The 60,948-nt window shown below is 36.7% G+C and overlaps 1 protein-coding gene across 1 annotated transcript; it reads right to left on the bottom strand.

The window, feature by feature from the left end:
- Positions 1-205: 205 nt before the first annotated feature.
- On the bottom strand, positions 206-38,096 carry LOC117343136. The gene is made up of 7 exons (XM_033905452.1): positions 37,947-38,096; positions 14,211-14,450; positions 12,202-12,303; positions 7,271-7,588; positions 6,097-6,278; positions 4,924-5,065; positions 206-4,437 (listed from the first exon to the last, which is right to left on the bottom strand). The coding sequence occupies exons 1-7, from the start codon at positions 37,999-38,001 to the stop codon at positions 4,346-4,348; spliced, it is 1,131 nt and encodes a 376-aa protein (XP_033761343.1). The 5' UTR covers positions 38,002-38,096; the 3' UTR covers positions 206-4,345.
- Positions 38,097-60,948: the final 22,852 nt, after the last annotated feature.

Here is a 60,948-nt window from a genome sequence, read left to right as displayed (position 1 = left end):
AATTAAGGTAAAGTGTCTCGCCCAAGGACAGTACCACAACAGCACAGACCGGCCTGTTACTCAGATTCCCCAGAAACACAAACCAACCCTGGTCCCTACCTCGAACCACATACCTGGGATCTTCACCTGAGGTTACTGACCAGCGCTGTAACCGGGCGACCTATTGTGGCCCCTAGTCATTAATTATAGATAACACGACACATTATGAGTTTGTGATTTGTTTAATTAATCTGATTTTCTTACAAATCAAAGAAGCATGGAATCAACAATAAAATTCAACATTCAGAACTAAACAAAGACAGTCGTTAGCTAAATATGAATCTTCCTGAATCGAGTAACAGATCAAACTCCACTAAAACAATCTCAGGTTAAAACAACAGGAAACCACCTTACACCAAGTCCATACCTGACTGTACCGGACATCTCAATACCGGATGTTGTCGATAAAAAATAAGATAATTTTTCATTAAAATTTTGTCTTCACTTTCATAGTGAGATTCATTAAGTTTTCATTTGTGGACCAATTAGGACAACATTAAAACAGTAAAATAATACTTGGTATAAGGTCAGTTGCAGTTTAAAAGATGCAGATGCTGCATTGGAATTGGTTTTGATCACTTTCGTAATTCCATTGGCAGTTGTTGGATATTGCACAACAGAACGGGTTAATTATCATATATACCCTAGACTATTGCAGCCAGATACAGCCCCTTGTATGAGAGTTTTTACATGGAAATTAAAACTCATTAGGACTTGCCATAAAAGAGAGAATCGCCCAAAATATCTGTTGAAATGGCTGATATATATATTGGTTCAATTAAACTGAATATATTGGTAATATAGATACTTTCCACATTAGAACATATTTACATTATAATCGGGGTATATTCTGAATATGTCTGGTTGCTAAGGTTTTCTGGGTTATGTTGATGACTAGAGGGACGAAACTTAATCCACTAGAGATGTACTCGACACCTATACCTGTATACTACAAGGTCACACTATATATACATATTATTGGGCGATTCTAACTCCTTATGTATGATCAGCTTACATGGTCTACACATAAACATGGTCGTCTTTAATGCCTCCATAAACATATTGCCTTTACATTTAAAATCTAAATAAAAAATGCAATCTTGCATAATTAAAAAACTCATATTCACAAACTCTTATAATAATATCAGTGTGTTATTAAAGCTGTTTCAAGAAAAAGTTAAAATTTGAATTAATTTCTTTTCTTTTTTCAATTCTGGTTAATTTTATCAAAAGTCAATAGTACAATGCGCTTGATTTTTTTTTCATGATGTTTCATGATGTGTTTTCTGAAGTCAAAATATATCATTAATTGTCATTCATTTATTTTGTTAGGAAATGTTTTAAAGATGTCTTTAAAATAATATCAATTTCCGCGGATACCACCAAAATACCACCAAAGTAACTGCAGGTACACATCTGAGATATATAGTTACCATGGTTACATACTACACACTTGCCGACAACACTAATATGTAACGAGAAACATCTATAGGGACGATGACGATGAGTATGATAAGATGACAATGGTTAGATTTCTGTTACACTAACATCATGACGATTAGAAATGCCTGTTGAGAGTCTGAATGATGAATATTAAATGTACAGTATACATGTATTTAAAACCACATGAGTGTTATTTACATTGGGAAAAGCTGCTAATTCAAACACAATTACTAAATATAAACAAAAAACAAATTTACATACAACATTACAGTCCCCAATGTCCTGTTCCAGTGGAAGCATCTCTTTGATTGGGACTTCCTTTTAATCACGTATAATATATATTTCACAGAAGTTTGCACATGTACAATTGTTCTTTCAGAATGTTGACATGACAAAGTAAAATAGACACATTTACCACCTTCCATGGAGATTGTACTGTAGTACACATCCACACATCTTTTATGTACAAATTCACTAAGTGTGCTACATTTATAAGCCTTAAAATAGTGGGGGCCTAATTATAAACAAAAGTGTAGTTACTTTTTATAAACAAAAGTTTAGGAATATATGAATATTGTGTTAAATCTTATATTTATGGAATGAATCTTCAGAAGCACTTGGCAAAATGATTTAAACAATTTCTTTGTTTAATGAATTACAAATAATATTATACTAAGTATATATGTCCCTTTATTTTTCAAGCCTTTATTACATAAATATTCTGAGAGTTGCCAGAAACTATACGCTTTTATTCTTTTATAATCAAATCTTCAGACGACAAAAAAAACTATTTTCAACCAATCAATTTTGAAACAAAACAGAAGGCATTTTTTTCTACGTTACGTAAAGTTATCTCCCTTATAAGGCACAGCAAACATCCGCATACATATCACTATTTCAAGCTTACCTTACAACTTGTCAATCTAAACCCTCTAATGTATCACCATCTAATCTATGAAACAATTACATCTATATTACTATCCCAGCACAAGCTGACAAATTTTGATCTTAACATGTTTTATTTTCACCACAAATTTTCATATTCACATCAACTCCAGCATTTATGGCACAAATTAAAGAGATGCCTATTTCTTATCAAAGCTGTTCTAGCCAATTAACAAATTACATTTAATACAAAACGTTTAAAAAAGAGGAATTCAAATTTAAATGCAACAATATGGACAGAGAGACCCCTCCTCCCTCCCCCACCAGCCTGGAATAGGTACGTAGGGCTGGCAAGTATTGGTTCCTAGCTCTGTGACCCTGTTAGACAAAGCCTTACAGATGTGAACGGTAGGACCACTATTGGGATGGTTGTGTACCCTTCTACGTTTCTGAAGAGATCGCAGTATTATAACACTACATTAAGTACTTGGTGTATGTCCACGACAAACTTGACCCTCCCTGAATTATTATTTAGAAAAAGGACAGTTGTGTGTGTGGGACAAAATAGGGGTTCAGCAGAATTTAATCGACACTCTGATTTGTTTGGGAGGTAAATCCTAACTGAAGAGCATTTTTTTTGTAGAATATGTAATTACATCTACTCATACACACTTACACAACACATCATTCGTTAAGTTAAACATTACAACTCTACAATCTGTGGGATAATACTGGCGGATTCCCACACAATACAAACATACCTGACAGAGCCGGTTTAAAACTTAAGATATGGGACTTGGAACATTACTTGTGATCATAAAATATTCAACATAAACATACACAGTCATACAGCTAAAGAAAAAAACGTGTCAAAGTAACTGACAACATACTTGAGCAGAAAAGACTCTTCAGGTCTTCCAATTGCTTACATTAAAATATATATGCAAGCTGTGATGATATTGCAAATACCATTCTCTCTTTATATGAGTTTAGCTATCAGGTGGTGAAATGAACAGTCAAGTGTTGATATTAACCAAAAGATTTTTATTATAGTGATAAAATTATTAATTATTCATATTTTTTCACAATTTTAAAAATAGTATTTGAAATATTCTCTGCTGAAGTTTTTTGATTAAGTGTCCATGGCCATTTTCAATACATGATAAAAATAATTTGGACAATTTTATATAAAACTGGTCACAGTATTATACTGTTCACTCAGCGTGAAGATATATATGCATAGGAATGACAATGACATTGATCTTTTTCTACTCTACTTAAAAAGAATGTTTCAATCAGGACGTTTTATAAAGAAAATTGGATTTCTGATTTTGTCTGGATCCCAAGATGTAACTTTCTAACAGGAAAAATATTTAATCTATTAATTCTACTTACTTAGACTAACTAATTGTAAAAAGTCAAATAATCCAATGAAAATTAATCAGAAAAATTTCAGGGACTAAATTTTCCTGGGGCCTGAATCACAGAGATCAGACAGGAAACAGCTACCTATTACATTTTTGTTCCGCATAACCAGTCGTAGTATGTGTTACTTCCCTTTACACACGCGTTCATCACATCTTAAATTTCCCTCTTTGTATCACTTTAAAAAACAAGTTTTGGTATTATTTTTTTTCCCATGGATGCGTACCAGATTTATCTTTTTTGATGAGAGTTTCCAGACACAGATATTCAAGATGGCACAATGTCCAGTGTGACCCCCATAAACTTGTAAAAGATGCTCAAACAATTCATCTTGACGTTTCCACAGCTATTTTACAACGTCTATCACAAGTCTTTTTGTCACCGATCTCTTGTTTCTTAATTTCAGACTTGAATCTCAGTGGCCATTGATTGCTGTTTTCTTTCCATTCACTTGGATTAAACTGATTCAATAGTTCAGTCTTCATGTGACAACCAATTCACTGTGATTGCGATCAATATCTGGGTCTTTCATCTAGCATACATTTTCCTCTCTTTACAGAAACATTTTCAGCATTGTCACAACTGCAACTAGTGTCAAGGATCCTAACGGGGCCATCTGCACTGATCCGTTCAAAGCACCAGGCTCTGAAACAAGGAAAAATCACAGCATCACATAACCACTCTTGTTACCAGTTTTACAACATCTATTACATTAACTCATTTTGAAAATACCGTATATATGACCTAATGAGGGCGCAGGGCGTGGGTAATTGACAGTGGTGAGCGCCCTTATTAAGATTTGATATTCTGAAGTTTACTGAAACAGACTATACCTTACAACAAAGTACCGAAGATATTGTGGAAACAGTAAAATATTCAGTCACAAAAATATTCCTGATGAAGATATATATTCATTATCATTTATTAAGCTTAAACATTACTTGAATATTTCTGTAAACTTGTCAACCATGCTTTATAAAGCTAGCTGTTCTTCAGAACAGAGAACATATGTTCCATCATTTATCTTCAAATGGAACTCTTTGTGTTGTATTTATTGACACAGGTGATTTCCCAGATCATATCAGCTTGAGAAAGGATTGTCACGGCCACAACCAGAGTGTTGAGACTTACTTCGTTGGATTTGGAGTGGGTGTTCCTTCTGGAAGTCACCGGTTACAGAGTCCTTGATCTTGATGAAGTATGTTTCATCAAAATGTTGCTGTTTCAGGTTCCTCACTTCTAGTGAACTCCAGACACTGTTCTTTCCGTTGCTCTGAGAACACAGACATTTAATAATATTTTATACTACCATTTGATGCAGTTTGCAAATAAACCTTTGGGTGAAATGGAATTAGTTTTATACAAAACTATAAATAATGAGTCTGGATTAACTACCCCTAGCCATATTTAGACAAAATCCTGCCATTCCTTCAGAAGATTTTTTTTTTTTTTTTAAAGAATTTGTCCTGTTTTCCCTAGTGGGCCTCTTCACTCACATGATCATCAAGAAATAATCCCCCTTCACTTAAGATGCTTACCCCCTAAATTTGAATAAAAGTCCACGATTCCTACAAAAGAAGGATTTTAAAGAATAGGCCCAATTTCCTCAATGTACCCAAGGCATGCAGTCCTTTGGGTCTCAGAGCCAGTGTTTTTACAGAACTGAACCTCCTTCACCTGGATACTTCAAACCAAACATCAAGACTTAGATCAAAATCAAAATCCACCCAGCTGACAGGACAAGTAAGGGTTTAACTCTCGTGTAATGGATACTGTACCAAGGCTGACGGGCAGTGAGCAAAAATGGAGATTCATGCAAACGACAGTAGAAATTTTATACAATATGATTTTGAAGACAGTCTGTTCCGACACAAAACGCTCATGAATATTTCAGGAGTAACCTGAGCTACTGGTGAGAAATATCTTACCTTACGATCCAGTAAATGTCACATGACTGACTATAATCATCGGAATATTTACAATAGAGGAGAGGGACAATGCATGCTAACTACCCTTCAGGGATAATTGTTTACAGGAGATTCAAGTTTTTAGTCTTTTATTCACCGAATGTAATACAGCATATAGGTTATACAAATACATAATACCATAATCGTACTGAACGTATTTCTCAAGATGGCGGAGGCTAATTTCTTACACTATAATAAGGAATTATCCTCTGCCATACTGAAAAGATTTTCATACTGGTCACGTTATCTTGAATTATTGTCTTTAAATATCTCTGCCATCTTGAGAAGATTTTCAAACTGGCCATGTTATCTTGAATGATTGTCTTTAAATATTTACCTTGCATCTGAGGTCATAACCTATGACCTTGGGTCCTCCATGCTGGAAGGAGTTATTGGTAGTTCCAGACTTCCACTCGACCTTCTTGCAAGTGACATCTGCTGCGACAACTGTGCAGTTCATAACTGCCCTTCCGTCATTAATGCGAGCACTTGTGGTCCTGCACCTGATTTCTGGCTCAACTATAATGAGAACAATGTCCATGTATATCTTTATCTCCATGACACTCGGATTAAGGAACAAACATTGTAATGTTATTATCACGATCAGTTACAATCAGAGCCATCCATTTTATCAAAGGAAGATAAGATTTATTGATTGGGCTTGCAAGTTAAAAAAAAAGCTAAAAAAACAAAACAAAAATATGTTGAAACATTTTGATTGTAACTGTTATTTAGGAAAAAATAAGCAATAAAGTGTTAAAGTGCTACAGTAAAAATTAAAAATCTTATTCATACCAGCTGTTGCCCACATTCTGTGCATAGTTGATATATATGATTGAAAGTATTCAGGACAGTAAATGTTGAATAATATCCGAGTTGAAATAAACAACTATACAAGCATGCTGGGTATTTCTAAAGCATGTCCCCTATCAGTCCCGCTTAAAATATTAACAGTGACCTTAATCCAAAAATCCTGTAACTCTAACTTGGGTCTGTAGCTAGTGATACTGATGTTACAACTTTCTAGAATGACAAAGCAGGATAAGCATTTAGCTTCATCATCATGTAGACCTATCATGGTCTCCAAGTCATGTAGAGCATACTTGGTTCAGTCTAAAAAGTCACAAAGTCATGGAAAAACTGCCATTGCTAAGCTTTGCATATGTATGATTGTATTATAGATAAAACATTGATAAATTGTGATGACTTGCATCCAATCCTTTTGTGTGTTGTTTATGCAATAAAATTAATCTTAATTCAAACAAGGAAGGAAATTGTCAACTAAGGGAGGGAACTCCAATATGTTCTTATCTAACACAAAGCTTTGAATTCTGATGCTCCAATAAATTTCCGACACAATTCTGAATTCAATTTGTCACAGTACATTTTGTACTCAATCAGCGTATTAAGTAGCAGAAATAATTATTTCAACACCAATGTATGATCAGTAATTAGTCACTGAAGCGAAGTTTCAGTTGTATTTGAAATTCTGAATATTAAGATTAACTAACCATCTTCAATTTTGAGGTTGAAGTACAAAGAGTGTTCCTTAAATTCTTTGCGGTTGACCAAAACGTTGCAGCCCAGGTTGGTATCCGCAGTTGTCAGGTTTACTGTGGCACTGGTTTCGGTGCTTATTCGGTTTCCATCCCTAAATAATGTATACTCAGGTTCTGGATAGCCCTTCTCAGCCACACAGGTCATTGTGTACTTTCCACTCAGCAATGTGACGGAGCTTTGTGTTGCCTCTTCACTTCCGTCATCGTGGATCAGTTTCACTTCTTTGCCACTACCAACCTTGGTCAATGTCAATTCCACACGGCCAACATCTGTGGAAAAATATCACAACTGTCAATATCAAACCTTTAAATAATTTACACATGCATGGTCTTAACTTAAAAACATTTTAATATATCACCTCTCTGTCAATCATATCCTCACGAGTCGTCATTCTCGGCTTTTCAAGAGACCACCATGCATGATATGGTATACACATGGTTCATACAGATTTTATATAATGAAATTCCAGCACTTTTTCTCATTAATTCTCTAGGTACATTATTTGTCCAAACTTGTCAGAAGTTTAGGCAGGTCATTTTTGCAGTAAACATGATGAAAATAAAGATTTGTGCTCAAAAGACTGTGCTTGAACTAAACAAGAGGCCCATGGGGCCTGTATCGCTCACCTGGTTGGATTTGACCAAATGTCAAAATAATGTTCATGTTCAATTCCTTTTGTTTGTTAACCTCAAACAATGCTATTTATGGTTATAGCGTGGGGATCCCAACTGCTTTAAAGAAATAATGAAGTCCAGACTCTCTGAGTTTACAACATGCATTTATAACTTTATGACTAGTAGTGATTTAAGGGGCATCTAAACAGCAAATCCAGTCAAAACATTGATATTTTACAGGCCTATAAATCCCTATTATGGTGCAATGTCACAGAAGTAACATGATGAACGTTTAGTATGTATCATGGCAAACCGTGGGACTTGTTATTGACATGTAATTTGTTAAGCTGTTTGTACATTTCAACAAAACGTAAGAAAAATGCATGTTTCAGGGGGACATAATTAACTCATTTGTATCCCATATATTACACAAACTTGCCATGCCGTTTTGCTCACAAGTGTCTAAAGCACAAAATAGGAGCATTGGTTTGACCAGCTTTGACGTTATTATATGTATAAACGCTGTTTTTATTTTGACCTTGAATTGCAAATGGCGGTCGTGAATGATATCACACAAATATGGCATATTAGGAGGTATTTAAAACATCAAAAATGCTCTTATTAGACAATATAAAGTATTCTTGATGTGGCAAGAAGACTGCTTTTATGAAAAAATGTTCAACCGTTGAGTTTGGGGTAAAATAAGCCTATTTCTGAAAAAGGCTCCAAACTCACCAGTTTAACAAATTGACTTCAAAATGTTCATGTTACTATGATAAGATGTCTTAAAAGTACGATACAGGAGTATTGTTATTAACTGAAATGCCTCCTCTAAGCCATATTTATGTAATATTATTCTCAGCCGCCATTTGCATTTCAAGGTCAAAACAAAATAAGTGTTTATACGTACATACAGTAAAATCCGGTCAAACAAATGCTCCTACCCTGTGCTATAGACACTTGTGAACATAACAGCATGGCTATTTTTCAGGTTTGATAATTTGCGTGACTTAGAATTATTCCATGCTACATCTTACCACAAAGTTACTCTATAGAAGAAGCTGGTAGCATCTATAGCATATTATTGGTGATTGTAAGAAGCTACATGTCCAAACAAACATTTTGGTATATTACATCACATTTTTTGTGCAAATCTTTAGGTATTTATTCGTATTTGAAATTCAACACTATTCTGCTATATAGATGACCCTTAAAGGAATTACCTCTATTTCCTATATGGGGCCCCGCCCCTTTTGCCCCTCGGGGGTCAGAGTCACCATTTATGCAAAATCTGTTCCCCTTCCCCCAAGAATGTTTCTTACCAAATTGGGTTCAAATCCATTCATAACTTTATGACTAGTAGCGATTTTAAGGAATTACCTCTATTTCCCCATTAGGCCCCGCCCCTTTGGCCCCTTGGGGGTCAGAGTCACCATTTATGCAAAATCTGTTCCCCTTCCCCAAAGAATGCTTCTGACCAAATTGGGTTCAAATCCATTCATAACTTTATGACAAGTAGCGATTTAAAGGAATTACCTCTATTTCCCATATGGGGCCCCGCCCCTTTGGTCCTTTGGGGGTCAGAGTAACCATTTATGCAAAATCTGTTCCCCTTCACATAAGAATGTTTCTGACCAAATTGGGTTCAAATCCATTCATACCTTTATGACTAGTAGCGATTTGAAGGAATTACCTCTATTTCCCCATTAGGCCCCGCCCCTTTGGCCCCTTAGGGGTCAGAGTCACCATTTATGCAAAATCTGTTCCCCTTCCCCAAAGGATGTTTCTTACTAAATTGGGTTCAAATCCATTCATAACTTTATGACAAGTAGCGATTTAAAGGAATTACCTCTATTTCCCATATGGGGCCCCGCCCCTTTGGCCCCTTGGGGGTCAAAGTCACCATTTATGCAAAATCTGTTCCCCTACCCCAAAGAATGCTTCTGACTAAATTGGGTTCAAATCCATTCATAACTTTATGACAAGTAGCAATTTGAAGGAATTACCTCTATTTCCCCATTAGGCCCCGCCCCTTTGGCCCCTTGGGGGTCAGAGTCACCATTTATGCAAAATCTATTCCCCATCCCCAAAGGATGTTTCTGACCAAATTGGGTTCAAATCCATTCTTAACTTTATGACTAGTAGCGATTTAAAGGAATTGCCTCAATTTCCCCTATTGGGCCCCGCCCCTCAGGCCCCTTGGGGGTCAGAGTCACCATTTATGCAAAATCTGTTCCCCTTTCCTAAAGGATGTTTCTGACCAAATTGGGTTCAAATCCATTCATAACTTGATGACTAGTAGCGATTTGAAGGAATTACCTCTATTTCCCCTAATGGGCCCCGCCCCTTTGGCCCCTTGGGGGTCAGAGTAACCATTTATGCAAAATCTGTTCCCCTTCCCCAAAGGATGTTTCTGACCAAATTGGGTTCAAATCCATTCATAACTTTATGACTAGTAGCGATTTGAAGGAATTACCTCTATTTCCCCTAATGGGCCCGCCCCTTTGGCCCCTTGGGGGTCAGAGTAACCATTTATGCAAAATCTGTTCCCCTTCCCCAAAGGATGTTTCTGACCAAATTGGGTTCAAATCCCTTCATAACTTTATGACTAGTAGCGATTTAAAGGAATTACCTCTATTTCCCCATTAGGCCCCGCCCCTTTGGCCCCTTGGGGGTCAGAGTAACCATTTATGCAAAATCTGTTCCCCTTCCCCAAAGGATGTTTCTGACTAAATTGGGTTCAAATCCATTCATAACTTTATGACAAGTAGCGATTTAAAGGAATTGCCTCAATTTCCCCTATTGGGCCCCGCCCCTCAGGCCCCTTAGGGGTCAGAGCCACCATTTATGCAAAATCTTATCCCCTTCTGCCAAGGATGTTTCTGACCAAATTTGGTCAAAATCCAATAAGAACTTTTTGACTAGTAGCGATTTGAAGCAAATGTTGACGGACGGACGACGGACAACGGACGCTGCACCATGGCATAAGCTCACCGGACCTTCGGTCCAGGTGAGCTAAAAACCAAACATTGCAATGTGGATATTATGAAAAATTAAAGTAAATAATGCTGATGATTTAATAATTTTTAAGGAATCTGAAAAAAAGTATGTTTACAGAAAGTTAATATTTTCAATTCATTTGGTGAATTTTCTAAAGCCATGAAATACATGAAATTATATCCCTAATCATATTTTATGCTTGTACAGTATAAAAGTTTCGGTGTTGAGGGACTTTTTGTTACAGTTCAGTTTTCAGTGTTGAGGGACTTTTTGTTACAGTTCAGTGACCAGTTTTCGGTATTGAGGGACTATTTGTTACTGTTCAGTTTTCAGTGTTCAGGGACTATTTGTTACTGTTCAGTGATCAGTTTTCGGTATTGAGGGACTATTTGTTACTGTTCAGTTTTCAGTGTTGAGGGACTATTTGTTACTGTTCAGTTTTCAGTGTTGAGGGACTATTTGTTATATTACTGTTCAGTGATCAGTGTTGAGGGACTATTTGTTACTGTTCAGTGATCAGTGTTGAGGGACTATTTGTTACTGTTCAGTTTTCGGTATTGAGGGACTATTTGTTACTGTTCAGTTTTCAGTGTTGAGGGACTATTTGTTACTGTTCAGTTTTCGGTGTTGAGGGACTATGTGTTACTGTTCAGTTTTCGGTGTTGAGGGACTATTTGTTACTGTTCAGTTTTCGGTGTTGAGGGACTATTTGTTACTGTTCAGTTTTCAGTGTTGAGGGACTATTTGTTACTGTTCAGTTTTCAGTGTTGAGGGACTATTTGTTACTGTTCAGTTTTCAGTGTTGAGAGACTATTTGTTACTGTTCAGTTTTCAGTGTTGAGGGACTATTTGTTACTGTTCAGTTTTCGGTATTGAGGGACTATTTGTTACTGTTCAGTTTTCGGTATTGAGGGACTATTTGTTACTGTTCAGTGATCAGTGTTGAGGGACTATTTGCTACTGTTCAGTGACCAGTTTTCAGTGTTGAGGGACTATTTGTTACTGTTCAGTGATCAGTGTTGAGGGACTATTTGTTACTGTTCAGTTTTCGGTGTTGAGGTGTACTATTTGTTACTGTTCAGTGACCAGTTTTCGGTGTTGAGGTGTACTATTTGTTACTGTTCAGTGACCAGTTTTCGGTGTTGAGGGACTATTTGTTACTGTTCACTTCAGTGATCAGTTTTCGGTGTTGAGGGACTATTTGTTACTGTTCAGTTTTCGGTGTTGAGGTGTACTATTTGTTACTGGTGTTGAGGGACTATATTTACCTTCTGCGGGTTTGACACTGAATGTTATATTCCTGTAGTACTTTTTTTGGCCTTTGGTCTCGTTGACACATTGCCACAAACCGGAATCCGATTCTTTTAGATCTGTGAATAAAAAAGTACATATATCATACAAACTTGATCTATATACATAGCATGCATACATAAACGTCATGTCATCATTCAAAGAGATTGAAGTCTTTGTGAACATTTTAAGATCTTAAGTAATCCAGACATGTCATCAACTATGGAATATAAATAGCGAATCCGTAAAAATTCCTTGGGTGTATGCATGGAACAAATGCCTTCCTCTTTGTATTACACTATATAGTATATATACACACTGAGTTCGTGACAAATTACTGGGCATTAATTCCACACAGACTATCTCACAATACAGATCTAGAGCACAGTTTCATTTCTGTGATCATATATTTCCCCTGAATGAATTCCATATATCTACCCTTTATTTGCCTCTTTAAGTACAGTAGTCGATGAAAAAATAAATAATGTATTAAACCTATCAAAAATATTTCATTATTAATCCAATTTAGAATAAGACGAAGTAAATTGCATGTAAAAATATAGCTACAGCTCCAGTTTTGGGAAATGCAGTTTCTACTGCAATATGCCGTACGTGTTATCTCTCAAGCCATTGTATTAATGTGCCGACTGTTGGATATATATGGTATACTAGTGGTATATGACCTTCTAGTCTTTTGATTGGTCAAGAATTCAAACTTTGACCCAAGCTGCAATTGTTACTGATATCATCAATAATCAAATGATGTCACATCACAGGGTCCCTCCGACCATCACCTGTACACCTTATTTGCATATGCAAAACAAGAGTTGGCCACGTTTCTAATTCCCTTTGCATTGATTCAAGTCGATATTGTTGAGGTAGAAACAGGTCAACTGATTTTTGGATATGGAATTTATTTTACACTCATATGTTATTTTTAAAAAGTCACAAAAGACGCTCGCTAAAGCTCGTGTCTTTTGTAACTTTTAAACAAGAGACCCCAGAGGGATCTTGGCGCCCACCATTGGACGATCTTTATAGGTTCCATGTCAGATTGATCTTTTCTCCATTTTCCCCTTCCTTTTACTAATCTGTGTAAATTGAGAAACATCCCTCTAGTACTTTTCAAACAAGGGGAAGCTGTATATGAAATTTGAGAAAGATCCCTTCAGTACTTTCTGAGAAATAGCGATAACAATCTTCAATTGTCAAAATCCAAGATGGCTGCCTGTCAGCCATGTTGTTTTCCAATTGGTCTCAAAATGAAATATGCATAACTAGGCACCAAGGGGAACCTACATATGAAATTTGAGAAAGATCCTTTCAGTACTTTCTCAGAAATAGCGATAACAAACTTCAATTGTCAAAATCCAAGATGGCTGCCTGTCGGCCATGTTGTTTTCCGATTGGTATCAAAATGCAATATGCATAACTAGGCACCAAGGGGAACCTACATATGAAATTTGAGAAAGATCCCTTCAGTGCTTTCTGAGAAATAGCGATAACAAACTTCAATTGTCAAAATCCAAGATGGCTGCCTGTTGGCCATGTTGTTTTCTGATTGGTCTCAAAATGCAATATGCATAACTAGGCACCAAGGGGAACCTACATATGAAATTTGAGAAAGATCCCTTCAGTGCTTTCTGTGAAATAGCGATAACAAACTTCAATTGTCAAAATCCAAGATGGCTGCCTGTCGGCCATGTTGTTTTCCAATTGGTCTCAAAATGCAATATGCAAAACGAGGCACCAAGGGGAACCTACATATGAAATTTGAGAAAGATCCCTTCAGTACTTTCTGAGGATTAGCGATAACAAGAATTGTTTACGGACGGACGGACGGACCACGGACAAGTACTATCACAACTCGGGATCTGCCCACATATTGTCATATTTTCTGATAGTAAATTCTGTTTTATCAAATACAGTTAAACTTGTATACATGCAAAGTTCGGCTTTTCATTATAGGAAAACACTGTAGACTTACTTGTGAAATTGAAGTGGAATATCGCCTGAGAATCAATGGTTTCCAATTTCATTGAATAAGGGGGGTCTGGGTATGCATTTCCTGCCATAGGGTTGATATTTCTAAACAAAACCACATCATTTGGTTGCCTTACGAAAAGATGTGCATTGTCACTTAAAAGTCCAGCCACCGTCATGTTAGGTTTACATGTTATCAATTCGAAGTCGCCTACCACTAATTTCCTAAAATCTTCTGAGCACTCTGAAAAGAGAAGAAAATACAGAGTCATTTAAAAGTCAAATTTAAACAAATAAATTAAACCAACATTTCATAAACTTTTATTTGCATGTGATTTTTAAAACTCATCTCATTTACTATCACCTCATTTACTAGCAATGACTATAGCCAGATGTTCTTGTATATAGGTAGGTATAGGTACCAAAGTAATTGAATAATAACTGAATAAAACAAAAGGCCCCAAAGGCAGGTATATATACATAGATGAACATCCGACCTCTCATTGGGATATTTGAGCAATACATAGAATAAGAATATTTTAGAATTTACTGACTATATATTGGTAACTAATATTACCAATATTTATTACTGGTTTTGACACTATGTAACAAAATTGAGGACAATATTCTTTTCGCAAAATTTTATTTACTGGTTTTATATATATATATAGTAGTTATGGACAATTCATATCCTGTTGAAAAACATTTAAACTTTTACCTAAACTCTACGAATTCGAATTTCCTGGCCCTATTGGGGCCTGTCCTGAGTACCCGAAACCTTTACACTTAATTTAACCAGAAGATCGATGCTCAAGATCAAATAATATGTCAAATTTCTCATATATCTAGTATCGAGGAGTTTTTCCAGTATAAACTTTATTTGACCCTGTTCTTTCCATGCTGGTTACAATCCCTTTATCCATATAAGGACATTTCCCCAAGCTAGCATACTTATTGGAATCAGTTCCTTTGCCCTAATTGGGCTATGCATAAGGACACAGGCCACACATATATTCAACTGTCTGTGAAAGATCAATCAGAACGGGCCACGCATATATATATTCGACTGTCTCACAGTCTGTGAAAGATCAATCAGGACGGGCTCGATGATGATACAAACGGGCCACGCATATATATATTCGACTGTCTCACAGTCTGTGAAAGATCAATCAGGACGGGCTCGATGATGATACATGGCGGCAGGCCATGTATATTCAGCTGTCTGTGAAAAATCAATCACTATATATGCCAGGGCCATGCATATTCAACTGTTGGTGATAATGAGAGATCAATCACGGGCCAGGTGTAGCTTCAGCTGTCTTTGAAAGATCGACCAGGACGGGCCAGGCATATTCATGCCCAGCTGCCTGTGAAAAATCAATCAGGACATGCAGGCCAGGCATATTCAACTGTTGGTGAGAATTCGATCAGGACAGGCCACCAATATTCAGCCGTCTGTGAAAGATCAATCAGAATGGGCCACCAATATTCAGCCGTCTGTGAAAGATCTATCAATATGGGTCTAACATACACTGGTACCCAGAAAAGTACTAATTTCCTCGTGGAATGCCTAATAATTAGGCTTTCCCGATTATATTCGTTCTTTCACGAGGAGATTAGGTATAAAATGAGGAAATTCGACCTTCCACGAGCATTTTAGGCCTAACTGAGGACTTTAGGCATTTCGTGAGGAGATTAGGTATAAAAAATATATCTATAGCTGTCTGTGAAAGATCTATCAAGATGGGTCGTACATATATCTAGCTCTCTGTGAAAGATCGATCAAGATGAGTCGTACATATCTATATATAGCTAGCTCTCTGTGAAAGATCGATCAAGATGGGTCGTACATATATCTAGCTCTCTGTGAAAGATCGATCAAGATGGGTCGTACATATCTAGCTCTCTGTGAAAGATCGATCAAGATGGGTCGTACATATCTAGCTCTCTGTGAAAGATCGATCAAGATGCATGGGTCCTACATATCTAGCTCTCTGTGAAAGATCGATCAAGATGCATGGGTCGTACATATCTAGCTAGCTGTACGTGGAAGATATATGTATATAGATTAAGACAACATGGTTGAAGGAATAGCTTGATCCCGATGACTTAATAGTGAGAAACATCAGTCATATACACATATGTGTTACCATCAATTATTTGTACTGTATATATATATAGACTTGCTATTGATTGATTTCATGTTCCATGAATTTATATTGGTTACGGCAGTAGTACGTACGTAGGAAGCATATTGTCTACTACATATCTGATATACATGCGTGATCAGTTTTTTAAAGTTCAGGTGTACACTTATTACATGCCTACATATCCATTATCGATCTAAGGAAATCTGGTAGTCCTTCAACACTCAAGATTTTATCTTTGTCCAGTATTCATACTATAATACTGTAACCAGTCTGATCAAGATACGTATATATGCGGCTTAAACCGATATGGGCAAGCGTGCAAAACTTCATTGGTATGTTTCCACCACATAAATTCTGTATAAGGATGGCACAAATAGCTACTAAGTCACACCTGAATGCATTTCCTGTATAGGATTCAATCAACTATATGCCTTTGTACATGAAGATCTATCATGGCATATATATATATTGGTATGGTGTAGTTGTGACCCAGCAGGTGGCTCGAGGTAGCAAATTAATGCTACAATAATATGTAATTTATATTTCAGTAAAATACTAAAACAAAATCCCTGTTATATGTCAAAATACGGCGAAATATATGATTACTATGATATCTTGCATTGAGCTCCTTAGTCCTATACACGCCAGATGCAATGAAAAACACATATATATACATGCATGATCACGATGCATTGCCAATGGTTCCATCAAATTATATATATGTACCATTTCAGGTGAGTCATAAAAAGCCATTTCTGAACTAAAATCTGGATACATTACCAGTATAAGTGCATATATATAGTACCACGGCTATTATAATTAGTGATGACACCTGGGCGATCGTTGTAATTCTGGTTGTTGACTTGCATGTGTTTACAATGTAAATTAGCCAGTGAATGGAGTCACTATATATACTGCCTTCATATATTTATCAAAATATATGACATGCACTGGCAATTTACTTAGTAATGCTGTTTACAGTATAATATATACCGTATTTGACCTAATAAGGGCGCAGGGCGCGGGTAATTGACAGTGGGGGCGCCCTTATTAAGATTAGTTATTCTGAAGTTTTATGAAACAGACTATACCTTATAGCAGAATACCCAAGGTTGTGGAAACGGTAAAATATTCAGTCATAAAAATATTCCAGATGAAGATATCTATTCATTATCATATATTAAGCTTAAACATGACTTGAATACTCCTGTAAACTTGTAAACCATGCCAGCTGATCTTTAGACCAGAGGCAGAGAACGTGTGTTCCACCATTTATGTTCAAATGGAACTCTTTTGTGTTCTATTTATAGAAACAGGTGATTTCCCAGATCACATCAGACCACAGGTGCCTGACTCGTTTTATAAAATAATAACATATAGAGTACATATAAATGAGAAAGGTTCTGAACTCCCCCAGGCTTGAAATCTGATGTATTTATTTCTAAGTACCGTAGCTTCGGTTGTTTTGGGTGGATTTTTTCGAAGTAGGACTTAAATTGAAGAGAAATGGTCAATCTTTAAAATAAGCCATAACATGTTGTTGATTTCCCGATATTAGTTTACGAAATCGGGCGTGAAACTTCAAAATCCCCTCGATTTTGTTTAGTCGGACAAGTTGACGTAACGGGGTCACCACACTTTGACTCTATTGGACATAGCTTTAAATACGAAGTCCACGGGTTAATCAAGAGGTACGCTTCATCAGATCACCGAATACAACTATTACATACACTTACTTTATGTATACGAGCACCCTATCGACGGCCCCGGGACTTTTTATGCATACTGATAGCAGATTTTCCACTTGAGTAGCCATGTTGTGTCAGCCGCGGTAAATTTGAACAAGCATTCTGATTGGTTATAGAAAATGTGTTGAACCAATCAGAATGCTTGTTCAAATTTACCGCGGCTGACACAACATGGCTACTCAAGTGGAAAATCTGCTATCAGTATGCATAAAAAGTCCCGGGGCCGTCGATAGGGTGCTCGTATACATAAAGTAAGTGTATGTAATAGTTGTATTCGGTGATCTGATGAAGCGTACCTCTTGATTAACCCGTGGACTTCGTATTTAAAGCTATGTCCAATAGAGTCAAAGTGTGGTGACCCCGTTACGTCAACTTGTCCGACTAAACAAAATCGAGGGGATTTTGAAGTTTCACGCCCGATTTCGTAAACTAATATCGAGAAATCAACAACATGTTATGGCTTATTTTAAAGATTGGCCATTTCTCTTCAATTTAAGTCCTACTTCGAAAAAATCCACCCAAAACAACCGAAGCTACGGTACTTAGAAATAAATACATCAGATTTCAAGCCTGGGGGAGTTCAGAACCTTTCTCATTTATATGTACTCTATATGTTATTATTTTATAAAACGAGTCAGGCACCTGTGATCAGACATCGTTTTCTTTGACCTAATAATTGATTTACAATGTATTTTACTAGCTTTCTGTTCTGAACAAAAGTTATTTATCAACAAGAATGAAGTCTTTACTTTATCTTCAAATAAAGATGGTAAGTTATTATTTGTATGTGTGTTTAGTTTTGGGTGCTCTTTGCACTGACATGTCATCTATAGCCTGTAGGAATACACAAAATGTGGCGAAAACATGTGTTCCAGTTACTTAATTTGCTGAAGAAAATTGAACACATAAAGTAGCAAAATATTTCACATGAATTATTACTTTTGAACACCATTTTGACACTCAGTCAAAGATGTATTTCCTTGAAAAAAGGTAGGGGCGCCCTTATTAGGGCAGGCGCCCTTATTAGGTCAAATACGGTATTGTACACAAACTATTCTTGTTTGTCCACGGTAGATGACCAAGAGTCCAATACATCCATTTTCATTTAGGAGGCATTTATTAATTATATATATGTCAAAAAGCTTTGAGGTGGCTGTACGCCAAGAAGCAAGAAATTAAACACTTTCCATATATATCTTGTGGATCACAAATTGTTTTGGTCCAAAAGATGCTGACAAGCTGAGAAGGTTTTGCATACTATGTCTTTTGACCTTGATCTGTATTCAGTAAACTGACATGGTTAAATTAACTTGAATTGATTGGGCCCAACTGATGCCGACAGATCAATCTAGACTATATATAGCTATATATAGATGTATAGGTTTATATTCAGTAAACTGTGACATATTTAACTTGTTTGAGCCCTAATGATGCCGACAGGCTATAGCTAGTTGTATATGTTTAGATAAAACTTCTGACCTTCTGTATTTTTGTTGTTGAGTGGGCATGGACACATTCCAAGCTCTGTTCCAAATTAAAGCTCTGCAAATCAGACTAATGAGCGCGCTAGATCGAGGGCATCAGCAAATCTAGATCCAAAGATTTACCCCGATTGCTAGGACTATATGTATTGATAGGGTAATTTTCTGGAAGTGTCCTTTGATGCACTTCCTGTATTTCTATTTTAACCAGATCATGATCAATTGTCTTGAAAAAATTCTTTAGGTAGGTTTTATATATGTTAACAATCATGATGTTCCAGACACATACATAATTGTATATGGATGACATTAAATTTTCAGTTTATATCTTAATATCAAAATTAATTAAAATGTTGCCAATCTTTTTCATGTCTACAATATGTAAAGCAAATATTTAATCACCACTGTCAGTAAGCCTGAGTTTCCTCTGGCCGTCAGCAACATACCAAGTGATGGCGCATGCATGCATATTGTTACTTTGCTTTGTAAAGAATCACCCCCACCAAATTCTGACACAAGCTATTATCTCCCTCTTGCATTGTTTGAAAATCAATCTAGAAATTTAATTTTAAAGTAACTAAATATTGTAAGTCTCAAATTATTCAGGTTTTATTTGTAATCTCAGCTATCATACTTTATACTTTAGACAGAGGGAGGGGGGCTGTCTACCACTTTTGTGTACATTAAAGTGCACTAGAGCTTTGAAATACATACAGTGTAAGGCTGGGGCTAATGTCAGCATCAAACAATGACCTCTGTAATATCTGACATCACCATTGTCACAGAAAAACTTCACCGAGATGGCAGGGTCAGATACACAGGCAACAGATGTGAAGGACAGTTGTGTATAGCCTGCTGCATAGAATAATCTTAGGCTAAATAGCTCAACAGATCTAGAGTAATCTTAGGTTAAATAGCACAACAGATCTAGAGTAATCTAATAGGTTAAATAGCTCAACAGATAAGATTATCATCAAGCTACACAGTTGTTTACTTGTATAATTACAGATAGTTTGAGTACACAGAATAATATGCAGCAGATTTTAGGATATACAATTTTTTTCAAATGCATCTAAATTTGAATGATATATCATTTTAATCAGCTATAATTATTTATAATTGAAGACTTAAGTAAATTCATCTCTCTCAATAAGAGTTCCACATCATTATACAATGATGTATATATACATCATTGTATAATGATGTGGGCATATATATATATATATATCTTACGAATGTAATTCAGAATCTGTAATGTGTGTTTGGGTGCACGTGGCCGATTAATAATTATGTAATTGATATAGAAACAATGAGCTGATATGTCATTCTTTATAACATATAACTATTAGTTGTATAAAAACAGGTTTATTGATATCTGAAAATAGCATATTAATTATTGAGCATCGATTTAACACAAATGTTCCTGGAAAATGGAAATGTCTTCCTTCATAACACCATGCATGGCATGCAAGAAATATGACCAAAGGGGAAAAAATCTCATTGTTTAAAGATCCACAATTCAAGCCAAAAGCACTATTTAGCACTATAAATCTTACAAAATGACTATATATAAATAACTTTGATATTGTAATCTCTTTGAAATCACAAGTAACATGCATGTTGTATAAGAATTAGCAAGTATAGAAGTATAGGAAATAGGAATATATATTAATACACTATATTATATCAATCGTCTAGTCCACAAAACAAGTCATCTTCATGAAATCCTATGCAGGTAGCTATATAACTTGTAGACTGGCCCCGTCTCTAGAATATTAAAATTATAAATAAAATTGAGCTTTATGATTTTGACCCCTTTGATATGTCCGATTCTAGATAAGTTTCGAACTAGGGGCAGATAATCTAGTATTAGAATTTAGCTTGGCAATTCTTAACAAAACAACTTAGGGTCTAGGGTCTGGTGGCCAGTCTATATAACCTGCAATAAGCCAAACTACATATCCGTACTAATTATAGCCATATTAAAAGAAAGCAAGAACTTACACCATGTCAAATAATTAATCATGATCCTCCTCCAATGTCAGATTGACTAGAGATTCCCATTATGTTATATAGCTAGCCTATAAAATACTTGTTCCCACAAATCCTATACAGACTATATTTTTGTGTTATCTTGAATTTCTTAAAACCATTTTCAAAGAAAGGATATTAAAGTTTTAATTCCTTAAATTACTAGAACATGAAAAGACCTTCCAATGTTGTTTTTTTTTTTTATTGTATTCTGTCATGATAATAATTAGTGTACTGTGCAAACACATGTACAAATATGTTAGAAGTTTAGGTTGATGCTTTGGTTTGGTTTGTTTTTGTTTATAACGTCCTATTAACAGCCAGGGTCATTTAAGGACGTGTCAGGTTTTAAAGGTGGAGGAAAGCCGGAGTACCCGGAGAAAAACCACCGGCCTACGGCCAGTACCTGGCAACTGCGCATGCCCACGTATGTTTCGAACTCACAACCCAGAGGTGCAGGGCTAGTGTTAAAGTGTCAGGACACCTTAACCACTCAGCAACCGCGGCCCCTTAGGTGGATGCTCACAGGTACCAAACACATTTTTACTACCGACTTGTGCTCTGAGGCTAAGTACATAACATATATATATAACAAAACAAAAACTTGATGTGAAGAACATAGAACTTGTACACTTTTTTGAGACCGTCCTTGAATATAACATTTTGACATTTTGCTATGTATTAGCAATATGATTAGTAGTAATGGAAAATTGGGAATCTGTTCAAATGCCATGTTTTTATTGTTTAACCTGTCATAGTCATCGAAGAACGGTGTCCCTACTAGCACAGGACTAAATACCGACTTCATGTAGCCAGCCAGCTATATTATGTATGGAAAACAGCAGAACCAGTCGTCTTAACTCCCTAAATACTCAAGCGCCAAGCAGGAGACCAGGAATAGCATTTACTACCATTTTTATATAAACTGTCCGATGGTCAGCTCGCCATGGATTGTTTTGGCCTGTCCGGATCGAACCCAAAGCCTTCCAAACATTAGGGTGAACACTCATTCAAAGGCCAAAAGTGAGGAAGTTTCCAGGGAGACTCAAATTAATTCAATAAAGGAAAAATAAAAGACAGAGAAAAGATCAGTTCCAAACTTTAGCTGCTTCTTCTCGGGCAATGGAGCTCGACGAGGCAGCAGGTAAAATTCCTATACATGCAGTCGAACAAAGACGGATTTCATTCCAAGTTTATAATACAGGTTAATTCCTTAGCATTATTTCTTTAGTTTTAGTTTTTTAATAATAAGATAATGCAAATTTATAAATAACCAAACTGTATTAATTAATGACATGTTTTTATTGTGAAAGTCTCTAAACACATCCATTTTCCCCTCAAGGCTTGATGAATCGAATAGTAACAAATCTGTATACGTGGTCACAGAACATCCATCTATGTCTTATAGTAAGCCAGTGGTTAAAAGTCTATATACCTAAGTTGTCTAGTCAAATGATAAAATATAACCTATCTAGCCTGCAATCTTACAAACTTTACAACAAATACTTGACAGGCCAGAGAGACCCACCTGTCGTATCATCATGATCACCTGTTGTTGTACAGATATAATTTGTATAAGTACAGTTGTATATATACCAACACATTTCATTGATAATTGAAATTTCCTCATCTCTCTGAATCTATTAATAACCTGATTTCCGACACCCATGCCTGATATACTTGTTTTATTACATAATCACTAAAACACACTTAGAATCATTGAAATCTCGACTTTCCTGTAAGCCTGGTTTTGGAAGTGGAGCTAGGAAAGTCGGAGTACCCAAAGAAAAACCATCAACCTACGGTAAGTAACAGGCAACTACATACCCCACGTAGGTTTCAAAATCGCACCCCAGAGGTGGAGGGCTAGCTATATATAGTGATAAAGTGTCGGGACACCTTAACCACTCGGCCCCTATTTATGATATAGCCGCTGGTGAATCTTAATACTATGATGATGAAATACATACCAGGTGAATCTTTATTAATTCTGAGTAAGTAGCTTCTTCACTTTAATTAGATTATGCATTTGAGCCACCGTTACATATTTGATAAATTTTACTATTTCTAATAATTAAGTGATACAGCCAAAAACAGTACATGCCTGCTCTACGACTCTTGTATAGTAGTATTATAACTGAAAACACTTAATGACCTCAAATGATGTCTAACAGTTGTTTTTTCCTCTTGGTCATAATGTGAGTCAACATGCACACATGTTTCATATTAAAGGAAATTAGATACAATGTGCAGATCTAACTTAAAGCATTAAAATTGCATGGATGGTTTTTCACCTTTGACCTAGACATATATATGTAGAGATATATCTCCATGACCTTTCGTTTTTTTGCACAGTATACATAAAAGAGTTCCAATGTACTTAAACCATTGCCAACAACCTGACATGCACAAGTAAAACACAAGGACGAGCACTTGTCCTGCCAAGCTGAGTCAGGGAGGAGTATATACCACCATTACATAACACATATTGTGATAAAGAGGATAGTTATTAGAATCCGAGGAGAGAATGTTATACACTGCATGTCACGAATGGCCTTCTATATATACAGGCCTTTCAATATTAACAATGGTACTACATGTATAATAAATCACATTCTACATTATATATATTTACAGCCAGCTGCAGTAACGAAAGCCATTTATAAGTAATCCCAGCTATGACTATTGCAGTTCAATTAAAATTCTAACGAATGCTTTTTCATTTAATTATTTTACAGTAAGCCGATATATATCCTTTTAAAGTTGATGGCCCCCCTGAGTTACCTATCAAATTATAAGATATTTAGTTGCAACATTTAAAACTAGTAATGAGATAGATAGATCACGCACAAGCATAGTAGAGTCTACTACACCATGTCAAAACAAATCCAATTCATTACTGTAAATCTAAATTTGGGGATTTTAACTTCAGTAACGTTTTCAGACCAAGCGGCCATCTTCAGGAGACTGTTTTTATTGACTTTGTAACGATATTATGATATATAGATTGTTGCTGCAGGGGAGGTAATTAACATTACTATCAATGATATAAGGGGGAGTTAATTTACATTACTATCAATGATATGAGGGGGAGATAATTAACATTACTATCAATGATATAAGGGGGAGGTAATTAACATTACTATCAATGATATAAGGGGGAGGTAATTAACATTACTATCAATGATATAAGGGGAGATAATTAACATTACTATCAATGATATAAGGGGGAGATAATTAACATTACTATCAATGATATAAGGGAGAGATAATTAACATTACTATCAATGATATAAGGGGAGATAATTAACATTACTATCAATGATATAAGGGGGAGATAATTAACATTACTATCAATGATATAAGGGGGAGGTAATTAACATTACTATCAATGATATAAGGGGGAGGTAATTAACATTACTATCAATGATATAAGGGGAGGTAATTAACATTACTATCAATGATATAAGGGGGAGGTAATTAACATTACTATCAATGATATAAGGGGGAGGTAAATTAACATTACTATCAATGATATAAGGGGAGATAATTAACATTACTATCAATGATATAAGGGGGAGATAATTAACATTACTATCAATGATATAAGGGGGAGGTAATTAACATTACTATCAATGATATAAGGGGGGAGGTAATTAACATTACTATCAATGATATAAGGGGAGGTAATTAACATTACTATCAATGATATAAGTGGGAGGTAATTAACATTACTATCAATGATATAAGGGGAGATAATTATAATTAACATTACTATCAATGATATAAGGGGGAGATAATTAACATTACTATCAATGATATAAGGGGGAGGTAATTAACATTACTATCAATGATATAAGGGGAGATAATTAACATTACTATCAATGATATAAGGGGGAGGTAATTAACATTACTATCAATGATATAAGGGGGAGATAATTAACATTACTATCAATGATATAAGGGGAGGTAATTAACATTACTATCAATGATATAAGGGGGAGGTAATTAACATTACTATCAATGATATAAGGGGGAGGTAATTAACATTACTATCAATGATATAAGGGGAGATAATTAACATTACTATCAATGATATAAGGGGGAGGTAATTAACATTACTATCAATGATATAAGGGGGAGATAATTAACATTACTATCAATGATATAAGGGGGAGGTAATTAACATTACTATCAATGATATAAGGGGGAGATAATTAACATTACTATCAATGATATAAGGGGGAGGTAATTAACATATTACTATCAATGATATAAGTGGGAGATAATTAACATTAGTATCAATGATATAAGGGGGAGGTAATTAACATATTACTATCAATGATATAAGTGGGAGGTTATTAACATTACTATCAATGATATAAGGGGGAGGTAATTAACATATTACTATCAATGATATAAGTGGGAGGTAATTAACATTACTATCAATGATATAAGGGGGGAGATAATTAACATTACTATCAATGATATAAGGGGGAGGTAATTAACATTACTATCAATGATATAAGGGGGAGGTAATTAACATTACTATCAATGATATAAGGGGGAGGATAATTAACATTACTATCAATGATATAAGGGGGAGGTAATTAACATTACTATCAATGATATAAGGGGGAGGTAATTAACATTACTATCAATGATATAAGGGGGAGGTAATTAACATTACTATCAATGATATAAGGGGGAGGTAATTAACATTACTATCAATGATATAAGGGGGAGGTAATTAACATTACTATCAATGATATAAGGGGGAGGTAATTAACATTACTATCAATGATATAAGGGGGAGATAATTAACATTACTATCAATGATATAAGGGGGAGGTAATTAACATTACTATCAATGATATAAGGGGGAGGTAATTAACATTACTATCAATGATATAAGGGGCCCCGGGGAGGTAATTAACATTACTATCAATGATATAAGGGGGAGGTAATTAACACATTACTATCAATGATATAAGTGGGAGGTAATTAACATATTACTATCAATGATATAAGGGGGAGATAATTAACATTACTATCAATGATATAAGGGGAGGTAATTAACATTACTATCAATGATATAAGTGGGAGGTAATTAACATTACTATCAATGATATAAGGGGAGATAATTAACATTACTATCAATGATATAAGGGGGAGGTAATTAACATTACTATCAATGATATAAGGGGGAGAAAATTAACACATTACTATCAATGATATAAGGGGGAGGTAATTAACATTACTATCAATGATATAAGGGGGAGGTAATTAACATTACTATCAATGATATAAGGGGGAGATAATTAACATTACTATCAATGATATAAGGGGGAGGTAATTAACATTACTATCAATGATATAAGGGGGAGGTAATTAACATTACTATCAATGATATAAGGGGGAGGTAATTAACATATTACTATCAATGATATAAGGGGAGATAATTAACATTACTATCAATGATATAAGGGGGAGGTAATTAACACATTAGTATCAATGATATAAGGGGAGATAATTAACATTACTATCAATGATATAAGGGGAGATAATTAACATTACTATCAATGATATATAAGGGGGAGGTAATTAACATTAGTATCAATGATATGAGGGGGAGATAATTAACATTACTATCAATGATATAAGGGGGAGATAATTAACATAACTATCAATGATATAAGGGGGAGATAATTAACATTACTATCGATGATATAAGGGGGAGGTAATTAACATATTACTATCAATGATATAAGGGGGAGGTAATTAACATTACTATCAATGATATAAGGGGGAGGTAATTAACATATTACTATCAATGATATAAGGGGGAGATAATTAACATATTACTATCAATGATATAAGGGGGAGGTAATTAACATTACTATCAATGATATAAGGGGGATTGCTGTGTGACAAGTAAGCAGAATCACACACCATCAATATTATATTACTTTTGAATTAATCATCTCTATGTAGCTAAATTACTGCGCTGACTAATGGCAGCCACAGTCGTCATCTGACAAAACCAATTCAAGTTTTCCATGGAATTCATTGAAATTGTTGGAAGTATATATCTGATCATGATGCAACAATTACACAAGATTTTAGTCACTTTTAATCATTTTCATAGCAATAATCATGCAAAGGTCAACCTAGCTGGTCATTATTCAGACGTGGTCACCCTATATAGCTATAGGTGGTCATGATTGAGATGAAGTCATCATAGATAGCTGGTCATTATATTCAGCCAAGGTCACCCTATATATATCTAGCTGATCATTATTCAGACGAGGTCATCCAATACAAGCTGGTCATTATTCCACTGAGCTATATATATAGCTAATTAAAGTCACTTTACCTAGAAATGTTTCCCTTTACACTTAATAAAAACCTGAAAAACCCAGAAACATATCTGCTTTCTGAAAATCACAGATGATCACATTTCACAATTTTGTTTTTGTGACAGAATCAAAATTTTATGAAAAGTTTCAGTATTACATGTATATTGTTTACAAATGACTCAATGTGACCTCAAGTGTAAGGAGGTATATATGAGCTCATACCTGTAGGGATATATATATAGCTATTATAGGCATATAATACACCATTAATTTGTAGCAAATTTTCCCACAAATCATTTTTTGTGCAGTAATTTTTGCAGGCCAAAAACTGTTTATAATTACTTGGTCAATGACTGGAACTGTACAGAAATTATATATTTTTCTGAAAGCTAGCTATAGCTGGTCATCAGCCAAGGTCACCCTATAGCTAGTTGAGGTCACTCTATATGGGTCATCTATAAATTCAGTCAAGGTCACCATATAGTTGAGGTCACTCTAGCTAGTTGGTCATTATAAATTCAGTCTAGGTCACCTTATATAGCTGGTCAATATTCAACTGAGGTCACCATAGCTATCTGCAGGTCATCAGCCGATCGTGAGGTCACCCTAGTTAGCTATATATATAACTGGTCATTATTCAACCGAGTAATTATAAGGTCACCACAGCTAGCTGGCCCATTTTTCAGCTGAGGTCACCATAGTTAGTTGGTCATTATTTGCGGTATTGATTTTCTACACATTATATATATAATTAATAACTACAGGTTTCCGATATCAGTATATATTGGGTTTTAATACCAGTACATCTGTCAATTATAATCAAATTTCATTTTGTCATGTGAACTAGCTCATATATGACCAGGTCAAATTTCCATAAGTATTTATGATTAATTGTGCTAGATTTTGGATTATATATAAATATGATGCCACATCAAAAGAATAATTACAATTTTGATTTCAAATTTAATTTACATTTATATTGTAATAAAGGGATATATCATATATCCTGCACATATATTGGAAAAATTTTGATTGTTCTGTCCTACTTACCGTATTTATTCTAATAAACTCCCCGGGGGCGTGAAATTTTTCCAGGGGGGGGGGGGGGGGGGGCGTTTAATGGAGATAAAAATTTCAGAGTCGGTAAGTTGTGAGATATGTTGTATGTACCCATTTCACACCATGAAATATATATGTGTATATGTATCCAAAACATTGTAAAACTAAGTGCAGTGATTTTTTTAGGGTCGATTTGGGGCCGAATTTCGGCCCCTTCCCCTAGAGAAATTTTGTTGTATTTTCCCAATTTCTTGCTCATATTTTCCCATTCAGAAAATATCCCTTCATATTAATTGGTATAAAGAAATGCCGACCAAAATGTATTTCACAAGAAATTTTCAACGCCGGTGTTCTCGTTCTATGTTGGTCGCGTTCGATAACGCAAATTCCCGTGCTTTCTGTTTCCGTGTCTGAAACGATGTCGTTTTCCTCAATGTTTCAAATCGAGCGCACCGCGAAAGTCTGTGTCGATCGAGTGTTTTAATCGCACACGTGTCTCACATATGCTATGACAAGCGCTTGAAAGTTTAAGATCATGTAAACAAGAGTCGGACAACACGAAGTGTTATGTCAAAAGACTGACAAAAAAGATAGGAAAGGCCTTACGAAAGTGAGTGACTTCTTCAAAAAGTCTTCCGGCGGCGATATACCAAACAACCCGTCAACCAATGGATCATCATCCAACATTGAATCTGTTTTATCAACCGTCCAGACGGAATGTTTACCCGTAGCAAACGTCAATGTACATGTAACCCGCGACGAAAATCTGGTATTAACTTTATCGGGAAAAAAGAGGAGCAGCGTCGATAGATGAACATTTAATGCTGCCAAATATGGATCTACCTTCTCTTGTCTTTATCACAGTAGTGTGACATGTGGCTACATGTGCAAGTACTGCGAATTGTTTGAGAATTGTTTATTTTTTGGTGCACATTTGAGTTGTAAGCCATTTGTTACAAAAGGGTATAAAACTTGGGACACATCCTTCAAGAAAATTGAAAAAACATGACAACTGGCCTGGACTCTTTGGTGGACATGTTCAAGGGGCAAAAAACAAGGAAAATGGCCCTTTAGATAGCTATTAAGAATCATTAGGCCAGATGAATTTTGAAAATTTAACAGATAAATAAATATATGGACGTGTTATTGACTTTTTTTTTCATTTAAAAGCAACACCAAATTTTCCCAATTGGGGAAAAATGCCGCTGTATTTTCCCAATTGAAAAGGTACAGGCCCCTGTAAAAAAGGATGAAAAAATCACTGAAGTGACAAACATTTTGACACCCGTGTATGAAATTGCAATTACATACCACGGTAAGTTCTTTTTCTCAAATTGAGGAATTTTTCTTTCCCAAAAAAGGGGGGGGGGGGGCGTTTATTAGAATAAATACGGTATATTATAAGGACTTGTGATCCACGACATTTAAAAATATTTTCAGCATTAAAATATCCTTCCTGTGGACAGCATATCGGCAACCAGCTGCTGTAGAAGAAATTAAACTTTTAGGAAATCTTTTATAATGTACTGTAAATTTGGAAACCTGGCTTCAGGAGTTGTCCGATTCTCTTCTTATTCATTACTTTATTTCCTGCATTTGGTCAGTTTTGACTAATGAAATCACTGGGGGAAATTAGCCCGCCTACGGTAAATATAGCACATTGGGGAATCAGGATCCGAAAGGTCATGATCACCATATCATTGATATGTCTACAGTGTTAAGTTGTAATGTCTGATTGGGATAATAATGATGTCATTGCATTGTTATGTCGCTTATTTTTTGTTGATTTAAAATTTTAAATGTACACAAATATTTCACACAGCTCCGCTATTAAAATGCAGACCTGCGACACTGTACAGAGTATCTGTCAGACATGAAAATTCTACAAGAACATCAAGTAGATCAATTTGCTTTTGTGCAATTTTCATAAAAAGCATTATAATGAAATCCTACAATGTGTGGAGTATCTCTTTTAAACATGCTTAAATTTGACAGAAAATGAGAGCCGTCAAATATCTGGGATTGTATGATTACTGGTACTTTATTTCTTTTTTTTAATGTCTACTAGAATTTCTAGGGTTGGTGCATTTTTCGTTTTAATAAAATTGGTTTGTAATGAATATAAGAATCGTTTTAATAAAATTGGTTTGTAATGAATATAAGAATCCAAGTATTATGAAAAACTTTATTTAATGTAACACAAGGTCAAGGAATACTCTGTATATCTATATATAGATATATATATATGCTCTATATATCATGTACCATCAGCTAGCGCTCTAGTTGACACATTTATTTATGTCGAGTAATAAACTGATCCAGCCGAGATGGGACACACAAACATATTCATTCTGTGTGGCCTCACATGTTAAGTACACCGACCTTGTGACATTCTCAGGATTTTGCACTATATGATCGTACATGCAATATTTTATTAATTAATGATGATCAATGACACAGCAAAAACATGTCGGCCTTGGGAGAAATACTTTTGGTTGTCCATGAGTGGAAGTGATGAATGTCATTTTTTCCGTCATCAATATATACATGTCAAGCAGACAGGTTGTCAACATGTATATAATCAGGCCCTAAAATTACCGGTGTTTTCATTAATAACCCGGTGTTTTCATTAATAACCCCACGAGTACCGGCCTTATTTGTGCCTGTCCCTTTTGACACTAATTTCAACAACTGTCTATGACTATAGCTATAATTTAAGTCAATTAAGTTTCCGAATCCGTGGATAAAAATGCTTAAAGTGAAAACTACTTCAAAATTCCCAACATTAAAAAAGCTTTGAATTCCTACCGAACTTTTCTCCAACACGTAATATGATTAGTGGAAACATGCGTTTCATTTTTTGTTCCGTTTTAAGATCTCGGACATTAATCTTCATCCTACCGGTAACAATTCCCTATTTGTCATGATAATTAATTTCTTATTGTTAATTATTAACCGTGAATTACTGCCGCATGCAAGCACTTCTGGATGCCTTAAAGATTTGTCTTTTTTTGTCCTTCAGACTAATCTAATATTAAAGTATGCAATATTATCTGAATGTAATTGTTTAAAATTTTTGGAAGTGATTAAATAATTTAATTTTTTTTTATGATTTTACATAATTGCAACCATGGCTGTTTCACAAAAGTCAACTGATACTAGAGTGCACTTTAATATAATGTTAAACAGGAGTAGCTAGACTGTTCATGAACAACATCTGGCTGAAACATGTATTTACTTGGGATATTTTGATGATAAATAGGTCTGACTCTCTCTCTATAAAATCTGTTCCAATATGGTCAGCATTACAGAACCTCATATTATTGCCTTTTCTCTCACAAATTTTGTAATTTTAAATGCTACTGAAGCATCAAGTCGAGTTTCTCTGATGAATGACTCGTTCCAACAAATTAGGTTAACCTTTTGACCTTGGAAGCTTCTCTTGTTAAGTTTTATCAAAGTCCTCTTTATCATTTCATATGTTTTTTATTAACGTAAAGTGTTTTCATTGTATCACAATTTGGAGTTGGCGTACATCCTAGACAAAATTGGGGTGATATTCAGTACAGACTTCATAAGCTGTATACAACATTAGATCTCACAAAGCCACCAGCTGTGGTAAATGTTCTCAATTTATGATGTACACATATATATACTTCAAGGTGGGAGTGTAATATCAGTATACAGAAGCCCAGTATATAGGTATTTTAACAAATACATAGAGATGTACTATCTGTATCAATATTTTTTTTATCAACAGAATGGACGTGTTCCATATATAGATGAAATGGAATTCTCAAAAGAATTGATTTTGATATCCTACAAATTCTCTGATCAACTAGACTAAGCTTGAGGTGAGGATAGCTTTAATTTCACGGTCACCCCACTCCCTGTAGTATTTCAAAGTTCTGTAAATACATGTAGAAACAAACTCAACATGCTCAGGAGTAACAAATTAAAAAAGATGGCAGTCGAAAGAAAATTCAGACTGCTAATACATGGTTGTGTTCAGAATAATTTTGATTAATTCAGTATTTAGGAAATATTTTTTCCATGCCCATGCATATGTTAGATTTTGGCAATACAAGCTATTTCAGTATTGCAAGAATTGGACATGAAAATGATATGAAGATTTTTGGGATTCCAGTTGGTAAGCTAAATAGAACTATCACTGCGAAATTGGACAATGTACTGTTTAAAATGTATCTTAAAGATGGCATTGTTTTTCTTTGAAACATTTGTTGAACCAAGGTTGTTTTTTTTTTTTAGCTTTTTGACTTCAATTTATATCGCATGTCTGTTGGGCCCATGAGGCCTATTAATATGTCTGTGGTGTATATGATAGGGACATAGACTGTTGTATTGGACTAAATACTGTGTTATATAATAATACTGCAGTACTTCATTTTTTCATGGTTTAACAGCAGCTTAAATATTTACCTATGGGGATTGTTTACATCCCTCTATTTTTTCTTTTCATTTTTTTTATATATCAAATAATTACAATGCATGTAACCTAGATCTCCAAACACTGCAATTTAAAAATATTGATGTTTTAAAACTTACGATATCAAAATCACTACACATGAAAAGGAAAAGGTAAAACTTTTGAGAAATTTGGCACTTGTCAATTTGGCAAGTAGTCACATGCTTACATTTTTAGCTTGCACATTGAACTTAATTGCAACAATATCTGGACATGTCAACTTAAAGGCAAATTTGGCTGGCAATGCATTAATTTTGTACAATAAAATATGAAGCGGCGAAAAAATAACACCAATTTTCCCAAAGGAGTAATTTATTGCAATCAAGTACAAATGTAGGATGCTGCCAACATTTGATCAGAATTATAAAATTTTGGGACATTTACCGTAATAATTACAAAAAACATCAGTACTGTTTAATGCAGTATCATGCAGTGACAGATCGAAAGGAAGCTGAATTGTCATATAAATCAAACCACTTGTAAATCCACTTATATAGGAAATTGACAATAGCATTGGGTATGCACATGCATACACATATCAGATGACATTATATGATGATGTACAGATTTACAATACACAATCTACAAATTTATAATCTCTCATATCCTCTCCACTTCAGATATATGACTGTTTAATCATAGTCATTTAAATATTCACTGGTTGAAAAAGGTCATATTTAGATTCTAGTCCGTATAGCTGATATACCCTGGAGCTTTTAAAATTTGTGTGTTTGTGGATTTCATGTGTTCACATGCAATATATCAATATGGATTTAAATACTGTACAATGACTTTGTCCACAAATGACCAATGAATTGCCTTTTCCATTTTATAGTGTGATCCCACTGAAATGTGTATATCACAGCATGGTTATAGATAGCTGCTTAATTGATTTGAGTTGAGAAACCTTGAGCTATTCTGAACAGACAAATGTGAGATAATACAATATGATGGATTGGGAAATGTATAGTATATATCTAATCTTTACAAGCCAATGAAAGACGCCAAAACAGCTAGAAACTTTGATTAAAAGTAGAAGAGACCTGTGTTTTTTTCAGATAATTTTTTCAACAGCCTATGCCTTTTCAATTGGGAAAATAATTGCGGTGTTTGGTGAATTTGGGAAAATAGCAAATAATGACAAAATACTTAAATAAGTCAAAACACTTCATTTATTGGCTTTTCTAGTCTGCCTCTTGATATGAAGAGTCAGTAGCAAGCATCCTGGGTTATTACTTAGTTACTTAGACTACAAAACAAAGGAAGTTTTCTTGTTTTCATCTTGGTGTTTGTCTACGGACTCTCTGAAACGCTTGCCTGCATGTCATTTGTGGAAAGCGCAACAGTGATCAGGATTCGAGTTACCTCCCTCATACCGTTTATACGACTAATTGAAGCCAACTTGCCTATCGCGGAAGTAAATTTGTCAGTCTACTGTTCACGTGTATGATGATCAACTATCGTACCATAATATTCACATATTCTAGGAATGAAATACAATATACAGATAACCAGATAGAAATTCAATACTATTTTTTTTTTTTTTTTTTTGAAATTGGGAAAAATGATGTTTCAAAATTGGGAAAATACAACTTTTTTTGGCAAGGGGAAACAGCCTAAAGTCGGCTGTAGATCTGGCCAAAAAAAATCACTGGAGACAGATAAATTCTCAGGACAATTAGACAGCATTTTTATCATTTTTACTGAACTACAGCAGACTCATTATAGCAGGGTTTTTGGAGACCACCAATGGATCCCATTCCAAATTGAAATTATTTCCCCAAATTTTCAGAGTTTTCTCACGAAAAATTCTTTTCCAATTCACCAATTTTCCTCCCAAAATGAGATAAAAAGGTCACGTCCCACACCATTGAGAAAAAGTCCTGTATAGCTAGGATATAGGGTAAGATCATTTGATCCAAATTCAATATTCAATTCACAATTATTAATATATACAGAGTTAATTCAACCTATATTCAATTCATAATTATTAATATATACAGAGTTAATTCAACCTATATTCAATTCATAATTATTAATATATTCAGAGTTCCTGACCTCAACCAAAATTTACACACCGAGTCTGATGACCAATTTTTTTACCAGGTTGATATTGTTAATTTGACAATTTAGATTAACAAACTTCTGTATCTGTATAATAGTATAACATATAGATTCTTACATTGTTAAGGGCTAAATCCAATTAGTCAAATAGTGAAAACCCTTGCCTACCACATTTGAATGTCAGCATATATATATTATTGATGCTCTAAAGTGTTAATGATTTACTTCAATATTGATGAAGAAATGATATTGTCAGTGTATGTGACCTTTGACCCCTACATACTAATCTGCTATATATATATATATATCAATTCAAAATTTTATCAATGAATGAAAAACCTGGTACATTTATGATCAGAAATTCAGCAAAATATGTTAAATGATGTATTCTTTAAATCAAATACTCCAGTTATTACTGGATGTTACATAACAATAGTTCTCTGACTCCAGTTTAACCTAATATTTCTAACAAATATTGAAAATGAAAGTTGAAATATGCTGCAAATGATTATGGTGATTTTTATGACAAAATACAAATATATCAACATCTATATCAATTTAATATTAAATTGATTTGATATCTTTTATTGATATGTTTTATAGCAGTTACAAATATTGTATAATGCTGTTTCATCTCTTTCATTCTACTTTTAGTTGTAGTCTTATGATTGTAATGGACTAAACGTCCGGTTCAAGGGGCATATAATTGCTTACTCATTATATATCCCAGTTATCATAATATTTTCCTGGAAAGTAGAATATTATAATGTAAGGATCATCCAATATTAATGTAATCAGATTTGTTGTCGAGTTTCATGCCAACAGTTGCTAATTAACACTTTGAATGAAATTAACTGAAGAAATATAGCTAAGTATGACAACTAATGTTCGTTCTTGATCATGATTGATGATCAAGGATAACATATTGTAGGGATAATTATGTTGTTGGGCCATCAATATCACTATGGTAGCAGAAGAAAATTTTCTCAAATACATTTTATTTTTATAAACCCAAAAGTAGCACGCACAGGATGAGACGTCCTCCATATATGCATATATCAACCCAATTGATCACGATCAATCTTACCTTGACACGTTTAGAATGATGTCATCTTGACCAAAAGTCTTCATAAGTCGGATATGACAGATTTTTTTTTATCTTAAGAGACACAATGGAATTGTTAGTAATTATAAGCAAGCAGTCGTCTTGTTTAGGCAGTAGCTTTTTAACATTGATCACTGAAATTAACACTGTCACGTGTGGAGACAATACCAGGTGACCCATAATACAAGGACTCAAAATCTATAATATTGAAATTCCCCATCAATGACTAGTATATATATAATCATGATAGAAGCCAAGCCTTGATGGATTTTTTTCGGGAAATGAGGTCACATACTGTCCTGTGTATAAACACTGCTGTCTAGAACATCTGATCAATATCTATTAGTATAGTCAGATACTGTACACTGAATCATCAGCTTCCAACATAATTCCTACTTAATGCATACTGCCTTATAAGGTAAATGTCCATAATTAGGTTATGAATAAATCATGTTTCATCATCAATAAAATAACTAGCTATACCAATTAAAACTATGTTTGCCAATATTATGGTAACACTTTAAATATTCCAAGCAAGACACATTTCCGTGTCCATGTAATTAGTAGTTTATGGGGTCTTCTGTAAAATGATATTCCCTGTCCACCAGTAAAGAACGTGATGGGCACTTTTAATTTGCTAAATTACAGACCAGTGAAAATAGACTACCATTGTTAATGGTTTCAGAGAGCCGCTTCAGTCTATGCAGAATACAAAAGAAAAATAAATATGCGTGCCCGCCAAATTTAGCTGGGATGCGTGCATAGTTGTGTCCATGGGCAGTAGTTTCATTGTAGAATTTACATACATACACACATAATTTCGGGACGTGACATGTTGTACGGAATAGATGTAAGACTCGATTACTTAGCATAATTTGCAATGACGGTTTTTGTTTGGCCCGACTTCAAAGCCTACCCGGATTTACCTGTACAAATCACACGTGTGTAACCGCTCCAATTGGCAATGGGCGAAAACCGGCATACGATATCTAGTCAAATTATACACATTGTACCACACTGAAAATAACACGGGACAGAAACTTGTAAACTTAGGATAACTAAAACCCAAACTGAATAAGTCATAACACACAAGTAGAATTATTAAATTTCTTCGAATTCAAACTTTTGGTTACCCACGCTATCTCTACAATGGCGTCGGTCCTTATAACACCGGTGAATTCACTCGGCTAAATTACAGGTGAGACATAAAAAGTACGTTCCGTGCACATTCAAATCTTATTCACCACATTTACTTACCTAATTGGGGTAATGCCATAATTACACATAGTGCACAACATTTTAGTAATTCCATGTTTGTTGTTCGGACTTATTCCAAATAGAATTCAAACACCGGCAGAAAACGTGCGGTTGTATTCCGACTGGGAAAGAGGTTGTGAGAAGTATGTGACGTCACTCCGCTACAAATAGACAGCCTAGCTGGGGGCTTGTGATAGGGTGCGTCGACAGTTGGCCAGGTGCCCGCAGCCAATTCTCGATTATTTGGACGAAAATGCGATTTCTGTCACAAAGAATGGTCAGAGCAGGTCTTTGTTTAGAGAAAGACTGTGAACATTTACCGGTGAATGTTGTACAGCCTACTGTGAATTTTGATTCAGGCTGTTAGGACTATTGTTGACAATGATCAATATTCTGACTAATGCTGTGTTTGTTACTGGGGCCAGATAGGTCTCTGCTGGGGCATACCAACCAGGACAGCTGTGATATACACTGAATTTCATGAACTCCGATGTGAAATAGGAATTAATTACATAACTGGACATATGCTTATCTAGATAATTGAAATAATTGTTTTATATATGTTATAAACATTCATCAGTACATAAATATTCATTGAAAAGGATATATAGAGCACTCATATATTTATAATTTGCATACAACGGACATATACATGTATATATATATTAGATATGCAAGCCCGTGATGCGAACATTTAGCTAGTACTTTTATGATATCGTCAATTATCTAAGAAGATCGAACTTTAAAAAAATATTACCAAGCTAAAGGTAGATATTCCCCAGTGGGGAGTTTGAGCATGTTCGTTAATAACATTTTAAGCTTATTTTTGAAATTATGAATTTTTACTGATAATAGCAAAGTAAACAAATATAGTCTTCATGCACTTCCAGCTCCAGTTAACATCTGTTGACATTCGTCACGCCCCAACACACATTCCCTAGATTACGTATTACTAGTACATTTGTATGTACGTACTTATAATTAAATCTCAGCATCAGTTATTTACTGAAGCATGTAAAGCCATGACACACCTGTGGTATATTGATAAGTGTACAGGTATCGGAAGCAGTGTAATCATCACACACCTGTACACACCTGGACGTTATCGCAGGTAATGTCATATAACAACGGCGGTATATAAGTAACATATAACCGGTCTTGTTTATTAGCATGAGAAGTGATTCAGAGTAAGGATGGTATATTGTTGTTTCAGAGTAGGGATGGTGTACTGTTGGTTCAGAGTAGGGATGGTGAACTGTTGGTTCAGAGTAGGGATGGTGTATTGTTGGTTGAGAGTAGGGATGGTGTACTGTTGATTCAGAGTAGGGATGGTGTGTTGTTGTTCTGGAGTAGGGACGGTGTATTGTTGGTTCAGAGTAGGGATGGTGTGTTGTTGGTTCAGAGTAGGGATGGGTTGTTGTTGTTCTGGAGTAGGGACGGTGTATTATTGGTTCAGAGTAGGGATGGTGTATTGTTGTTCTGGAGTAAGGATGGTGTTGTTGGTTCAGAGTAGGGATGGTGTGTTGTTGATTCAGAGTAGGGATGGTGTGTTGTTGTTCTGGAGTAGGGACGGTGTATTGTTGGTTCAGAGTAGGGATGGTGTATTGTTGTTCTGGAGTAAGGATGGTGTTGTTGGTTCAGAGTAGGGATGGTGTGTTGTTGGTTCAGAGTAGGGATGGTGTGTTGTTGTTCTGGAGTAGGGACGGTGTATTATTGGTTCAGAGTAGGGATGGTGTATTGTTGTTCTGGAGTAAGGATGGTGTTGTTGGTTCAGAGTAGGGATGGTGTATTGTTGGTTCAGAGTAGGGATGGTGTACTGTTGGTTCAGAGTAGGGATTGTGTACTGTTGGTTCAGAGTAGGGATGGTGTACTGTTGTTTCAGAGTAGGGATTGTGTACTGTTGGTTCAGAGTAAGGATGGTGTATTGTTGGTTCAGAGTAGGGATGGTGTACTGTTGGTTCAGAGTAGGGATGGTGTACTGTTGGTTCAGAGTAGGGATGGTGTACTGTTGGTTCAGAGTAGGGATTGTGTACTGTTGGTTCAGAGTAGGGATGGTGTACTGTTGGTTCAGAGGAGGGATGGTGTACTGTTGTTTCAGAGTAGGGATTGTGTACTGTTGGTTCAGAGTAGGGATGGTGTACTGTTGGTTCAGAGCAGGGATGGTGTATTGTTGTTCTGCAGTAAGGATGGTATATTGTTGTTTCAGAGTAGGGATGGTGTACTGTTGGTTCAGAGTAGGGATGGTGTACTGTTGGTTCAGAGCAGGGATGGTGTATTGTTGTTCTGCAGTAAGGATGGTATATTGTTGTTTCAGAGTAGGGATGGTGTACTGTTGGTTCAGAGTAGGGATGGTGTACTGTTGGTTCAGAGAAGGGATGGTGTACTGTTGGTTCAGAGTAGGGATGGTGTACTGTTGGTTCAGAGTAGGGATGGTGTATTGTTGGTTCAGAGTAGGGATGGTGTGTTGTTGGTTCAGAGTAGGGATGGTGTACTGTTGGTTCAGAGTAGGGATGGTGTACTGTTGGTTCAGAGTAGGGATTGCGTACTGTTGGTTCAGAGTAGGGATGGTGTATTGTTGGTTCAGAGTAGGGATGGTGTATTGTTGGTTCAGAGTAGGGATGGTGTATTGTTGGTTCAGAGAAGGGATGGTGTACTGTTGGTTCAGAGTAGGGATGGTGTATTGTTGGTTCAGAGTAGGGATGGTGTGTTGTTGGTTCAGAGTAGGGATGGTGTGTTGTTGGTTCAGAGTAAGGATGGTGTACTGTTGGGTTAGTCCCGTATACAGGTGTAATCGTTACCTGTATTTGTAACACGCGGATATTGTAAGTCAGACACGATGCATGATGATGATGATGATGATGATGATGATCGTTCTCCTTGGATTTGAAGGTTGTGATACTGTCTCAATTCTGGCCTTTAGTTGAGCGTTCGCCTTGGATTTGAAGGTTGTGATACTGTCTCAATTCTGGCCTTTAATTGAGCGTTCGTCTTGGAGAGGAAGCCTGGATCGCTCCACCCGTCCAGGTACGCTGTATTTCACCCTCCTACACATCCGCGGCGACCGTATGTCACTTTTCGTGGATATTTAGTTGGACTCGAACTCGTGACTACCGAATTCTAGGCGGACGCTCTAACCAAGTCAAGTCAATTTCCGCTACATTGCCAAAACATACAGTAATTTTCAACGTGTAAAAGTAAATTTTCTTATAAAAGGAAAACGCGCTCTCAAACGTTGCTCTTCTGATAATGGGAAATTAAACACCATGCGTACACGACTTGGGTATTACAGCAGTTCCTTTAGCCCTGACCTTAAATGTATCAATTTAATCCTGCTACAGAATACCCCTGTATCTTTTGAATCCATAAATATCCTTAGAAGAAAATTAAACAAGAACATGATCTAAATATAATTGAGAAATTTTTCGATTGTTATTTTATGGGTCTTGATGTATTATCCGAAAATGAAAACTGTTCTCAATTTTTATTTGTTCAAGAATTTATTAAACATTCACTAACAATTTAATTAACCACACATCATTATGACTGTCGATGACATCAGTAATACACAGTACGCTTTGCAGGCTCGGATCTCAAGGTTACCAGGATGATGTGATGTGTTTGTATCTCGTTAGACATTATAGGTGTGGTATTGAGGTTAGTATACTAGGTATATCTTATTATCGTTATTCTATTTATAGCTACAAATACATATGGACCGGGTGTCACGCTACCGTACACCCACGTGTACATTTCAGTGTGATAACACTTTAATTTTAAGTCTCATCATTTGTGGACAGACTTTAAGGGACCTTGTATTAATAAGACGTAAAGTTTCTTCCATTTGAAATAAATAAATAAATAAAATAAATCAAATAACAATTATATAAATAAATTAACGTCCCCATTCCTCTTCTCCCTCCTTTATATACTTTTTTTCTTTAATGGATCGGGAACGATGTGATGACGTCATCGTTTTACTGAGGATACGGAAGGTGACATTAAATGTCAAGAAAAAAAAGATAAATGTTTTTCCTTGTTTTTTACATAAAGTGTTACCGAAACTCCTTACTGACCATTTATATACCCAACATGACACACTGAACGTGACATATATTTACATGAGAAAACAAATTCGTGTATAACACGGCATAAACACCTCTATAATTTAATACATACACGTCACTCATAGGTAATCACTGAAAATCTCCATCTAATTAAATGTGAAAAAATTGCAATATCAGCATTTTTTTTTATTATTTGGGACATGGTAAATACATTTAATTTTTTTCTTGTAAATAATAAATCTGTACTTTATTTGTAGTGACGTGGCTTTTAGTGAACTCGTTAAGAGTTTAAATATACAAATTTTGTCCGATTTGCTCTTCTGAGGAGTTACAACCATTGACAAATATAATATTCCTACACAAACCCGATGAGGCGAGGATTTTGTGGCGAAATCCCTATGGAAGTTGGGATTGCTTATTCTCTCTGCACCTTCGCTTGCCAAGGTGTTCAATACCATGGTACTTTTCAGAAAGAGGAAAATACTGGATCGTAGTCCTTGGTAAGTGGATAATGTTCTCTTGTCTGGGGTTAACGTCCCTGCATAAGGCCAAGACGCTCTAAATAAAGAAAAAAAATTAATACCAGAGTAATGGTTCTGGTTTGTTTTTAAAGCAAACAAGGAGAAGTTGTGAACAAGCAATCTGTTAGGAATATACAGGGATCTATGACGCATTGTTGACGGTGTACGGACCGACATCTCTAGCTGCGATGACGTAGCTCTGGACGACGGACGGACAATTTCTGACAGATGGTCGTCAGACAGGGTATGGATATTCGTTCTAGGACATCTCTTGATTTGTACATGTTGGCAATGTGATGTGTTTTGGTTGGCTTTCTCCAGTCAACAATTTTGATAAATATTCAAGGAATGCAAAGACTGTGTTCAATCTGCAATTCACTTGATGAATTGCATTTCTTTTCCCGCTACCCAATTAACCAATACTCGTTTAGATACAAACGAAGTTCTATCTTCAGGCTGCGGAAATCTTTAACCAAACTGTGATCACACAGATTTTTTTGTCAAATACAAAGATCCTACTTCAGACCGGTCATTAAAACTGAGGAAGCCAGGCCTGTGTCCGTTTTGATTAAGTATTAAGTGTACATTATCTTCTTATTTCCGTGTTCTTGATAAGTCATAAAATTACATTCATAATTATAATAGTGCTGATAAATATTGAATAGAATTGAATTTTAATTGGCATCGCAACATCTTCGAATACCAAAGGGTTATTTCGTAATTATGATGTCAAATCGTACCCCTACGCGTGTAGTTAGACCGCACCGCTCATATAAGATAAGCGGGCATAAGCGGTTAGCATTCCTCTTTATATCTCTGCCGAGATTATACAAAGTTAAACTTTCTAAAAAAAATCCCATTGACTTCATTCACAATAGGTAAAATGCACACACTGAGAGATAAACAGCCTCAGGTATTGTAAGACATATATATCAGGTAGTGTGAACTTGTGAAAATCTAACCAGACTTAAAGTGCCCAAGGTTAAAACATTATTTATGCGAATGTGTACTTCTCGTTTTAATAAAGATCTAAGTGGCTCCGCTAAGAAGACATCACAACTTTAAGTACGGGTAACTTTAAAATTTATCGTAAATAAACGTCTACAACGCTTCACAGAGCTCTGAGCACACCACTCCCCCAAGGTAAAATATTCCCACGGGGTCGGCGTCTGAATCCCTACTGTCGATGATCCCCTGTTGTCATCAGTCTCGTAACACATGTAATTTAGACACATCGCTCACAGCTTATTTTTACACCGTACACCCTGGCAATGTCCTTCTATACAATGGAGGTGAAATCATTACGTTGGCAACTTATAGTACGATTAGGTTCATTTACCGACACGAACGTGTGCGGAGATATACATATAACCCATAGGTCAAATTAGAGGTCATCAGGAACAATGTACCATGCGTCCCTGAGGTCAAAGCACGTGAAAAAAGTTAATTATAGTTAATGATCCATGTTTCTGAGAAAGGGACGAACAGTGAAACTGTAGTGTTCTGACAGGATTGTATTTGAAATACTTTATCGTTATCACATTGTTTTGGGGGTTTAAGTAGCTGTCGCAATCTGTATACAATGTACATGTATGTGCCCCCCGACGACCCGAATTCAATCATAAATACTCTTTAGTGTTGTATTAATATGTCATGAGACAAATGTTCATATCACGCGGTACCCCAATCAGTCATAGTCTTCTTGGGTGAAGATAGAACCATTTAATCATCCTATCTTGCCATTATATACCCACTAATAATGCAAGGTCGCGCGTGCGGATCATCTGTCCAATTTGAAAGTGAATGATTAACGTGACATCACATACAATTATAAAATAATAACGTATAGGCATCCAATTAGACGGTCACGCCTACTCATCAAATCCCAAGGTCCTCGGTGTCTGGGTGAAATTGGTTGGAAAACGAGTTAACTTTAAATAATATACCGTATATACTAAAAAAAACATTCGACCCAATATGTTTCAAATTGTATCCGATGAGTTTTATTTATTTTACAACAATTAAAGTTAAATCAACTAATTATGAATCACTCTTGTTTGCCCGGATGAAATGCGCGAGGGGTCTTATTTTGGGAAGGGAACCGGAGTACAATAAATCTATGTGATCGTACAGGACATTGGTATCTTACTAAGGTGGCCTCAAGTTCAGGTCTGATAGCGGACTGATATTTGAATGTGTTGACCTCAAGTTCAGGGCTGACAGCGGAATGATATTTGACTGTGTTGACCGCTAATTCAGGTCTGACTAATAGACTGATATTTGAGTGTGGTGGCCCTAAGTTCAGGTCTAATAACGGAGTGACATTTGACTTTATTGACTTTCAATTAAGGTCTGGTTAATGAACTGATATTTGACTGTGTTGGCCTCAAGTTCATCTCTGCTAACGGACTGATATTTGACTGCTGACCTCCAATTAAGGTCTGACTAATGGACTGATATTTGACTTTGTTGACCTCCAGTTCAGGTCTGACTAATGAACTGATATTTGACTGTGTTGACCTCCAGTTAAGGTCTGACTAATGAACTGATATTTGATTGTGTTGACCTCCAGTTCAGGTCTGACTAATGAACTGATATTTGATTGTGTTGACCTCCAGTTCAGGTCTGACTAATGAACTGATATTTGACTGTGTTCACTTGAATTTTAGGTCTGACTAATGGACTGATATTTGACTTTGTTGACCTCAAGTTCAGGTCTGACTAATGAACTGATAATTGACTGTTCTGACCTCCAGTTCAGGTATGATAGCGGACTGATATTTGACTGTGTTGACCTTAAGTTCATGCCTGACTAATGGACTGATATTTGCCTGTTTGACCTCCAGTTTGGGTCTGACTGATGGACTGAATTGTGGCTGTGCTGACCTTCAGTGCAGGTCTTAAGGAGAGGACTTAATATTTTTTTAATTTTTAATTTCATATGTTGTTTTTAAGATCTTTGCAGTAAAATATTCTTAAATGAAAAATAACCCACACAATTCTAAGTGGTCTGTATGCACACTGATCTTTAGATCTGAGTTCAAGACACAAACTTAAACGAAGTTGAAATTTAAAAAAAAATAGCTTTGCACTTGGTAACCATCTGGCGCTTTTACAATTTACACATGTCCAAAACCATGTATAACTCTTAGTACACGAGAACGTTCAGGAAGATGAAATGAAGCTGTAATTAACATCTAGTGCTCTCATATATACGTATTCTGATGATCAAACGACGTTAATTTAATTAAATACACATTATTGCTTCTTCATAATTAATTACCCGCTATAATTAGCACCGGGAACCAAACGATCGGGAACCTATCGGTCAAATCGGTGACACATCAATATCTTCTTTTGAAGAATTTCCCTGACGGTCAGCCTCAGGCCAGCGGTCAAGTTCATCCTTTTCATTCGTGAAGACAACAAAAGTAAGAAAAATGATCTATATAAAAACAATTGTCGTTATAGCAATGTACTTGTATTCTGTTTTACCACCAGGGGGCGTATCGGACGGTTTCCACCGACTTGTCAATGTCGGAGAATGACGACTTAATCACTGATCCCCTGGGCGTGGCCTGTCCGACCCCCGGGGTCCCACAAGATCGATGACGTGACATGGCGTTTACTTTTGTGTTTGAAGGTACACATATACAATTAGTGACACCATATATAGTGTTTATTGGTTTATATAACAGCGCAGTGTTGTAAATGTGCCAAACTGTGAAAGGGAGATAGCTGGTCTGATACCGGTGATGTATGGTGGGTTCTATAGTAACGTTACACCTACTACTAAATAATAAATCATAATAAACAGTAAATACTTTGTTTTAACTACACTAACGGAATGAAAAAATATATTGACGTCATGTGTGCCTACTTTTTCCGGGGAATAAGATTGTTTTAGAGGTTCACGTCTCATCATCAACTCATAGCAAACGGAATTGTATATTGTCACCTTATATATTAATGTTATTTTCCTTTATATCTCAAATGCTGCCATTTGTAAACACCATTGTATACATGTTTGCGGAAAACGACGTTTATAAGTTACACAACTTGTGTTCAATTCCTTCTAATTTTCAAATAAAATATGTTTAAATTAAGTCCAAGCGATGCGACAAATCAAGAACCCCCAACGACTTCATTGACACAGTAGCACCACCTCAACATAACTTGGCTACCCATATCGTATTCATTGTTAGCATTACAAGTTATTAATCAATAATACTGATGTCCATCCTGTTTTACCATGCATTATTGTTATCCATTTGTTAATACTCATATTCTCTGCACTGTACTGTTTACGAGAATAAACAATTGTCATTGTCATTGGACGGGAATTTGTACATAGTACCCGTGGCAAGGCGCATCATACCACGAACGTATTGTGTGACAATGCTTTGCGAATTGCATTCATATTGGCAAATACAAACTTGTAGCCGTTGATTAGTTATACGTACGTCTCAGAGATTGTTTATTACAATAACATATTTTTTATACAGAGTCGCTTTCTGAAAGTAGGAACCATCTAAATTACTTTGTCTGAGTAGACGTGTGAGGTGCTAAAATGATTTGGGAACTTGCAAGATCTTATATAGCAAAACGTGATCTTGTATCTGGAGACACGTATCGTGTGTGTCTGGAGACACGTATCGTGTTTGTCTGGAGACACGTATCGTGTGACGTGTGTCTGGAGACATGTATCGTGTGTGTCTGGAGACATGTATCGTGTGTGTCATGAAACACGTATCGTGTGTGTCTGGAGACACGTATCGTTTGTGGCCGAAGACACGTATCGTGTGTGTCTGGAGACACGTATCGTGTGTGTCATGAGACACGTATCGTGTGTGTCTGGAGACACGTATCGTGTGTGTCATGAGACACGTATCGTGTGTGTCTGGAGACACGTATCGTGTGTGTCATGAGACACGTAGAGCGTGTGTCATGAGACACGTATCGTGTGTGTCTGGAGACACGTATCGTTTGTGGCCGAAGACACGTATCGTGTGTGTCTGGAGACACGTATCGTGTGTGTCCGAAGATACGTTACATGTGTGTCTGGAGACACGTATCGTGTGTGTCATGAGACACGTATCGTGTGTGTCCGGAGACACGTATCGTGTGTGTGTTGAGACACGTATCGTGTGTGTCCGGAGACACGTATCGTGTGTGTCCGGAGACACGTATCGTGTGTGTCCGGAGACACGTATCGTGTGTGTCTGGAGACACGTATCGTGTGTGTCTGGAGACACGTATCGTGTGTGTCCGGAGACACGTATCGTGTGTGTCTGGAGACACGTATCGTGTGTGTGTCTGAAGACACGTATCGTGTGTGTCTGGAGACACGTATCGTGTGTGTCCGGAGACACGTATCGTGTGTGTCTGGAGACACGTATCGTGTGTGTCTGGAGACACGTATCGTGTGTGTCATGAGACACGTATCGTGTGTGTCTGGAGACACGTATCGTGTGTGTCTGGAGACACGTATCGTGTGTGTCCGGAGACACGTATCGTGTGTGTAATGAGACACGTATCGTGTGTGTCTGGAGACACGTATCGTGTGTGTCTGGAGACACATAGTCCAGGACCACTGTAATTTTACGACGTAAAACCATTGACAAGGTCTGAAAATTAAGAATCAATTCACTCTATATGGACGTTTTTCAGCGAAATATTACAAAAGACCAACATAACTACATCCGAAAGTAAATCGGAAGGAAACGTCTACGTCACGGTGTGTTTTGCCTTTCTGTCTGCGGACTGTACACATTGTTCTGGTTCGTCTATTGTTTTAGGGACAAATACTGAATGAATAACATATGTACGTGGTACAGCAGTCTAGTTTGTGTATTGATTATTGGTCGAGTTGTGCAATGCCCACATGTTGTGTAAATAAAGAAATTCCTCACTTTTATTATTATATATACATTCTAAAGCTGTGACCGTCTTCATTCCAACTGTGCGAATGCGTTTATAACATATGGTGGTCGCTGTTCCTGTTTATGTCGGGAGACAATTCGTACAAGTAAATTCTAATTTAAACATTATTGATCAGTTAGGGAGGAAATGTGAAGTTACGTTAACATGTTTTAGAGGCATTTGTTAATTCGTCATCCCTCCCAACATCAAAACTCCCGAAAAAAAAAAAATCAAACCCGAAACTAACACAACAATATTAATATGTTCAACATAATCAACAATAATCTATAAGAAATAACGTACATGTACATACAGTACACGGTTCTACATTGACACAACTCGTACTTAAAAACAACATCATTTTAAAATCGATTTGTTGAAGAAGTGTTATGTATCCAGCGCACTAATTGTCTTGCACACACAGCTACTCGTGTTGTCATCATTACCGGACCAGACCAACATGTCTGATGTAAAACTAAAAATTCCATTTATATCAATTAATAATTCATGTTGGCCCGGATGGACGAGTGCGAAGGATCACGCTGACATTCAAAATATCAATCCAAAATTGTTTTCAGGAAGCCAAATACAAAAATAATGTATAGCGGGGTTACTTGTGAATCTGCAGGATAGTTTACAGAAATTTCGAGAAGGAGGTTACTTTTTATGCCTGAGAGTAGTTTTGCGCTTAACGTTACTTTTGAATTTAACTTAAACACATTGTATCAGTAGACAAAGGGTCGAGCAAAAGTTATTTTAACATCTTAAACGCCCTTTCTGGAATTGAATGTACGTTTTTGTTTTGTTTTGTTTTGTTTTGGCGCTGGGCTGTACTTTTGACCAGAATGCTACTCCGGAGTAGAAGTATGCATTTTGAACAAGAGCGTATTTTCAAGCAGGCATATTTGTTTTGAAGAGTGTATTTTAGGGTAGAGTTTTACCTGAGAGGATACTTCTGGAGTAGGAGTATTGTATATAAGGGTACCGGACAACCCAAGTAATAACTCTATACGTATTGAATATTAGCTATATAAGGAAAGACGGGAGTTTAACAATCCAATTGAAATGGATTTTTGTGTATTAAGTATATTCTTTGTCGATAAGAGGTTTGGGATTTAATAAACATATACACACGTACCCTATTACTAGTATAACAAGTGGTGCTGACGTCGGGGACAGCATGGGACTGGCGTGTCACACATGGACACCTGGAATTTTAAGCGAGATCAGCAGATATCTGTTATAAAAACACACGGTGTTAGGTGTAATAGAATTTCTGACGCCATGTGACACCGGTATATTGTGTCTGACAGAAATACAATATTTACCGAGTGTGTAAAGTTATTAAACAGTGGATGATTTAAGTAGACCAGTTATATTAGTCCCTTACCGGCGAAACCGGGGGGAACTAAAGGTTTCCTCTCCGTTACGTACGTACATACGTAACACCAAAGTTTGCCAGCACTCTAGAGGCCTCATTCCTCAAGGGATTTTGATTAAACTCCACACAATGATGAAGGACCATAATATCTCGGACAAGTTCGCGTTTCAGGGATTTTGGGTCAAGGTCAAGGTCATTAATTGTTACTATTTTTAGTGCGGACCGGTAGGGGTCATGTATTGTTTTAGTGATACATATTTTGCTTGTTATTCGCTCTTGATGTTCACATTTTAAGGGAAAATAATCCAATACACATGTCCAAAATAAGATTTCCTATAGCCTCGATGATATATTGCTGTCGTCGAAGGTCAGAACACTGGAAAAATTGTTATATGGTCTATATGTTATTGACATTTGTAGTATTTCACTGAACACCGATTGTCTTTTTTTTTTTACCGACCCCCCCCCCCCCCCCCCTATCTGATGTAATATAACTTGAACAAACAATACCAAGCAGTCTTGAACTACAACTTGCCATTGACTCCCCTTTTTGATATTCATTAACATCATCTTGGAGAGATTCGTTCGGTTAGCTAATGAGAGCTACAAATGTATTTAAACGGAGGGGAAATGTGTTTAACGTGTACAATTATCGCGCCCTTTGCTGAGTTTTACTGTCGATTTTCTAATGAAAAAGAAGCGAAATCCTTTAAAAGGGATTGTCATTATTCCCTTTCCACTGTCATTGGCGACCTTTGGGTTGTTTATTGGGACGTTACAGGTGATATCCTTAATCAGTGTCTATACTCTTCACCTCCTTCCAAATGCCCTTTTTAGGGATCGAACCAGGGCAGGGACTCCGGCTGGCTAGACTTACGCTCTAGACTTACACTAAACTGACCCCCCCCCCCCCCCCCCCCCCCCCCTGGCTGAAACAGTAACCACGTTGTCCTGAAATAAAACTTTATTTATTGTTTTAAATTGTCGTTGTTAGCTTTGATCGATTGAAATAATACAATTGATATCAGAATCTACAAAGAAGGTTACGGCGACAGATGCATTCTGGAATATATTAGTGACAATGTTTTCCTGATTTAGATTGTATTTTGTAAAATGTGTATATCCATCCATTCATTCATTATGGTACACCCCCCCCCCCCCCCCCCCCACCCCCGTACTCCCTAGTATCCCCCGTACCCCTCCCCCTCGACTCGATAAAACGAAATAACATTTCGAAAAAAAAACGAATAACGTTACGATAAAACGAATTATCATTTCGATAAAACGATTTATTATTTCGATAAAACGAATTATTATTTCGATCAAACTAATTTTATTATTTCGATAAATATTACGTTGAAACGAATTATCATTTCGTTAAAACGATATAATGAAATGAAATAAGCATGTGGCATGTCAGTCAATGGGCTCCGTACACGAGGGTATTCACGAATGTTTATATTGATATACCATATTGTCTTTTCCCATATACATTTGTGTATACCCTTCCACACATCGTAACGTGATAGGAGCCAACGGGAGCGAGTAAACTTCTCCAATTTACAGGGACGCCATTATTGATGCTGATGATGCCCTCGACTCAACGGCTTCGGGTCGAATGCGTTGAATTAGTTTATTTCTGCCAGAGACGGGAGCGAACCAAGTAATATTCACGATCATCCGAAATCACACAGGGGTGGTTACCAAATATCTCCCCTGTGTCGTATTCACAAGGGCGCTAGCACGAGAAGCGGTTACGAGGACAACTTAAGTCTCTAACCAAACAAAACAAGCATACCTTCATTACCGCCATTGTCAGCTTAAAGTTATGTAACCGATTAAGACAAGGCGTAAGTGCATCATAGAAATCTCGAGATTTCTTATCGCGCGCGTTAACAGTTTAAGATAGCCCTTATGACATAAAGCTGACACGTGAGATAGAATCGGATAACAATAGAGAAAAAAGCCGGGAGAAATACTCTATATGAATAATTTATAGTACAGCCCAGGTATAGAAACTGTCGTACTGTTCTCACTGCACAGATCTATTATAAAACTTTTTCTCCTTCTTCAGTTTCCTGACATTTTCATGCGTCAGCATTTTAAGCGACGATGTCATTTTTGTAATTTGTGTGAGGAAGGGTTAAAACGCGACGAGAAATTGTTAAGTGGGTGTAATGGCTGAAATTTTAGAAAAATCTTGAAAAAGATTGTTCACAGGGATCTGAGAATTTGTCAATTAAGATTAAAATTCGGTGAAAATGACACTGACTATATATACCATCATTTAGTAATACAATGTTCTCAATTCTGAGTAAGCGGGAAAAATAAAATAAAATGAGTTCCAATTTTATCTTATCCTCTATTGAATAATAAAGACAGCCACTTGACTCTGGAGATACCTTGCTATCTATCAACACTAAAATATTATGTGCTAGTACCCTAAACTTAGTAAGGATATTTTTGATTTATCTACAATTCAAACCGATCAACAATGTGCTTATATAGAATGTACTTAGGAGAGTTTTCAAATGTTTTTGATAAAATATCCTGCAGATATTGTGTGCATAAGGCTTTTTTTTTTTTATATATTTTCAGTTATTTATTTATTTATTTTTCATTTTTTAAAGAGATATATGCTTGGGTAATCAAGTGTCATAAAACCCTATACGACTAAGCTCTCGTTTAACGTGATACATACAATTTATTTTACAGTTAGGCTTACTTATACTAAGCTTCACGAGTTCATTATAACACGGTTTTAAAACGCAATTATCAGTATTCAATGGCTTAAGCCAATATTTGATGATAGTAATCTTACGACTAACTTTTAAAGTGAAGCGACCCAGCTCAGAGTAGACCATAGTTTTTTTTAACACCATCGTTAAGTACAATAAGTGTACCTAACTTGGATGCCGGAATACATTCCCGAACTTCACACATATAATTAAGTAAACATGCTATCTATATACGTGTCAAATAATGACAATTCAGTTTCACAATTTAACATGAATCTTGTCAAGTTCCTGCTTAGCAGGAAATACGCTTTTCTTTTCTACCTTGAGCAGTAAAGTTATTCAAAGAAATAGTTTTACAATTGTAGTTAAAAAAAAATAGACTACGGTAACAAAATTGACCTACCAACTCGGAGGACATGTCATTGTAAGTATCAATTTTCGTTGGGTACAAAGCGGCGTCATTTTTAAAACGTCGTCACATTCGACGGACGCATTATACCGACTAGGTATATAATTCAGTCGCATTGAGGAATTCACAAATAATAAAGAATGTTCGTATTTTTTACCATTTTGAACTGGACGGCTTTCAGGATATCGGATATCTTAATTGCTATCTGTTTCGTTTCTGATTTTTGTGTTTTTAAACTCTGTAATGAAAAACTGGGACATGGCCCTGCCCTGATTGTAGATTACGTCACCAGTCAAATCACGTATCTTTAGAAACACGCTCAAGACAAATGAATTCACGTATGTTTATTAGTTAGAGTTAGTTTATTTTCCATTAAATCCCCTGGTATACTCTTTTGTTATTTAAACAATGGTATTGTTGTCTGAACTAAACAATACACTTTCAAAGTAGATATTGGATAGTCATAGCTTTGTATTGCATTATTGGCATATGGATAGGCGGGTGTCCTCGATTTGACCTAGATTTATATGGCGGGTGTTGCTGTGACCTAGATTTGTATGGCGGGTGTCGTTGTGACCTAGATTTGTATTGCGGGTGTCCTCGATTTGACCTATATTTGTACGGCGGGTGTCATCGTGACCTAGATTTGTACGGTGGGTGTCATCGTGACCCAGATTTGTACGGTGGTTGTCATCGTGACCCAGATTTGTACGGCGGGTGTCATCGTGACCTAGATTTGTATGGCGCCTGTCGTCGTGACCTAGATTTGTATGGCGGGTGTCGTCGTGACCTAGATTTGTATGTCGGGTGTCATCGTGACTCAGATTTGTACGGCGGGTGTCATCGTGACCCAGATTTGTACGGCGGGTGTCATCGTGACCTAGATTTGTATGGCGGGTGTCGTCGTGACCTAGATTTGCATGGCGGGTGTCGTCGTGACCTATATTTGTATGGCGGGTGTCGTAGATTTGACCTAGATTTGTATGTCGCCTGTCGTCGTGACCTAGATTTGTATGGCGCCTGTCGTCGTGACCTAGATTTGTATGGCGGGTGTCATCGTGACTCAGATTTGTACGGCGGGTGTCATCGTGACCTAGATTTGCATGGCGGGTATCGTCGTGACCTATATTTGTATGGCGGGTGTCGTAGATTTGACCCAGATTTGTACAGCGGGTGTCATTGTGACCCAGATTTGTATGCCGGGCGTCGTCGTGACCTAGATTTGCATGGCGGGTATCGTCGTGACCTATATTTGTATGGCGGGTGTCGTAGATTTGACCTAGATTTGTATGGCGCCTGTCGTCGTGACCTAGATTTGTATTGCGCCTGTCGTGGTGACCCAGATTTGTACGGCGGGTGTCATCGTGATCCAGATTTGTACGGCGGGTGTCATCGTGACCCAGATTTGTACGGCGGGTGTCATCGTGACCTAGATTTGTATGGCGGGTGTCGTCGATTTGACCTAGATTTGTATGTCGCCTGTCGTCTTGACCTAGATTTGTATGGCGCCTGTCGTCATGACCTGGATTTGTATGGCACCTGTCGTCGTGACCTAGATTTGTATGGCGGATGTCGTAGATTTGACTTAGATTTGTATGGCGCCTGTCGTCGTGACCTAGATTTGTATGGCGGGTGTCGTTATGACCTAGATGTGTATTGCGGGTGTCATAGTGACCTATATTTGTATGGCGCCTGTCGTCGGTGAAGCGGAAGACGCTTACTCTTCCGAAGCACATACTCTTACTCCCAAAACTTTTTAAGAACTTTCATGAAAGTTATTATTTTTGTTGGTATTTCGCACTCATTCTATATTTTCTATACTGTATTTGATCTAAACATTATGGTTTCGTTTTACCGTCGGCGTTGTTTTTAGATATCTCCGGTGGTCAGTCTTGTCATATTTTCTCTGTTCTATTTAGATATCTCCGGTGGTCAGTCCTGTCCCATTTTCTCTGTTGTTTTTAGATATCTTCAGTGGTCAGCCTTGTCCCCTTGACGGGACATTTTCGTTGCCAGTTTCGTCCCCTTTTATTACTACACTGGGTTTGAGTTACTAAAATAAAATGGTATTGTAGAGCACTACGAGGATGGTTCGTTGACCTTTAATGGTAGTTTAAACGAACGAAGACGGAATGAAATAAGAAGCAAAGGCTAGTCTATTTTTGTCGGTTTCTAAAATAAAAGTTAAACTCGGGGACATAGATTTACGTATTTTAAACTTGAACATAGACAGAATATAATCAGAAGATCAGATTATATTTGTTTAATTCTTAAATGAAACTAGCTCAGAGACAAATTTACTTTCAAGTCACGTGGTTTTGAGAAGACGATAACATATAACAATGTTATAAGAAGAGCGAGACCACGGGATTGTTACCATCATATCACTTATAACTCTTAACCTACCAAGTTGGGCTGGACATCACGGAATAGCTAGGTCTTAATGCTACAAACAACTTACTGAAAACTGTTGGGGTACAACTCACAATTCAATATATATTTCAAAATTCGTTATTATTCACCACGTTGCCATAATGCAGATACGCAAATATATGGGTCTAATTGTACGGAAACCTCTTATTTAATGTCATTTTCGTCTCCCATAGACGGAAATATTTTGACGGAAGGAATCGCTAATGCACCCCATAAGTACGTTGAGTGCGAACGTCCAACATTTGGACGAGCTATCCATTTTCAGCATCATAGGAAATCCACCAAGTTCATATAATTATAGACGCCGACGGCAAGCTGCTGTCCACTGCTTCTTAGGACGCACAGTAATAGGTTGCTTTAAGACTATATGTCCATTGCTGTCGGTACACCCCATTACAATGACGTTACCAAATACCGCACATGTCCGTGAAAACAGGATAATCCCATTAACCTTTACTAATGGCGGTCTACGGGGTTTGATAGCGGACTAACGGCCTATTGTGGGGAAAGCTCCTCAAACACAGAGACAAGGTTCGGGTCAGAAACACAAAGAAAGACGGAGGTTTAAAGGGTTCCCCTATCACAGGTGTAAATACGTACATACCAGAGGGGGTTATAGCTTGTTACATATGTACATAGGCTCTGGTTATAAACCTTTCTCAGTTCACTACACATTTTACCGTACAACTTACCTTGACGGGAAATGTAAATTTTGTGATTACTTTCACTGCCAATATTGGTTCCTTATATACACAGGATTACACATGTCTATATCATTACGTATTGGACGTTTACTCAGTATTACACTATACGAGCTAACAAAACAGTACTATGTTTGCCACACAACACAATGTACATTTTCACAATACAAAACTGACCAAACAAACAACCGGTTTAAAAATAAACAAACATACTGGGCATTATTAAAGCAATACATGTCCTCTACCGTCCCTCGCTGAAAAATTAACAATGACATTGACCCAAAATCTCTGAAACTCAAACTTGTCCGAGATATCATGTCTCGATGGTCAGGGTGGCCCTTTTATCATCGTGTGCAGTTTGGACAAAATCCCTCCAGGAATAAAGCTGTTAGAGTGCTGACAATCTCTAGCGTTACGTACGTACATACGTATAAAACGGACGGAGTTTGGTTTGTTTTGTTTAACGTCCTATTAACAGCCAGGGTCTTTAAGGACGTACCAGGTTTTGGAGGTGGAGGAAAGCCGGAGTACCCGGAGAAAAACCAACGGCCTAGTCAGTACCTGGCAACTGCCCCACGTAGGTTTCGAACTCGCAACCCAGAGGTGGAGGGCTAGCGTTAAAGTGTCGGGACACCTTAACCACTCGGCCACCGCGGCCACCTATACAAAACGGACGGAGAGGAAACCAGTATAGTTCCCCTGGTTTCTAGGGAGACTATTGAATGGTTATGATAAAGTTCAGTTCTGTGTAGATTCGTCTATTTATCTGTTGGGGTACACATGAACCAGACCCATGTACAGTTAGACACGTAATCGTAACAGGCGACAAATTGTAATCCCCGTAAGTACTCGGTCACATGATTCAGCGATAACCCACAGCAAAGCATTTAATAAGATTGGTAGGATATCATTTATACATGTTTCATGGTAATAAACATCGGGTATGTTTCTAGGAACCAACGTGTCGTGAATCGTAGTTGAAATGTATATACATGGATCCACAGTTTGATGGCGTCAATAGTACGGGGCTTATGGCCTCCTGGGGGGCTAGTTACAGACTAGGATAAATTCGATACTTTTTACTTGCACTTGTAACTACAAAGTACTGTGAATGTACTGTATTTGGCATACTTTTTCAACGCATTTCCATTTTTTAAGCGATTAGCGCATTGATGAATTAGCGCGCCAATATTATTTTATATAGAAACAGTTTAAGAAAGTGCAAATAGCGCAATTTAGCGTTCTAGTGGGAAAAAAACCTTGAATAAGAAAACCGCTAAATATGTACATTTATAGCAGTTTAGTTGCAAAATAACACCACATACAACATATGCATGAAGGAATCATATCAATACAACAACCATTTAACTTAGCGCATTGATGAATTGGCGCTCCAATATTATTTTATATAGAAACAGTTTAAGAAAGTGCAAATAGCGCAATTTAGCGTTCTAGTGAAAAAAACTTAAATAAGAAAACCGCTAAATATGTACGTTTATAGCAGTTTAGATGCAACACAACACATGCACGAAGGAATCATATTAATACAACAACCATTAAACTGGAATTCTGTTAGTTCATGAAAAGTATTTTCAGGCAGATAGCCTATACTATCACAAAACCCACTCTCCTCAGTTCCAGAGACTGTTAAATGCATAAGCCAGTGTCGAGTATAAGCTGTACCAGAGGAAGACTTGTTGCTGTAAGTTAAAATTTGCTGAGCGATTATTCAGCAAGTATTTAAAAAATAATCATCGATATCAGCAGCAGAATTTGAGAGTAAACAATTACTTATAGATAAGGCTATACCTTACTTTATTCATGAAATATAAGACAATGCATTCCAATTGTTTCCCTACATAACAAAAATGCGACATGTTTTCTTAATGTATTATTCTTCACAAGAAAGACAAAAATGTATTCCGTTGATCTTTTGTTGTAGAATGGAGACACCGTGTCAATTGTTTTCCTATATAAGAAATGAAAATCTGTGTTCAGATTGTTTTATGTCATATAAAGCAAACATGTACATATTATGATATTTTCTTCTTTTAGAAAGGCGACAATGTGTCTCGATTGCTTTTCTATTAAATGAAATAATTTGCTTCGATTGTTTTCCTTAATAAGAAAGGAAACAAATTTCCCCGATTCTTTTCCCACATACGAAAGAGGACGAGATGATCCGATGGTTTACCGGGTACTCTGCAGTTTTAATCAATTGTACATAATCGATACTCTCTTTCGTAACTCCTCGAAATCAACATCCGTTGTATGGCTTTGATCTTAACTTGGTCAGGCCTGTCCTCTTTCCCAGTAGCCAGGTAGTCTTTGGATACAAGATTAAACACTAAGCATTTATTATCACAGGACACAAAGATTTCAGTTCTATGAATAACCCGCCAGCCATCTCCGTACGACCGTCAACCTGCTGAATATTGGCGGCAGACAGTCAGGATTCCGTCCCTCCTGGCGTTTAATTGGTATTGTGCACGAAACTACAGCGTCGCCATCCGTCCAATGAAGTAGAGCTAATCACAGCTCCAATCAGCCCGAAACTCTTGTCACGCCAAGACACATCGGCTGGCCATCTCAGTCGATCAACCATCTGAGCGATTACACGTTTTTAACTTCTTTTTTTTTGGTAATCAAACGAACGTCTATTGCATGCTTCAGGTGTTAGATACACAACTAGAATAGTTCGCGATTGCTCAAAAGCCCGAAGACACCATTGAACGCTCTTGAGTATGGAAGAACAATTCTGATTATATTACATGTTTCAAACCTCATTTATCTAAACTAAACTTAATAACAAAACGCTGAATTAGCACTTCACAACGAGTTGGTTGACACGAATCTTGAAACACAATTAGGTAAAGTAAGACATTTAAATTCCACAGCGTTATCAAAATGTCATATCACATTTGTGATAGTGTTGTCGTAAAAATGTGTGCGCTAATATATTAGTCACAAAGAGCTTGATAGAAATATAAGTTTTTATACCCAATAAAGCATCTGCTTTACGGTTCAGTGATTTCACTTTGTACCTGAGATACGGATGAAGAGACATCACCAGTTCTCCCACACATGTTAACGCCTTTTCGTAATCACGACACGTTTCTGAGGTGTATGGGTGACGATCTTAGCATGATTTATTGTCTTGTAAGCGTTGGTATGTATAACTAGAACGATTTAATCCTGATTTCAACACTCTTCATAGCCTTTATAGGGTCAAGGCAACTGATAAGTGTACCAACCTCAATCTATGCATGCTCGTGTAAACGTGTGTATTTCCCACACTTACTACAGTGCGATGCGACACAATCTGAAGCTTACGGGCAGTTTATCTCCAGATTGGCAGGTGTGAACCGATCTATCTTGTGTTTGTATTGACATCACCGGAAACCGATGTTTGAACATCCTTCGTGATTTTTGTAGGCACGACAGATTCCAGGTAACTATTTTATTTGAATTAAAGACAACACTATGTTTCTGTTAGTGTTTTTTTTATGTATAAATCCACGACCATATTTTAATGACTCAAAATAGTGGGAAAAAATTGTCATCACAGATTCATGTAACTTACTGTAGTCATCGGTGAACATTGCCGACTGTAGTCATCAGTGAACAGTGTCGACTGTAGTCACCAGTGAACAGTGTCGACTGTAGTCACCAGTAAACAGTGTCGACTGTAGTCATCAGTGAACAGTGTCGACTGTAGTCATCGGTGAACAGTGTCGACTGTAGTCATCGGTGAACAGTGTCGACTGTTGTCATCGGTGAACAGTGTCGACTGTAGTCATCAGTAAACAGTGTCGACTGTAGTCATTAGTTAACAGTGTCGACTGTAGTCATCGGTGAACAGTGTCGACTGTTGTCATCAGTGAACAGTGTCGACTGTTGTCACCAGTGAACAGTGTCGACTGTAGTCATCGGTGAACAGTGTCGACTGTTGTCATCAGTGAACAATGTCGACTGTAGTCATCGGTGAACAGTGTCGACTGTAGTCATCAGTGAACAGTGTCGACTGTAGTCATCAGTGAACAGTGTCGACTGTAGTCATCAGTGAACAGTGTCGACTGTAGTCATCGGTGAACAGTGTCGACTGTTGTCATCAGTGAACAGTGTCGACTGTAGTCATCAGTGAACAGTGTCGACTGTAGTCACCAGTAAACAGTGTCGACTGTAGTCATCGGTGAACAGTGTCGACTGTAGTCATCAGTGAACAGTGTCGACTGTAGTCATCAGTGAACAGTGTCGACTGTAGTCATCAGTGAACAGTGTCGACTGTAGTCATCAGTGAACAGTGTCGACTGTTGTCACCAGTGAACAGTGTCGACTGTTGTCATCAGTGAACAGTGTCGACTGTAGTCATCAGTAAACAGTGTCGACTGTAGTCATCAGTGAACAGTGTCGACTGTAGTCATCAGTGAACAGTGTCGACTGTAGTCATCGGTGAACAGTGTCGACTGTAGTCATCAGTGAACAGTGTCGACTGTTGTCATCAGTGAACAGTGTCGACTGTAGTCATCAGTGAACAGTGTCGACTGTTGTCATCAGTGAACAGTGTCGACTGTAGTCATCAGTGAACAGTGTCGACTGTAGTCATCAGTAAACAGTGTCGACTGTAGTCATCAGTAAACAGTGTCGACTGTAGACATCGGTGAACAGTGTCGACTGTAGTCATCAGTGAACAGTGTCGACTGTAGACATCAGTGAACAGTGTCGACTGTAGTCATCGGTGAACAGTGTCGACTGTAGTCATCAGTGAACAGTGTCGACTGTAGACATCAGTGAACAGTGTCGACTGTAGTCATCGGTGAACAGTGTCGACTG

The sequence above is a fragment of the Pecten maximus genome, chromosome 15, assembly GCF_902652985.1.
Source record: "Pecten maximus chromosome 15, xPecMax1.1, whole genome shotgun sequence".
Lineage (NCBI taxonomy): Eukaryota > Metazoa > Mollusca > Bivalvia > Pectinida > Pectinidae > Pecten > Pecten maximus.
The sequence above is the reverse complement of the archived record's forward strand: the minus strand, read 5'-3'. Positions and strand labels throughout refer to the sequence as shown.

Coding starts and splice junctions, on each gene's coding strand:
- LOC117343136 (XM_033905452.1), bottom strand. CDS start 38,001: ATGGAATTACTAAAATGTTGTGCACTATGTGTAATTATGGCATTACCC. Junction 12,304..14,210: donor ATTCCACTTCAATTTCACAA/GTAAGTCTACAG, acceptor TTTTATTCACAG/ATCTAAAAGAATCGGATTCC. Junction 4,438..4,923: donor CCCACTCCAAATCCAACGAA/GTAAGTCTCAAC, acceptor TCCTTGTTTCAG/AGCCTGGTGCTTTGAACGGA.